Consider the following 72,089-nt stretch of genomic DNA (forward strand, 5'->3'; position numbering starts at 1 on the left):
TGTAATAAAAGTGGGAGGAGGGTTGAGTGTCCCTGTGCCGGTTGGGAGGGGGATCAGGCAGGGCTGTCCTATCTCAGGTCAGCTTTACAGTATTGCCATTGAGCCTCTTCTCTGCAGGTTGAGGAGCCGACTGAGGGGTCTCTGTCTACCAGATATGTCTCACAGGCCTCCTGTTGTTGTGTCAGCATATGCAGATGATATAAATATAATTATCCAAGGTCACACGGATGTACAGGAACTGAAGGAAAGCCTTGCCCTTTATGAAAAAGCATCTTCAGCCAAGGTCAACTGGGGAAAGAGCGAGGCTGTTTTAGTGGGCCAGTGGAGAGTAGGGGACATTCCTAGTCTTCCTGGAGGCATCAGGTGGGGTAGACGAGGGATTAAAGTCCTAGGGGTGCAGTTAGGGACTGAGGAGTTTCAACAACAGAACTGGGAGGGAGTGCTGGACAAGGTGGAAGCTAAGTTGTCTAAATGGAGATGGTTGCTACCTCAGCTGTCATACAGGGGAAGAGCTCTGGTTGTGAATAATCTCGTTGCCTCTTCTCTTTGGCACAAGCTCATAGTGTTGGCACCACCACCAGGGCTGGTGAAAGAACTGCAGTGGTGCCAAGTAAACTTTTTCTGGTCTGGACAACACTGGCTGAAGGCTTCGGTCCTGTATCTCCCTGTGGCAGAGGGAGGGCAAGGGCTCATAGACATTCAGTCCAGAACAGCAGCTTTTAGACTGCAGACTGCTCAGAGACAGCTGTACGGCAGCGGACAGCGCTGGTTGGATCCTGCTCGGCTGCTCCTCAGGAAGGCTGGAAGGCTTGGGATGGATAAACACCTTTTCCTAATCAGGACGACTGAAGCGGACCTGACGGGACTTACATCCTTCTACAGATCCGTTCTTAACGCCTGGCAGACACTAAAGGTCACACGGACCCCGGACCAGAGACCGGGAATGTGGGGTGTTCGAGGAGCCACTCCAAAAGAATGACCTCTTCCCAACTGCAACCTTTTCATCTGCAGCTTTGGGAACAAAGTTTGTTGAGGCTGGCATCACCAAGCTGGGTCATCTGAAAAGAACATCGGTTGAAACTCTTTGTCACACCATAAACATCAAGTCTTCCAGAGTGATACAGAGGGTCGTTGAAGACATAATGCAGTCCCTGTCGGCGCCAGAGAGGGCATTCATTGAGGATCCTGCTAGATTGGACACTTGGAAGGAGGAGAATGACTATGAGTTTCCCTCACTCACCGTCAGTGCTGCTGTCGGAGAGTGGCAAGAGGAGCGTGGAAAACTTCTCTCGCTAAAAACACCAATTCTGGGCAGTTTCAGTTCCTGTGGGAAAAAGCAGCTGTACCAGTGCTGTGTCAAGACGCTTCACATCCGTCTTCTGGCTGAGGTCAAGGAGTCGAGGTGGAATGAGTTTTTCCCTTCAGGCTTTACCCCTAAAGGCAGGTGGAGGGTCCTGTATAAGCGTCCTGTTGAAAAACGGATGGCTGACCTCCAGTGGAGGATTATACATGGAGCTTTAGCTACAAACAGACACCGAGCTCACCTTGATCCAAGTGCTGGGGACGAGTGCCCGTTTTGCCAGCAGAGTGAAACAGTTGAGCACCTGGTAGTTTCTTGCACGCGGCTGGCAGGCTTATTTGGGCTACTGAAAGGATGGGTGGAAGGGTTAGGGGAGGTGTTTTCACTTCCACTATTTCCACTCTGATTAATGCTATCTTTGCAACTGCTAAACTAGCAATTTGGAGGACCAGGAAGAACCAGATGCTAGGGCAGGGCTGGACGGATGTTGTTCAAAGTGTGAAGGGTTTGGTGGCTGCTCGGCTAAAAGTCGAACATGCTTTTTACAGTGTGACCAACAACCTGCCTGCTTTCAGGACTCTTTGGGGGGTCAATCATGTGCTATGTACGACAAGGGAAGATGGTACGCTGGAGCTGAATTTATAAAATTGAAAAAAAAAAAAAAAAGGAAAAAAAAAAAAGAAAAAAAAAAGTGGCTTTGATATGAATATTTAAAAAAAAAAAATGCATGAATGTGATGATTTTGTAAGGGTTTAATTTAAAATGACTTAAATAAAGGTTTTATTAAAAGTCTCCTTGAAACCTGGGATTACAGAGTTCAACTTGTTCCAGTAAACGCTCCTTACTTCGTTGAATGTTTGGCACTTCAGGAGGAAGTGCATCTCTGTCTCGGTCTCACCTGTCGTACAGTGACCACATGTTCTCTCTCTCTCTCTCTCTCTCTCTCTCTCTCTCTCTCTCTCTCTCTCTCTCTCTCTCTCTCTCTCTCTCGCCCTGTAATGAGTTGATTCAACTTCTTAATGTCAGTCTAAATAATACAATTATGTTGGTGCAACGAAACAAATACCTTAAAATAAAACCACTTTCCAGCAGTCAGCAGCACATTGTAAAAGCTGTTGATACAACTGTTCACATTCATAATTAAGTAAAGATAACACCCTTTTCACCCCAGTTACATTTTCCATTTGCCCTGAGAGGCTCAGCGAGGTAAAGGACTCTGAGTGTTTAGATAGTTCAATTTAGTCTAAGTTATCTCAGTGTGTATCAAATGGTTTTATCACAATTTATGTAAACAAATATTTCCAAGGCACACCTTTATAATTATTAGTTTTTCCGGCTGTGTATTTTCAAAGCACACTCAAGCTGGTTTCTCCAAAATTACCTACCCCACCTTTAATGTTAACAAAGCCTCACATGGCTGACTCCTGAACTCCTTAATGTCCCCCTAACATGACACTTAGAATATGAACATCATCCAAGGAAACACACCAGTAAATACAGCTCTCTTTGTCCGATCTTCAAGCCTCAAAGGGCGGCCTCATGAGCTCTGTAATGTCCCCCTAACATGGCACTTATAACCTTATATCACCATAAAAGACTCACTATTTATATAGCCTTCCGAGTAAATCGCCAGAACGCCGACACCTCCTGATCTCCACCGCTCCCATGTTTTCTTTTGTGTTGCCATAAATTAGTCTCTCTGCATTTGTGTGCTGGGCTAACGCTAATGCTAATAATGCTAATGCGAGGATAATAAAATGGCGGCTTCACACATTTTTTTTGGGAGTTTAACGGGGCGTGGTTTGCAATCCGCCCAGCTAATCAGAAATAGGAACCTTTTTCTCCCACGAAAGTTCCTGTTCTCTAGCGGGGGTAAAAAGGTTCTCAATAACTAATTTTAGTTCCGGATTTTTTTGGTGTGAACGCAACATTTCGGAACTATATCGGAAAAGTGGGAAAAGTACTGTGGTGTGAAAGCGCCTAAGAAAAAAACGTAAGCCTGCAAAAAAGACAGAAAAACATCAACATATCAATTACTTCAAAATCTAACACTAAAATATTCAAAAGATTAAAAAAGGACAAGAGGAGGCTCATGATATATAAAATAAAACAAAAAACATTTAGTTTCAGAACTGTCATTTATGAAATCTATTTGTGAAATGATACCTAGTTGACAAGTCTTAATCTGAAAATAGGACCTAGAGGAAGACAGAGAGAAGACATTCACAGAGTGAACAAACTGAGGAACAAATTGCTTTGAACAATGCACAAATTGTAAGACTCAATATATAATGGAATTGTAGGACTTGAAAAAAATGGAAAAGAGTAAGTGTTGCAAAAAAATAGGCACAAGAGCTTTCCCAGTCTGGTGTACAAAAGAGCACTAGATGGCTATCTCAAGATATTTTTGCAACATAATAAATGTTGTATGACTGACGCAGTACATGCCCATTTTGGAGAAGAGCGTGAGTGAAGATACATTCTATAAAAAGATAGACCCTTTTTCCGTTTAAGGGAAAATATATAGTGTGGAAGTAGAAGGTTGAAAAACTACTAAAAAAGAAAGCAGCTCTCCTCTTCAATCCTGCACTGACAGAAATGTGTCAAAACTGGTACTTACTGAAACCATTATTTTCTGTTCTCTGAATAAAAAACCCTCCCTTTACATCAAGGCATCCGAGACCATAACAGAACAATATAAAAAAGACTGCTTGTCCAGTGAATTGAGAAACCTACATTGCATTAGGAGAAAAGTAGTGCAGCAGGACGGGGCAATGAGCAGAGCAATTGTCCTTCAATGTGAAGGTCTAATCCCAAATAATCTCCGTGTCGGCAAACATTCACCCGTACTCGAAAAAAAAGGAAAGTGGCACTGTACTGCAGCAGAATTTCTCCTTTTGGGATTACAAGAGTATCACACAACTTAAATTTAAACCACGCACATCAACAACCATGTCTGTTGTAAAGTGAAACCATCACCTGGAGGAAGTAGTAAATAAACCTGCCAAAGGTTTTTGAATATCCTTTGATTAAAATATGCACACAAAGACAGAATCAATACAGAATGTAAATAAAAAGGTTCATTTTGCCTATCAAAGTTACATTGTAATTTCTACAGTTTAGTCTGGTACCCTGCTTTTAGCCTCTGGTTTATAAATATTAGCAGTGCAATTTTTCCAGTGGAAGAAAAAAACAGTCTGTGTATAGACACTTAGCGCACAGCAGCTGGGGATAAATTGCTGAATAAACAATTTAGAAGCATTATTTGAGTGTATGTACATCACATCAAAGAGGAAATTGCTAAAGCAGGAAACAATGTTTTTTTTGTGGGAAAAGGCCATATGTTCTGATTAGATGAAAGAGGTCAGTGAATTGACTGGGAGAGTGTGTTTGTCTAAAGGCCCCTACACACCAAACTGACCCACACGATTTTCAAAGCAAAAATGTATTTCTATTGATAATGTGTTTTGTGCCCGCAACACGTCTTTTTGTCCGTTTGGGTCACCGGAAGCTGTGTGGTTCATAAAAACATGTTCTTACTCAATATCAAGCCATGATTATTGTTTTCATTTTAAATCGTATAATCTCTGACTTTTTTTGCTGTCCACGAGGAAAATAAATGGGGCTCAGAGCCTCAGAATACTGAAATCTGTATTTCTAAATCTTTTTTTCCTTCTAATTTGTTATTCTTTTCCAAATAACACACTGATATTTACTAAACAATAACACACAATTATCCTTGTTTTTATTTATTTGTTTAATTCTATAATCTCTGGCTTTTTTGGCGTCCGTCAGGAACTGCATTTCAAAATAAAATAACTGGAAACAGTTACACACAGTGGCGTAACTATCGACGGTGCAGCCGGTGCATTGCACCAGGGCCCACAGCCGTCCAGGGGCCCATGAAAAAAAAAGAAAAAAATGTATATAATTTTTTTTTATTTTTTTAATATATATATATTTTTTGGGGCCCCAATGGCATTGACTGGTTCACGCAGTCTTCAAAGTAACCTAGAAACCTAAATTAATTTGTAATTTGTCTGTCCAATGACCTTGCTCCCTTTCATGTCATGTGATACCTTGCGTGACGAGCAAACCGTTAAATCAACATCAAAAGTTATATGTACTACATAGCTATAGCAGCAGCAAGATCGGCAGAATTATAACAAATTGAATAGCTAGCATTTCTAATGTACAGCAAACCAAAACACAAGAGCGGCGCTCAAAAGAGAAAGGACAAAAGAGAACAAGGAGATGTAAAGGCCAAACTGACAAAATTAGTTTTTTTTGTCATACATCGTCCTCGAAATCGAACGCTAACGTTGGTAATGTTGACGTGCAGCGGCAGCCGGAGGCTAACGATAGCTCACCTGCCTCACCATCGTCTAGCTCCACAAGTGAAGCTGTATCCGTGGCTGTGCGACCTTCTTCTCCAGCCATGAGCCAGGAGGAGAGGATGGATTTGGCTGTGCCCGGCGGTGGTCCTACATTTCCCGCAAGGGCTTCTTCCCCAACCGATAGGGGACTCTATGGCGCTATTGAGACCCCCGACGCCAAGATCAAAGGCTATATTATAGCAACTGGCCCATGTAGGCCTACCGGCCCATTCCCCAGAGACACACATCAAGGAAACAGGTGTTTCTCCGAGATCTATTACACCCCCACTACCAGAGCAGGTATCATATATGAACAGTGGAAGAAAAACGGGAGAATCGATGCAAACATGGAGAGGAATGCAAGCAATGCTGCTAATTACTGGAGACAGGTACTTGAGCGTATTGTCAACGTTACAATCACTCTGGCCACTTGTAACTTGGCTTTTAGAGGACATAGGGAGATTCTTGGACAGCCCAACAGTGGAAACTTTCTCAGTATGATAGAACTTTTAGCATGTTACGATCCGGTTCTGAAAGAACTTGTTTAGCGACCACAAGGTTCTGTGAAATACTTGAGTCCAGCAGTTCAAAATGAGATAATAATTTTTTTCTGTGATCATGGACACCACCCAAGATATTTCCAAAAGAGACCAAATTAGCCAAGTGTATAGATATGTGACAATCCAGAGGGATGAAAACGACAACGCAAAATATATCCTGATAAACGAGGCTTTCTTGGGGTTCGTGGAAACAGTGGACACGTCAGCTCGTGAACTCCAAAAGAAAATCCTGGACAGTGAGAGTAACGGATTTCACCTGAGCAAGTGTCGGGGCCAGGGATACGATGGCGCGGCGAACATGAGTGGGGTCTATTCAGGTGTGCAGGCCAGTATCATGGAGATGGAACCGCTTGCCAAATATGCAACCCGGTATCACGCCAAGACGTGAACATGTGACGCTTTACCATTGCTGGGAGACGTGAAGATGTCACGGTTGGTTTCGTCTTTTCAAAGCGTGACAGCTACACGGTGTTGTTAACAGTGGAGAAATAACTGCAAACCCCGACCTAATGATTTATTTTGTAATAGCCACACTCGATTACGCCGATTTTCTTGTTGCCCCAGCTGGTCGACACCTCTTTTAGCAGAAACAAAGGCTACATTAATGTATTAAATCGATGTTAATCCATGCGTGGAGATGTAGAACAAACGGACGTGACGTTGTGAATAGACGTCGATGATTGGATGGTTATCCGCAATGCATGCTGGGATTTGGTGTTTATGTGATGTGAAATCTGAAAACGTTTTTTAAAAATACAATAATACTTTATTCCGAGTGTACTTGCTTTTCTCTTTGAAAGTCATCATATAACGGCATTGTAATACACGGTTCGGCTGCATTAAATATTACATATCTGCCGTAATTCTCTATTTATAGAGCCCTGCTGATACGTGCTCCTGTTTGTCTCTGTCGACAAACAGGAGAACTGCCGCCAGAGCTGAATATGTGACGTGGATCATAAATATATAAGCAATTAAACATTATCTTACATTTATTTTCACACAATACGTCTCCTTGCAGTATCAACACTAATTCGGCTAATTTTGATATTTGATCCAATTGGTAGATAGGCTGTATTTACACCATAAAGGTGCACAGCTCTGATATAAAGGGACACCCAGTGGTTAAAGCATGTTATTGAATTTCATTTTTATTTTTATTATTAGATATTAATAGGATCCCTATAAAGTATATTCATTACTCGTTATTCTCTACTAATAGTTAAAGGGATAGTGGAAATCCGCGAATTTTGGGTTTAACTTATGTATTTTAATTAAAAATAAGCATAATAAACAATTTTTTTATATTTCATGCGCCTAGTTTCATTTTATTTTCAATTTTACTGCTCCCGACCACGCCCTCTCAATGAAACTAAATACTTCGGGAATCTTCGGGTGATGACGAAAACAAAGGAAGACGGGCACAAACATTGGACGAGGCACGAGTATTTTATTATGTTTTCTGGCTGATTTAATGCATCGTTAGCCTGTACCATTGTGTACAACGCCATTTATTGCCTGTCGATTAGGCGACCGGAGGCCTCGTCATCCGATAATCCGGTACACAGTGTCGAATGTGTACACTACAGTCATCATATAGACATGATAGACTAACAGTACTGTGAGTACAGCCTACACTTGACAGGCAGCCTGGCTAGCCTAGGATTAGGACCATACTACGTCAAAAGACCGATTGGCTCTAGCTGTATATCATGCTAGTATACAATTCATTTACATTTATTCATGTAATTAATGCCCATAAGGCTGTTACATATACAATAATAAATGTGACAAGATCATTTATGTGAACCTGACCCTGGTATGTTATGAAATGTACCCTACATGCAGTCATCCTCGCGCATAGCCATAGGCCTACAGTACATGCATGCCAACTTTTGCAATATATAATATAGCGCCTAGCGTGAGCTATGCTTAGGGACCTACCAGTCAAGATTATTTGTGCGTAGGGGTGCATCATCTGGCGCCTGGTCCTGGTCATCCTCGCCATTGCCCATGCCGTGAACTAACTCCATCTCCTCGGGCTCGAACAAATAAGGACGTAATGGTCCATCGTCTGGCTCAATATTCTCACCATCGTCGCTTACTGAACCGGATTCAGATTCAGTTCCTAAAACTACATTTTCGCAGGAAAGCCGAGAGGATGTTTCTGACTCGCTATCATCACTGGATACCTCGTACAATCCTTCTTCTTTGTCTGGTATATTTGCCCTTCCATGTTCATTCTGCATAGACGCCGTGGTTTGTTATTGTTTCGTCTTCCTGAGTTTTCCTCACTTCCGGTTTGGCTGACTCATCATTTTGTTTCTAAAAAAGTTCGGGGAAGCTGCAATAAAGTGCTTCTAACATGCGTAAGGCAATTATTATATTTTTTTAATCAGGTGTGATTGTTTTGGTACGTAATTATGCTTGTATATAAGTTAAAATGAAACTATTTGTGGTTCAATTTCCACTATCCCTTTAATTAAAGACTGTATATAATAACTAGTTTGCACATCCCTTTCAAGATTTCAAAATGAATGAAAAACTTGGGTCGCAGGTTCCTCAAGTGCATTACAAGACATCTATCAATATGTGTGTACTACACCATTAAACTGTCATTCTGCACATGCAGAGCACACAGCACACAGCACACACAGTGACATTTGTATCTACAGATACATATTAAGCCTGACAAAGTACTTAACGTCTAATATATTGCTTTCCTGCAATGTTAACTGTTTATTGTTTAAGCACTTATTTCTTTATTATGTGTTTATTATTAAACTGATATTATATATATGTATTATTATACTCTTAGATGTATGTAGATAGTATAACAAATTTGCAGAATGACAGTTTAATGGTGTAGTACACACATATTGATAGATGTCTTGTAATGCACTTGAGGAACCTGCGACCCAAGTTTTTCATTCATCTTGAAATCTATAGAATACTATAGAAAAATCTATGGACGAATTCTATAGACATTTTCTGTAGAATACTACAGGATTTTTGCGGATATTCTATAGAAATTGCCTACATGTTTTACTATAGATTCTTGGAAATAATCTATAGAATACTATAGAAAATATATACTGTGTAGATGGTTTTTTTGTAGAAAATAATCTATAGAATCCTATAGAAAACCCCATGGATGCTTTCTATAGAACTGTTCAGTAGAATACCATTCTGTAGAATACTATAGAATTTGTGACCTATATTCTATAGAAGCTGTGGACATTTCTATATAACTTCTATAGAATACTATAGAATGTTTGCAGATATTCTATAGAATTCACCTATGCATTTTACTATAGATTCCACCAAATAATATATAGAATCCTATAGAAAATTGCTATTGTTTTCTATAAAATTGTTCTGCAGAACTTATAACATTAATTTACGGGAATTGTCCTTAAAGATTTTACAGGAAAACACTGTAATTTTACAGATGTATCTGCTCTTTTTACAGTCAATAACCTTTAATAAAAGTACAGCACTAATAATTCTACGGGCAAAACATTCGTAAAAAAACCGTCAAATGACTGGCAGCAGCGGCTGCCAAACAAAAACCATAAAATTAAAGTAAAAATACTTTAACTGAAATAAAGTGCAAAAGCAATTGGTATACAGAAATTGTCGTTAAAGATTTTAGAGGAAACTTTCCTCTCTTTTCAAAATCCATTGTCTTAAAATGTTACATTAAAATACCTTAAAGGTGACATGTCATGCTTTTCTGGTTAGTACCCGTCCCCTTGTGTGTTATGAAGGTTTTTATGCATGTAAATGGTGTGCAGAGTCAAAACCCTCAAAGTACACCCTGTAGCGAGTACAACTCTAAAACAGAAAATACCTCCCCAAAACGCCTCGTTGGAGATACGTCACTGTCCATTTGATTCTTCCGGGTACATCAGGATGTCATGTCGTCCCCGGAACGAAATGGACCAATCCGTGGAGCCGTTACGTTACGTCCGCGGAGCCGTTATGTTAAGCCCCCGCTGATTGGTCCAAATTGACCAATCCACGGACTTTCTCACACACTCAGTGCAGGCAGCTCTGCTGATTTCTCCTCCCTGGCTGCAGGCTGATAACAGACAGTTGGGATCGCGGCGAAATTCTCTCTGCAGACCCATTCTCACAGTGTTTATCAACCTTGTTCTTACTCAATATCAAGCCACACTTATTGTTTTTACTTCGGCTGTGACTTTGTGTGTGCTCAGGTTGAGTTTGGCTGTGTTTCGCTGTGCATCGCTAAACAAGGAAATCACACCTCCACGGAGCTCAGCGCGATTCACAACGTCCCGACTGGTCCCGACCAATCGGGAGGGGGGGGGGGGGCAAGAGCTGCAGCGAGCCGTTTAGTGGAGAAAGTGAATACTGCTGAATACACATTTTTTACAGAGATGCTGTATGCGAAACCAATGTGAGTTTGGAAGATTGCACAGTATAAATCTATTCTAGTAGACCTCAACAATGGAATTATGATCAGTGGAAATGGCCATGACATGGGACCTTTAAATAAAGTTCTGATGAGAAAAACAGTTTTTCACATTTTTTTTTTATTAGATTTGTATGATCAAACTCTAAAATAAATACAGAACCTAAAGTTCTAACGGGAGAATACTGTTATTTTGCAGCTTTTTTCTAATATTTTCCAATCAAACAGGTTCAACAAAATGACATCACAAAATGTTCTGTAGGAAACAATTACTAATACTACTTAATAATATTTGTAGAATTATAGTACAACTAATGAATACAGCATTTCATATTTAAACATCATACTTATTTTTTAAGATTACTTTGAAACATTCTCAACTGAAAATAACAGAAATTACAAAATGGCGACATATGTTCACATTGTCAATTTGAAGGAGCAGTGTGCAGGATTTAGTACGTCTAACAATGGTAAATTCCAACCAATGGATAACTTGTTCACTCACCCTCCTATCCCAAGTTGTAGGAGAATGTATATTGGCTGCAAAAAAAAAGGCCCAATCATGTTTCCTCTGTCCATTCTGCGCTACTGTAGACGTGGCAGTGCAACCTAGAGGACAAAAAGATCAGAATTAGAAACGGGTTTATTGCCAGGTAGGTTCACACGTATGAGGAGGTGTCGTACATACAAATACAACATTTAAAAAAGTACACAGATAGCGAACTATATTAAAGGTGGGGTAGTAAGTTTGAGAAACCGGCTCGAGATCGCTAGAATTTGAAAATACACAATCGGAGAAAATCTGCCACTTCCTTATAGAGCCCCTCCTCCAACATACACGAACGCGCACATGACCAATGAAGGCACGAGATAAGTTTGTGCCCCGATGGAAGGCTGACAGGCAGGTAGGCTATCCAATAGGCCTGATTGGTTGTACTTTTTACAGTATTACGGCTTCTACAGATTACATTTTTTAATGGATTTTTTGTCAAAGCACTTAAGATATTCATTGCTATCGGGATGTTAAGAGCATTCCATGGAATATAACAAAAAGTGTATCTCGAGCCGGTTTCTGAAACTTACCTACCCCACCTTTAAGAAATAGAATGCACTAAATTATAGAATATAACATATGTGCAGTAAGCAATATTTAAACATTGCATTATTTACCATCCTGTGATCTCCATGCAGAGTCTGCGTTGTGGCTGAGGTAAAGTGTCAGTGGGGGGGCGGGCCTTGTTGAGGTGGCGAGAGGTTCTAGTCCTGATGGAGAGAGGTTCTGGTCCTGATGGAGAGAGGTTTTGGTCCTGATGGAGAGAGGTTTTGGTCCTGATGGGGAGAGGTTCTGGTCCTGATGGAGAGAGGTTCTGGTCCTGATGGAGAGAGTTTCTGGTCCTGATGTAGAGAGGTTCTGGTCCTGATGGAGAGAGGTTCTGGTCCTGATGGAGAGAGGTTTTGGTCCTGATGGAGAGAGGTTCTGGTCCTGATGGATTGTGTTGAAGGCAGAGCTGAAGTCCACAAACAGGATCCTGGCGTACAGTAGGTTCCTGCTGTGTCCAGGTGCTGGAGGAGGAAGTGAAGCAATAACTATTAGACAACCATAATGATGGATGTTATTATCAGCAGCTGCCAATAGATCCCCTAAATCTTGTATGATGGACCTTTGAAGCACACACACACACACACACACACACACACACACACACACACACACACACACACACACACACACACACACACACACACACACACACACACACACACACACACACGTTATTGAGAGCATCCCAAGGGCATTGATTATTTCATAAGTTTAGAAGGGGGGGAACATAGTCTAACAACAGTTCGCTTTTGTTAATTTTACCTCGAGCCAAACTTGTGAGACTTGTTTCTGAAATCCCTTTCTCTTAAAGTGAATAAATAAAAAATAAAACAATGGAGGTTACCCTAAAACTAACCACTGGATTGCTTGTCCAACATGACCTAGTCCATAAGTGAGGTAAGGGTGGGAACAATCAAACGCACCCTCCCAGGCACTGCGTGTTAGCGAAGTACAACTGGGATTTCGAAGAGGAAGATATGCTTGGTCAATTTTTAATAAAAAAGAAACACCAACAAATTGAGCACTTGAGTTTTCATTAGCAGCGCCTAGCTACAGCTGCGGAGCTTCGGTCAATACCACTAACAGTCTATTTCCTTAAGATGGTACATATCGATGAATCTATATTTTCATCTTCAGGTGATTGAATCTGCATAATGTCCCTGTACAATAAGATTCGAGCATTTTGTAATCCAGTGAGGAAATTCAAGACCAGTAAATATTGATTGATTAAACAACACTAAATACAATGTTAGTGTTTTCTTCAAACTCAGACTCTCTGCTGCGGCTGTACCTCAAAGACAAAACAATTGTCTGATGAACTTTGTTGAACAAGGTCTGATTGTCCTGTACTTGTACAATGTGGGGTATTTTTAAATACTTTAGACACAAGTTAGTTATTACTCACATATCAAAGTCTTTTTATCTGCAAGATGGAAGAATAGCTGGGTGCTGCCTGGAGAGACTGATGAGAGGGACACAGGCTGGCTTCAGCAGCTTTCCACACAAAGCCATCACATCTTGTCTTCCATAGTCCTCACTGTCCACTGGTGCTCTGTCAAAAGAGTGAACATCACAGCTGTCATGTTAACCCTTTGTTACACAACATACAACCAACATGTGTCAAAAGTAGTGCTGCGTACCTGGACTCACATTCAGGTTCAGGTCCGGACTCAAGTCCAGAAGTTCAGGCTTGTGTCAAGTTGTGAGTAACTAAAGTGAACTTATTGTGAGCTAATTATCAATTGAAAATTAACTCATAATCAACTCAAATTCAAACTCAGGTCAGGTTTATTGTGCTCCCTTCCAACTTGTGTCTACATTTCTCTACAAAGTACAAATGTAAAAATAACACTTGTTGCCACTTAGTCTACAAATGACTTATGACAGCAACTACAGTGAACTACTACAAAGTTCAAACATTTATTTCATTTACCAAACTAAAGTAACCAAACAGTCCCTGAGCTGACTGAGCCTACATCCCTAACACTTTGCTGAAAGGTAGAGTGTAGAGTAGACTATACGCATTACACTGTTACACATCTACTCTAGGCTACACTGTGAGTGTACTGTACAGCATGTATTTTCTACAACTCTACATGTGTACATTATACAGTACATACTACATACATAGTGATGTACATACATACTGTTAGAAATTAAAATCAATGTTGATATGACCTAATTTTGAATTAAATACACTATTTAATCTAAATCAGTTTTATTCTGAAAAAAACGGAAGTTCACACTATTTACTTAATACTTTTAGTCTGAAAATTCTTCACTTCCGGTTAGTATTAGCATGTGGCGAAATGCTCCGTTTTCAAACCGTGAGTCAAAGGTGAAATGACATGTGATGTTGTACACTGAGCACACTGGGATTAGCACTCATTTATTGACGCTGAATAACGTTGATCAGGGAATGTTTAAATAACCACAGACACCAGAATATACGGAAGTGCTAGTTTTTTTGCGAGTCCAAGTACCGGTTCCTGACGTTCCGGTTTTAACCGGACTTGAACCGAAACTTTTTACAAGTCCAGTACCGGTTCGGCGTACCGGTACGCAGCACTAGTCAAAAGTGACCCGAATTAGTTTAATTGTAAATATCTTTGCAATAAATTACTTTAACCATTCAGGATTCCAGGTATTCCTCAATTAACCTGTTTTGGATCAACACCAATTCTAATTTTTATTTTTCCCTTTCTTACTTTTTGAATAAAAATCATGTTTGTATCACTACACTTCTAAGGCACAACATGGGTCAAACATTACCCGTATTCTTTTGCTATGTTATTTCATGCATGGCTGAGTGTTTCTTTACTATACATTTTCAAAAATAATACATTTTAGCAGTGATTTGGACCAAGCATGTATGATGTAGTAATACAAAAAGTATTTTGGTTCACACAGTGTGACATTAGCTGTTAGCTTGTAATATATAGAGCAGAGCTAACTAGCAAGTTAGCCGAACGTTAGCGGTTAGCTGTTTATGCTAGCTGTTGGCTACTGAACATTAACAAACTAGATTCCGCTGTAAGAAATCTGTGAAACTTTATATTAAACTTGGCGACAACACTGTGACACGCCGCTGCATGTTTATGTGTAATTCTCCCGTGTTGGAGACGAGAGGGTGGGGGGGCAGCACTGCAATAAGCTGTAAGCTAACGTTAGCAGCCACCTGTCACGCCAGGTTTCCCGGGCGCAACATCTTGCAAGAAACAGCATCTCAGGGCTTCTTAACATTTAACAACCTATTAATGATGCATACCAACTTAACGGGAAGAAACTCAGCTAACTAAAAGAAGAAACGTAACCTTAAATAAAAAATAAAACATTCACAAACTAAGGAGTATCTAAATACATATTTAACTCCATTACAGTTGCAGGACTCCCCAGATCTCAAGTCTTCTGTTCTTTGTTGACGTCCCGATGCTCATATTTAACGTGTAGATGTAAAACGATCCCGATATTAATCCATAAACTCCTGCAGCAGACACACAGACAGCCGTAACTCGCAGGAGGAGACCCGCTCAAACTGACGTGGATGTTTCAAATGTGAACGACAGGCGCAGACAGTTCTCATTGGCAGGTTTCTTCGATTACGTTTATATTAACCAATCAGGAGTGTTGTGGACTCATTCCAAACATGCCTGACTTGTCTGCCGTGTTTTGGCTGAATTCTATTTCAAGTGCCGTAGCTCTGGCTGCCGGCCAGAATCCGAAAACCATACCTTATACTGTAAGAAGACTAAGGCTTATTACTGTATATTGACCAATGGAAAAAAAACACAGCAACAGAACACATACATAAAACAAGGATAACTGTAACTTATTGTTGAGTAAATAACAGTGTGTGTTTTAAACCTGGGTCCTCCCTAGTCCCTGCAGAGATTTCTCCACTTTCTATGATTTTTTTATTTTTTTAATGATATTGTCAACTGTAGATGTTTACAATATAGTAAGTTAGGAATTGAATGAGAACATATTTATTTACATTTGTTTCAACATTGGATATTTTGTGTTTCTGGTAGATTCAATCGAATATTGAGAACATTATTTATGTAAAAATGTTTTACTTACATTTTACGTTTTTTTTATTTGACGCTTTTTTTGACACTTTTATGTTTACCTTAAAATTACAAAGAAATATCTTAAAGTCTTATAATAGTAATACACTTTTATATTACGAGTTACATATTTAATTACGGATAATACTTTTTATTTTACGTACATCTGCATGTATTTTCTGAAAGTGCAAAAATACTGTAAATATTATATAGTAAATTATTATTATATAGTAAAACTGTAAAAAAAAATGGAAATAAACGTTATTTGTTGTTATTGTCAAAATACTTAAAGTAATGTTTTGGGTTGTTAATTTATAGTTAATATCTGTCATTTTACAGGATTTTGCAAGTTATTTAAAAAACCATGATAATTGCTATAAACATTTACAGTTATTTCCTGTAAAATTACGATCTTTTTTTACAGTGTAATAGACTGCAAAACAGAGTAGAGTACTGCAGACTCCAATGAGTTGTTTGTAACAGACTCACACTAACAATATATATTGTTATATGTCACTTGCTTTGATCTCCAGTTGTAACAGATAATTAGTTACATAACAAAAGTGATCAACGTATACGTACAGATGCAGTCACAGAAATTCTGGAGCATTTACATCAGAATACAAGGACAGTGACATTCATTCAGTTTAGAGTTCCATTCCAATATGTTGTATGGTTGTATATGGTTATGTATATGTTACATCATTTAATTGGGCACATAATCCAGTATACAGTTGTAAAGATTTCAAAGGGATCTACCCGTACAGCTTATGCAAAGCAGCTCAGTTCCACAAAATGATGTAGATTTAAAGACGAGTTTTATATCATTCTATATAATTCTATAGAATTTAGTATAGGTTGCATCAGAGAGAAAATGTCATGCATGTTTTCTTTGAATGCTATAGATTTCTACAGATATGTCAAGAGTCGGTTCTGTCCTATAGAATTCTTTAGAAGTTTATAGAAAAGTACAAATGTATAGTATTCTACAGAATGATCTAGAGATTTCTATAGTATTCTATAGAATTATTTAGCATGGCTTACAAATATGACTATGTTCGATAACAAGATTCTATAGGATTATATAGGATTTTATAGATTGTTTTGCTAAGTTGTGGACCACAGCTCAATGGCAGCCACATTTAGCGAAGTGTGCACAGCATTGCTGTTATATCTCACCATACCTGTTGCGACCGCAGAACGCTCATTCTCAAAGCTCAAATTGATTAAGACGTATTTAAGAAGCAGCATGGGACAAGAACGACTCAGTGGATTGGCAACACTCTCAATAGAGAACAGCAGGGCCCGGAAGTTAGACCTGAGCAGCGTTGTTGACGACTTTGCTGAGCGCAAGGCCCGCAAGATTAACTTCTAATGGTGATGAGTAGCTTTTCTCTTGTTATGGAGAGGGATCGGAGATTTAAATCTGTAGCAATGTAATTGTGACCTCTCTTATGTTGGAAAATGCGCATGGTGCGCACCTAACCTGTGTCTGTGATAACGTTTGGCCGCTGTGCCATGTTGAAGAATGATTCATTCTGTGATTGTGTGATTAGTTCACTGTGCCGTTGTTTTTTGAAGCATGATTTTTAATAGTCTAATAAATATAAAATAATTGCCAGTGTTATCAGTTGCAAGTGTGTATTTGTTGCAATAATGACGACTTGATTTGAAGCCTGTGTTTGTGAGTGAGAGTGAGAGAGTGAGAGAAAGAGAGATAGAGCGCGTGCTCCAGGAATAATGACGAATAGGCCTAATCAGAATCATTTCAAGTCCAGATTCAATGTTGTTTGCATAAGTAGGCTATATTTTTCGTTTCATTTATTTATTAAGTTAATTTTAGGGCTGTCAAGTTAACGCGTTAATAACGCGTTAACGCAAAAAAAAATTAACGCCACTAATTATTTTAACGCGATTAACGCATGTGTATTTTTTTCCTCGGCCGCCCGTAGTTTCAGAGCGCATCGAGTTTAAAATACCATCTACAAGCTGATGCTGACAGCCCCGCTCCTGCCGCCCGCTTGTGGCAGACCACACTTCCACGCTCACCGGCAGGCACCGACTGGCCATCGGGAGGACCGGGAGGGTGTGTGTATGTGTGGCCCGAGCGAGAGAGAGACCTTACGTGCATTGTTGTTGTTAGCATCTGGTGCTAGCTAGCTGCGCTAACGGATATAAGGAGCTGTTTAAATGAAAACAGAGGAGCGACATTTCGCCACAACTGCACCGAGCACTTGACTTTATGCAGGCAGCCAGACAGTGGGACATTGTACGAAAAGTCAGCACACTCAGCACGGATAGTGCGCAACATGATTGCAGCGTCCAGGCAGCTCCCGTTTGAGCATATGCCTTGAGTTGCACATAGCTCCAACGCACGCGATTAATCGATTAAATATTTTAATCGACTGACAGCCCTAGTTAATTTCAAGACAACTTTGGGAATTTTGTTTGTTTGTTATGAGTTTTAAATAGATTTTGAAAGTGGAGAGAGAGAGAGAGAAAAAAAAAGAAGCAAGCAGCGCTGAGTTGGGCGGGGGGGCCCAACAAAAATATTTGCACCAGGGCCAATCACAACCTTGTTACACCACTGGTTACACACCCACTGCACTGATTACCCAAGATCCTCAGCTATGGTTGAAGCTCGGTGATTGGATGTTTTAGCCGCAATGCACGTTGGGATATGGTGTCAATTAGGGGTGTAACGGTTCACAAACATTTCGGTACGGTACGTACCTCGGTTTTTAGGTCACGGTTCGGTACGTTTTCGGTACAGCAGAAAAAATTATCACAAAACATAACATATTTTTTTTTAATTATTATTAAACTGTGAATAATGTATTCACTCAAATAAATACAAAATATAATAAAATAAACATTAAGGTGCAGCATTTCGATGAACTGAAATAATCTGTATTTGAACTTTACTGTACTAGTACTCACAAAACATAAAATATTAGTTTTGGGTTTTTAATTATTATTAAACTATTAATATTCAGTCAAATAAATATAAAATATAATAAAATAAACATTAAGGTGCAGCTTTTTGATGAACTGAAATAATCTGTATTTGTACTGTACTGTAGCCTACTAGTACCTAAGCAGCCAGTTTGACATTAGGACTTGCTTGTGATTTCATGTTTTTTGAAAGAAAGATGAACTAACAATGTCTCCTGCCGTGGAGAACACCCTCTCGCTAGGGACAGAGGTAGTAGCAGATACAGCCAGGTAGCGCTTTGCTAACATGGCAACATAAGGACATTTGCCGTTTGTAATAACTTTGGCTCGGTCTGAAGTTTTTGCGAGTGGTGGAGGCTTAAATGCTAGTGGGAGTTGGGTTTGCAGCTTTGGTTCGGTCCACCTGTCTTTGTCCGTCATCCTTGTACGTAACTGCGAAACCAAAATGTTCCCAAACCGGAGACTTCAATGATGCTGGAGGATTTTCGAGCTCAACTTTATCTGCGTTCGCCATTTTGACAGTTCCTCAAATTACTGACTACATTTGAACGCATCCCTCTGACCAGCTCGTCCAATTAAATGACTTGCTCGCTCTATGACGCGTTGAACACAATGGGAGCAAATTACTCTGAATGCTGCGACGCAGCACCTGAGATTACTTCCAAGAAGTTGTTCACGTTTTCAATTTTTTTACGTTTAACGTTATATTCGTTCGGTACACTTCGGTACACACGTGTACCGAACCGAAGGGCCCGTACCGAATAATTTCGGTACGGGTACGTGTACCGTTACACCCCTAGTGTCAATGCAATATGAAATCCGAAAAACATTAAAAAAAGAGATAATAATACTTTAATCCGAGTGTGCTTGCTTTTCTCTTTGGAAGTCATCACATAACGGCATTGTAATACACGGTTTGGCTGCATTAAATATTACACATCTGCCGTAGTTATTTATTTATAGAGCCCTGATGAGAAGACCTTTGAACAAACTGGAAGAAATCCCGCCGAAACTGAATACGTGATGTGGATCATAAATATATCAGCAATTAAACAACATCTTCAATTTCTCTTCACACAATACGTCTCCTTGCGGTATCAACACTAATTCGGCTGACTTTTATGTTTGATCCAATTGGTAAATAGACTGTATTTACACCATAACGGTGCACTACTGATATAAAGGGACTTGTCGTTTTTAGATTAAAGAATGTAATATACTGAGTTGAAAGAATAGTGAGGGGTTTTGGGTGATGGGAGACACATCTATGGAATCAGAATTTCAATAGCTGATATTATTATGTTTTATTAACTATAGACCACTGGTTTTTTAACCCGCACCGCCTAGTGGTTAAAGCACTAACAGCAGCATTGTGTTGTTGAATGTTATATTTGATGAAAACATTTAAATATTAAGAGTAGCTCATACAAAATAGGGGGAAAGTAGAAGGTCAATGATTGAAATAAAGAATAGAAAATATCAAGAAGATACTGTAGTGATCTCTACAATAAAACAGTTTAGTGCAGGATGTCTAAAGATATTAACAGGAGGATGTGCAAAACAGAAAAACTAATAAGGCTTTATTTAAACATTAAAGAATACTTTAAGTTAAGGTCTTCTTTTGAATAAGAAAAAACGTTGGGGGTATCAACAGATAAATATTAAGTCTGACAAATTACTTAAAGGTGGGGTAGGTAAGTTTGAGAAACCGGCTCGAGATACCCTTTTTTTGTATATGGGTTGTATATATTTCACATCATTAATCAGAATCTGCAAAGTAACTAAAATACATGTAGTGGAGTAAAAATACCAGGTTAACCTCTGAAATATAGTGGAGTAGAACAAAGTAGTACATGCTGCTGTAACAAAAACATTTCCCAACTTGGGATAAATAAAGTATATCTTATCTTATCTTATCTTAAGATGATCGATGGCTACTGCCATATTTGCAAAATTTGCCTCTGAACCTTGACAAGTGGATGTTTCAGGCATATCAATTAACAACAGGAGGGGTCACAGACATAAGACCAGCTGTTAAATAAAGCTCTTCTGACCTTAGCTGTCATGTGGGTACATTAATGCTGCCCATTATGGACAAAAGCAATTTTCACCCATTTATAAATTATATGTTTTACATTTGATAACACCTCTGTGTTTCGTATCCCTTAAATCTCAAGGGGTGTTCACAGTTTAATACTGATAACTTCTAATTATGGGAAATACGAAAACGTCTTTTAAAACTACAAGAGATGTGCCATAGAACATAGAACACACAATAGCCAGCATGTGTAGTTCTGGGGGGGGGGGGGGGGCTGGGCTGGACCCGTCCAAGTCCAGTTTTGGATAGTCTGCCGTTGTTCCATTCCATTTCAAAGAGCTGTTTGACGCTCGGTGTAACCTTGTCGCACTGCCACTCCAACATCCAATCATAGAGCTTGAGAACTAATCACGGGGTTTGTAAAGCAAGGCGGATGTTGTAGTCCCAAACGATAGCTCGGGATTCTGGGTAGTGTAGTGTCTTTGGAAACTCTGTAGTGTCTAAAATCCATAACAACTATTTGTTTCTCCGAATCGAAGGTAAAAACACAAAAGCATTGTACACAATTTAAACCAATCAATATTGTGTAATTAACAAGGATGAACTGATGTTTTTTAGTGGATGAGTAATGCAGATATCACTGTGTAATGATTTGACAGTGAGGGGAATACTTCCGGTTTTATTATGAAAACTTCGAGACCGGAAATACTGTTTTCACCCCGTGAGGGTTGACGCTAACTTTACATGGAAGCTGCCGCATATACACGTTCTCCTGGCGAAACCTCAAATCATCTTCATAATATCTATCAAACTATAGATCCTACACATCCACTGGACGTAGATTATAAAAGTACAATATACACTTCTCCCTAGAAATCTAATCAAAAAGCATTTTAATGGCCAAACTATTGCACAATTTAGGATTTTCCAGAGAGGATTATTTGTGAATAAAAGAATCTCCGGAGCGTTTGCAATCAAGGGGAACATGTTTTTCTTGTATAACCACTAGACGTGCTACACTTTAAACCGTGACTCTGGGTCGTAATAAGCTGCTGAACAATCGACCTATATGGTTGTTTTTTGAAGGAGGACAGGCTGATATATTAATACTGCCCATTATGGACACAAGCAATTTTCACCCATTTATTAATTATATGTTTTAAATTTGATAACACCAATGTGTTTAATACTGGCAACTTCTAACTGTGGGAAAAACGTTCCCAGTAGAGACGTCCCATAGAACATTTTGCGAAACACAATAGCCAGCATGTGTAGTTCTGGGGACTGGACAAAAAGACGTGTTGCAGGCACGAAACACACAACCAATAGAAATGCATTGCTTTTCAAATCGTTCTGTGACATGAAAAAAAGGGGAAAATCGTGTTGTTGAACACAAATCAATAGATTAAATGTCGTGACTATAACACGAAATGCTGTGAGACTGGGTTGAATATTTTTAACAGTATTGGTGCAGTGCCTTTTCAGTGGGGCAAGATATAGCAAATATGTGTGCCTATCCTGCTATTTGTGTTTATTCTTTTAATCACACAGCGTTAAGAAAAATCTAAATGTGCCTACATAACTGTCAGTTGCAGCCGTAGCATTATTATTGATTTAACTAGCAGTATATTTTTAAAACATTTTAAAATGACCATCTTGAACAGCTACAACATTCAAATATTTCTAGGCAGATTGTGGACAGTAACAAAGTACATTTACTTAAGTACTGTACTGCACTCCCATTCAGGCAAATAGTGTTTCGCTTAGCTGAACAGCCAATCAGAGTGATTTCTTTTGCCGACAGCCTCCGAAGGCTCCGCGGCCGATTCGACATGTCGAACCGGCGGCGGAAGGTGTTGGAACGGCCGAAAGGACACAAAGGTGCGGGACACACCAATCTGAGTAGGGCGACAGGCAGAGATGTGGTCGTTACTAAAAAAAAGTAATATATTACATATTACTTTAAAAAAAAAGTAATATATTACACTACTTCGTTACTCTCTACATAAAGTAACTCGTTACTTTACTCGTTACTTTACTCGTTACTTTACTCGTTACTTTACTCGTTACTTTACTCGCAGGGCCGGCCCGCCCCTCCCTACAGGCAGATCACGCAGACTGCGGTGCACCTACAGTGTAAGCGCGCCACAGTTTTGCCTCTGCGAGACTCCACTTGCACCCCCAATTACTATTGCATTAAGGAAGACATAACACAAGTCTTTCTTTTTATATGCTCTAAAATAGGCTACCAGCCTACCACAACAAGCTAACAGTCTGTGAAACGTCAGGACACTAATTAATGAAACCAGTTCAAGACGCATTATTCTTATCATTCTTTATGAGCGCAGTAACGGTAAGGTATCTAATTACTTATTTATTTAGTATTCCATAACTTAGTAACAGAGATGGTTAAACTAAAGTGGTAGAGACATGGCAGAATTCCTACAATGAAGCGGGACATTGAACTGTTCACCCGTGAGAGGGCGATCAACAAAAGAGAGCGAGCGGCCCGTTGAGGGAGTTTACAGATGAAAAGACTCAGCCATGTTTATGCAGCACTGCACGTGGAGATGTGGTCTCGCAAGTCGTGCAGATTACATAGGCCTACATGTATATAAACCTGCGGCGGAAACCCCTCTTGTCTCTCAGTGAGTGTGATTATGTTATAAAAGTAATGAAGTAACGCGTGTCGGGGCAATGTTAGTAACTGTAGTGTGATTACTGAATTATAAAAGTAACGCGTTACACTACTCCATTACCGACAAAAGTAATATTATTACAGTAACGCGTTACACCCAACTCTGGCGACAGAACGCTACATCGATTAATATTTGCCAGGGCTGTCCAATTTTCGAATTTGATCATGGTCAGTTTCTGGCATCCCTAATCGACGGCCAGACATTTATCGACATCTAGCGACGGCCTAAATCGGCTTGGTGTGTCCGGGCCTTTACACTCTGGGAAAACAAATCTAAACCGTTTGGATGACAACATGCCAGCACCCCGATAATCTGTGATGCAAAGTGAAAACAATAATGTCAGAGATGCTTGGAAATATTAGATCAGCACATATGCTTGGTATTTCCCAAGGTTAATTCATTAAAGGTGGGGTAGGTAAGTTTGAGAAACCGGCTCGAGATCGCTAGAATTTGGAAATACACAACCGGAGAAAATCTGCCACTTCCTTATAGAGCCCCTCCTCCAACACACACAAATGCGCACATGACCAATGAGGGCACGAGATAAGTTTGTGCCCCGATGGAAGGCTGACAGGTAGGCCATCCAATTGGTTGTACTTTTTACAGTATTACGGCTTCTACAGATGACATTTTTTTATGGATTTTTTGTCAAAGCATTTAAGATATACATTGCTATCGGGATGTTAAGAGCATTCCATGGAATATAACAAAAAGTGTATCTCGAGCCAGTTTCTGAAACTTACCTACCCCACCTTTAAGTGTCAAACCAATTTTTGAAGTCCCTGGTATCGGTAAATGGGAGTAAACAAACCAAAATAAATTCATTAACTTCCAGGAGAAAGGACATTGCTTTCTCTTAGTAGTCAAATAAATAAAATAGGCAATGTGCTATGTGCATATAAACAAGAATTATGATATACCTTTAAGGCAGCCAGAGAAATAATTTTGGATCAGCAAAGCCATTCAAACTCCTACCAACAGCCTTATGACATGTGACCTACGACTGATCTTCATTTGACTGGTCAATTTTTATACCATACTGCGCGTCATGGGAAAAAAACTGAAAAGGCAGCGACAGCAACATCCTCTAGCAAGAGTACACCCAGTATATGCTGGAGTAGATTTTAACTACCTGTGTCCTCAAAGATTTAGGTTAATAAATTGTTTCAGGCCACAAAAGTAAAATCTGAAGTATAGGAAGGAGAAGGCAGTGGCTTTGGATAAGGAACCATAACATTGAGTTAAGTGCTGTGAAGTGATGGCTATTATTAGTAGACAGCCACACATCACTCTCAGCCAGTTGAATACACGTATACAGCCAATTGTGTTCCTGAACGGATTGATAGGATGTTTCAAGAAGAGTCCCTTCACTTAAACAACAAAAAAAGGGTTTATAACCAACAGCTAAGAGAGATAGTTACAGTTTTATGAAGTGAATGGACTTTTTGATTCTGAAACCATTGACACAATTCCTAGAAAAACTACGAAAAAACTTTACTATATAATTATTGATCACTATTTGGCTATATTGAAAAAGAGATACGTGGATTATCCATACATTTGTTTTGATGCATCACAAAAGCATACCATGTACACAAATGTTTTATTGTGGTACTAGGGCAGATTTATAGTTTCTGCCCTTTGGGGACATGTTGGCATTGTATAACACAAAACAAAGCTCAATTTAACCTTGAAAGTAACACTGCAAAATTCACCCAACATGCAATTGATAGGTCTTACCAATGTTCGAAACAATCACAATTCTGATTTGATCAAAATTAAACCTGGATTCAAATAGTTAATTCAATCTGTTTTCCCCGATTTCTCGAACATTCCTTTGTCAGAATGGGTGTACAAATGACAGCAGGCCTGTAAGATGTTGTTTTTTCATGTGTATAATTGTCATGATGTCAGTCATGCCCATCACTTCTGTTATTTCATCTGTTTTTGAAAAACAGGGACAAAAACAGATGGGCCGATTTTTCGGATATTACATGATTTTCTATTCCAATCAGAAAGGCAGAGACATGGAATTTTTCCTATTTAGTACTAAATTGAAACTGAAACACCAGAGATGTTACTTGGGGGACTTGGCCATCAAGCACTGTATCCCTCATTCTAGAAGATGCACTAGAGCCATCTCAATCCAATGTTTCTGTCGTCCTTGAAACTCAAATGACTTCCACAATATCAACATGTTACTGGACATGTAATCTATAATAATTATGTATTTGTACTGTATACATAAATGTAAACTTCACCAACAACAATCAATTGGCTGGTGATAAGTATAATGCAAACAGAAGTGTGCTGCCTTAAGCCACAACATATATATATATATATATTTTAAAAGCACCGTACTTCCTTTGTGTGTATGTTTGTTTATGATTGATTCAGGAGCAACAGTGTTTGGCTTTAAAAAATGAATGGCAAGAGGAAGAAATGCTTTGCTCAGTGTGGTGTGGAAGAACTTCACTGGCTTGCAGAGAGCCTTGATCTCGACCCCATCCAACAGCTTTGGGATGAACTGGACCACTGACTCTGAGCCAGGCCTTATCGCCCAGTGGCCAACCTCTCTAATGCTCTTGTAGCTGAATCGGTGAAAATCCCTCCTGCCAGATTCCAAAATCTTGCCTAAAGCCTTCTCAGAAAGGTGGAGGCTTTTATTGCAGCTTCTTACCATTTGTGGCTTTAGAATGAAATATTACAAATCTCGTTTTCAAGAGTGTAGTGTAGTGTAAAAATATTTTTTGTAGATATTTAAGCCTTCGTGCTCGAGACATAAAGTTTGTCCTGATTCTTAAGAGATTGTACTTACTGTACTAAATCATAATGCAGAAGGATCGGATTGAAGAAGGAGTATGCAATAACTTAATCAAGGATTAAAGCCTTGGTGAGAAAAGTAGGTTTGCTAAATTTGATTTTGCAAAATTCACGTATTCTCCACAGCTAAGCCAATGACATCCTTCTGCAGTCAGACACACCGCCAAATGACTTCCAAATCCAATTGGCTTTGGCGTATTATATAACTACCTCCTTGGGACTTTTCGTTTTCACCACTTAAGATATCACACATCAAGACAGTAAGTATTCATCATGCATAGTGCTCTGTCCATTTACACACACACACACACACACACACACACACACACACACACACACACACACACACACACACACACACACACACACACACACACACACACACACACACACACACACACTCTCACACACACACACACACACACACACACACACACACACACACACACATACACACACACACACACACACACACACACACACACACACACTCATACTATACACATGCATCGCAGATTTACATCTAGATTGTTTCTTTATTAATTTCCCCTCCCCTGAAATCCAATTACTGACCATGGATTCTTGCACATTACATTCAATAGGAAAACATTGTTGACTGATCACAGCTAAGAAACCCGGCGATTGCTTTTCATTTCGTTAAACAATTGTATGTTCGTCTCATTGTTGTAAAGCCACAGATTCAAATGTGCTAGTTATCTTTTTGTGAGCTATTTGGACCACAATATTTTTGCACGCTTCACTGACAATAAAGTAGAGCAGATAATATATTTTCATCAATTTAGAGTGAAGTTATCTAATCTCATCAAATGCCTTATCATTGAACTTTATAGTATTTTTATCGAAAATCAAGACACCTGAAGTGATTTTAAAGCCAGATTGTTATGTTTTGCATGCCGATTATTTCATAGAAGAAGAGAGCACAACCAGAACTAAACTGCTACTGTTTAAAAATACCTAATTGTTTACCGGCACGTAAAAACACAGGATGAAGGGTGTGGTTCATTGTGAAGTGAAGACTGATCAGGAAAAGAACAGGCAGAAATAAATGGTGTTAGCCCTTTCAAAAAGGCAAGTTTTGGAACTCAATAAGATAATGCCTCATTAAAAATTATATTTAAAAAAACAAATAATAATTCGATAAAATGTAAGTCATCAACTGGGCAAGTTTTATAATCTTATCCATTAGTACAAGTGTTTAACCTATTCACCTGCTGTATTTCCCCTTATAAAGAGGCCCTGTTACGCTTTTAGGGGTTTGCCCTTTCCTGAAGTTTGTTACAGTAAATTAGACCCTCCAGAAAAACGCGGGTAAAAATCCTTGATTATGCGATTAAACATGCAGGTTTTTTATGTGATTTTATGCGGTGAAATTGCGGGAAGTTGAGAAATATGCTAAAAAAAAATTGGAAATATTGGCTGTCTTATTTATTCTCTCTCACACACAACCTGCCACTAACGTTAAACCCCTTTACTATTCAATTAAACACATTCAATGTTTATTGTAAAAGCAATTGGGCTATTTTAATCACGCTCTCTCTCATTTACTTGTTCGTTATCTGACCAGCTTCAATCTTGGCTACTCACTTCGTTTCTTGTAGCCCTCGAAAGGGTTTTGGAGGTTGATGCCTCGGTGAACGTGAGTTGTTTGGCATTCTTGTCCGCAGCAGCAGAAAGCATTTTCAAATCTTTGAATGAATCAAAGTGGGTCGTCACCGTCGATTTTCTCTTATGCTCCAACACAGTTGCACGGGGTGCAGAATAGTTTTCCCCCACTTTCGTGCAAGACATCGGAGTACTGCTTTGCCCGGTCTTTAGCAGAAATGTTCATCGGTAAATGAGATGGATTAGATTTTTTCATCTTGGTGTCACATCACTAAGCCACCAGTGTGGGAGGCGGGACCCCCAACGGGACAGGACATAGGGCTGGGAGGACCCCCGGCAGAAGAGTAGTCTGCTGGACCTCCAACGGGACAAGGCATGGAGTTGGCAGGACCCCCGTTAGAAGAGTAGTCTGCGGGACCTCCAACGGGACAGGACATAGGGTTGGCAGGACCCCCGGCAGGAGAGTAGACGACGGGACCTCCAACGAGACACCTATATGCCGCACTGGCCAGCTATGTACTGGCTAGCGGAGATATATCAGCTGCTGTGCGGGCGGCCATGGCAGCTCCCACTACGCAGGGACATACTGTCCCAAGCGGGGGTGGCGATCTTTCACCCACACCCAGAGCGCTTGGCTCTATGGGCTTGGCCCTTGAGTGGTACAATCTGAATACAGTGTGACATGAAGCTGACCCTGGCAGCTGCCAAGCGAGCCAGTGGCACTCATGCGCTATCTGTACAGTCTTCATGCACTCAGTTCGCCCCAGGGCAAACAGAGTGTGGTTGAAGCCCAACCCTGCCTTTACTCATGGTACCTGTCACTGTAAATAGAGTTTTGTAAACTGTACCCTGTACATTATGTTGTATGTCATCCTTATTGTTGTTCTGTTGTTTTTATGTTACATGTGTAACTAATGACCGAAATAACGAGATCGCGGATACAAGCGGCCGAGATGGGTTTTCTCCGCAGGGTGGCTGGTGTCTCCCTTAGGGATAAGGTGAGAAGTTCGGTCATCAGGGAGGGACTCGGAGTTGAACCGCTCCTCCTTCGCGTTGAAAGGAGCCAGTTGAGGTGGTTCGGGCACCTAGTTAGGATACCACCTGGGCGCCTCCCTAGGGAGGTGTTCCAGGCACGTCCAGCTGGGAAGAGACCAACGGGTAGACCTAGGACCAGGTGGAGGGATTATATCTCTTCGCTGGCCTGGGAGCGCCTTGGGATCCCCCAGTCAGAGCTGGTTGATGTCGCCAGGGAAAAGAAAGTGTGGGGCTCTCTGCTGGAACTGCTACCCCCGCGACCCGACCACGGATAAGCGGGAGAAGATGGATGGATGGATGGATGTGTAACTAATGTCCTGCAGGTCACCCTTGAAAAAGAGATATTTTGATCTCAAGGGGCTTCACCTGGTTAAATAAAGGCTACAAACAAACAAACAAAGGGGTTGGTTCAGGTACCACATTTGACATTGAGGCATCCTCCCCGCCACTGTATTCCTCCGGGGAACAGCGGCCGGATTTGCCGTGTCCAGCCCGTGCTTTATGCACGCACAGGGACAGATCAAGGGTGCTTCGTCATAATGACCAAACCCCTTGTGTCCTGGGCTAACCCTTATAAGGGCAAGACTGTTACTAAGCAACGGCTCTCCCACTGGTTTGTGGAAGCAATTGCTTTGGGGCCCATACGAGTCAGAGTTCGCAGGCACCCTCGGGTCCGCGAACTCTTTCGACTCAGGGTCTGGCTGCATCCTGGGCTCTGTCCAGGATGTCTCCCATCCAAGACATTGGTGCAAGCGGCGAGCTGGTCCGCCTCTTAACAGGCTGGACGTTCTACTCCCAGTGTGACTCAAGCAGTGCTGGGCACCTGGTTGAGTCAGAGCTCTACCTGTTAAAGTTCTGGTTGGTCTGGCAATACGGGAGCTACAATTTCCCATAGTGAGACATCAAACGGAGTGTTATGAATGAGAACTATAGGTTACTTAAAGAGCTTACGAAATGAAGGACAATACTGTTCTTATTACGATAATATATATACTATTATTAATGGGAAATCATGTCATTCATGACAATATGCCCGCAGTATTTATAAATCGTGGTTTATTACAACTTTCCATGCTCACTTCCGATGTTACACGACCGCTCCGAACAAAACAGCTTTCGCCGGTTAGTGACGTCACGCACATCACGAGTAGAACACCTGTTGAATAATACACTACCTCTGTGGCTGATGTCGGACTCTGGAGACAGAATCGAGTGACAGACAAGACTCATTTGGCGGAGATCCGATGCGGCAACAGAACACAGACTGGTATACATTTGACTTTAATTCATAGAGATTCTCAATAAATAGTAAATAAATAATAATACATCGTAATGTAGCAGGCAAACTTGGCTCAGGCAACAGAACAGAGACTGGTATATACATTTGACTAAAATTCAGAGATTCTCAAAAAATAGTAAATAAATAATAATGACTCTGCTGAAATAACCAGTTTAGATACATATAGCTGGTCAGGCTGTTGTAAATTGACCAGCCAGTATATATTAGGCTGGAATGGTTGGCTGGAGAGGGGTTTTGGACACTTCAGCTGGCCAGGATGGCTGGTTTATCCATCTATCACCAGCTTATGTTTAATAATAGTATTAAATATACCCTGCTGGGAGCTTACCAGGATTCCAGGTGACCAGCATACATTAAATACTGGTATGATTATTTAAACAAGAGAACATAAATATATTACAAAGATTCATTGTGTCATGTATTCTGGTATCTACAAAATAAAGACATTGTATAGTGTTCACAATAGTATTTTAATTTAATAAATAGCTAGTTAATATAATAAAATACACAGTAACAATACAATAATTATACAAATAACAACCAACCTGCAAATCAACCTACACATCAAAATAAATATATTATCTAAAACCGGTGCATTTGATTTAAAATAAAAGTAATACATAGAATTCAATATTTAAATGGTAACAAAAACCATAACACTATGTATGATAAGAACAAGGCAACAAAGAAAGTGTTTGTTGTTTTTCCTTGTTCATGTCTATAATGTTTCCCGTTGTGTAGCGTCCAGCCTTTCCCAATCTGACCTGCACTTCTGTCTGTTGAAGCCACTTCTTGAAGCAAACTGAAAAGAAATGTACAGATATAAGTACACTGTAAAAAGAAAACTTAATATTTACGTTAACATTTGGGCTGCTGTGGTTGCCAGAACAGTTAAAGTATAATACATTACAAATTACAGTTGGTTGGCATAGAGTCTAGACGTTACAGTCAACAATTGCTTATGGTGAATTACAATGGCAAAAACAAATAGAGCTAGTGTACACGGTGCAGCTGTATTATCTGGGAAATAGAAGAATCGGATCAGGATTCGGTATTGGCAGACAATCAATATCAAATGAATCGGATCATTATTAGCATCTGATCACCTTTGTCGACTTGCAGCCTAAATACAAAGATAACTCCACTCGTCTCCTACCACTCTTACCTCTAATAAGCCTTGGTAGAACTAGTGTCCGAGTCATAGGGTCCAGAGGCCTGTACTACGAAGCCGGTTCAACCTAACCTGGATATGTTTGAGTTAGCCGGTTGGCCTAATCCAAAACATACGTGCTCTTGCTAAACGGTCCTACGACGCGGGTTATCAAGTGGATCGCTCAAGCCAGCCGTGTCCTATCTAGTTAGGTGCGCGTTCACATGAAAGGGGTGGTATCTGGAGCATTCGACCAATCACAAAACATGGAGAAGCGTACCGACAGCGCAGCGTCATACTTCCTGAATGAAAAGTGCACTTTAATACTAGTCAAATATGAAGAAGTTAAACTTTAAACATCCATGACTTAAACACTTGATCAGGATCAAAGCCACAGAGCTGCACCTGCAAGGTGAACACAGCTGGGAACAGAACAAGTGTTTGAATGCGTACATTAACAGGTTTATGATATCACTGCCCCGTCTAAAACACGATCTGACTTTCATTACATTTGACTCGAGTGTTTCCTCAACGTAATGTGTTGCTTAAAATAATACTTCTGCATACAGTATGTGACACTGAGTGTTGCACGGCCAAATACGGCTCAGCTGACTCAGATCAGGAGATATATGATATATTATGAAGTGATATGCCGCGGACTGTACTTAATGTACTCTGATCCGGTTACTTATGTTGTGGCCGATATTTAAGTAAGCTTTCTTAACGCTAATGTTATAATAGTCAGATTGCTCTGAAGATGGAGGTGATATTCTATTAATGTTCACGTTCACACAGTCGGTGATTTCTGCCGGCCGTCTTTCCTGCGACGGCAGCTTTTCTGTATTTCCTTTCTCCTGTAATATGACTTGATCGCTTTAAACTCCGCACACTGAGCTCTGATTGGTCAGCAGGCAGTGCTTTCACTGAGTTGAGCTCTTAGCCTGCAACCTAACCTGCTCCGGGGCAGTTTAGCCGTTCAGCATAAGTTACCATGGAGATCTAGCCCGCTAAAAAGAGAACCAGCTTCGTAGGACCGGAACGCCGGAGTTTTCCCTGAAGTTAGCCGCGAAGAGAACATCCTGCTTCGTAGTACAGGCCTCAGGACTGACTGAAGACATGTGGAACAGAGGACAGGCATGGTTCCATGTACAGGAAACTGGAACTTTGAACAGGTGTTTTCATCTTTTCTGCCTGAAGATTCACAAGTTCTTGATCAGGTGTTTGATATGGGCTGGCATGATCCTTTCTGCAGCGATAAATAAAGAAAACAAAGATTTTTTTTTAATAATGGTAATGATGGTAACAACAATAATATTAGTATAATTATGTATATAGCTAGCACTTACACAATTGCAAAGTGATTCTCACAACAAAAATAAAGAACAAAACAATATCAACAATAAAAAACAAATTATTACAGGAATGTTGAGACAAATAAATGTTTTTTTCAGGAAATGACCTTCCAAAGGCTAAATTCAAACTCAATACCATAAATAACTGGGTACCAAAGTGCTTTACCTGATAGAACACGCTCCACACGGAGCAGCAACCATCCGGCTCGGCCTTTTGCTGCATATCATCTCCTCCCTCTATCTCTCTCTCTCTGGTGTTAGGTTCCAGTAGATCTCTACTATCCAATAAAACAGAAATTCCCCAAAAAAATCATATTAAAAAAGTTAAAAACAATGACTTGCTGTTGGCATTGAAATGGATTAGAATCTCACCTTTTTCCTGGATGTCAGGAAGGCCATGGAGTCGTTCCCTTCAAGTCCGCAACCAGTCATAGGAGTTCAAATGCAAAGCCTGAATGATGACAAGAGCGAGAGACATACATTTTACAATTATATTTTTAATTCATACCAGAGCAGTGTGTACAGGCCCTGTACGACATGCAAAGAACAGATCAAATCCCCTGACAGACTCACACACTTTGGTGATGTCCTCATCTGATAATGTTTCATTTTTTAGCAGCAAAGTAACATGTATGTCAGACCCAACTCATTTACAGTATGTTTTGCATCTCCTCAACAATGGTCTGTATAGTTGAGTAGAAAAAAACTGTCCCTACAATTTCAGGTAGATTAACACACATTTGTAAGAAAAGTTTACAATGAAGCACAAAATCCCTCTTTGTATTAAGCGAGCTGCCACAGAAAGTGCAGCTTAACATGCTAACCTTTGGTGAGCTACAGTAAAGCTAACTTCATGCTCAACACAAAACCTTTAACGTGCATTACATTGACGATTTTAAACACAACTTAACTTTCTCTACTTGTAAGATAACGTTTAGTTAACTTACCCTTAAATAACTACATCACGTTTTTCAGTGGAAACACAAACTGCAGAAAACGTTAGCTGCTAACTGTTGTTAGCTAAGACAGCTAGCTCTTAAGGGAAGTAACATAGCCTCATGGCAAACGTAAGGTTGAGTTAACGTAACGTTGTAAGAAAGCAAAACGAACCTTCGAGAAAGCGTTTACTCTCTCTCCTTAGCGGGCATTGTTGATTGTTCGAAACACGATCTCTTGATGTGCTGCCCCACACATCGTCGGTTTCATCGACCCCGGGTTACCTGGTCTAGCAAAGGTCCGCCTCGTACGACGCACTTGTTTTGTCCATATACGCAACATTTGATCATTTTTTGGCCACAAAAACATCCCATAACCAGATGTTGAGACGGCCCCACATCCCCATACAACATATCGCTTGCCAATTATTCTTGGCGTCTTATTGCTGTGCATCCTTTGTCGTAATATTTGGCCCTTCAATGCATTCAAACGGGACTGAGCTCAGCTGTGTTCCACTCATGACGTCACCGCCGGAAATGGCCGAAGTTGATGTTTCCGGCGCAACGAACGATTGTTACTAACTGACAACTTTTGTATGCTGTTATAATCGTGATTTATTAAAAATAGATCAATAATAAAAAAATCATATGGCACATTCCACAATACAAATGCAACCTCTATCATATACTAAGCCCACTAACAGGTGCTAAAAGCATTTCGTAAGCTCTTTAAGTAACCCCAGGCCTCAGAGTAACATGAAGTGAGATGTCTCACCAGACGGCCCTCCTTGAAGCGAGAAGAGGTGCTTATTTTGAATGACGCATGCGTCGTGGCGCAAGCTACTTATAGGGGGTGAATTCCCTGACGCTGACGTCAAGATCACCAGCCAATCAGGATTGGCGTAATGAGATTGATGCTTCTGTTTGCTCTGCGATGAGGCGCATCCCATAGTGAGACATCTCACTTCATGTCACTCTGAGAACTGGGGTTACGTAAGTAACCTATAGTTTTCCATCTGCAGGATGAACATAATACACTCATACCCATTCATTTTCTATGGCGGTCAAATCTGACTGAAAATGTCAAGGGTGTTTCACTGTTGAATAAATCACTCAAAATGCAATGCAAGTGGTGATCATCAAGTGTATATGTTCAGAGGCCTAGTATGGAAGATAACATAAGGTATTGAGGCAATTGGATGAAAAACACAATATTTATGATTAAAATAAAAGTCATTCAGTCACTTTTGACCCGAAATGCAAGAGAAGGGTTAAAATGCCCAACTTTACAGCATAACAACACATGTTTCTACCCATGGATGCAATAGATATTATTATGAATATAGTCAGTTGCGTTTCTATATGTGCAAAAGTGGTGGGGCACAAAAAACTTAGATGTCTACATGTATATATAAGCTCCTGCAGAGAGGTTCATGGCTGGCGAGGCACTGGCACTGACTCTTCAGGTTTACAAATATTATATTTTGACCTAAATCAAAATATAATATTATTTTCAAAAACTTTTTTGTCTGATGCTTCAATTAATTTTAACAGACAGTTCAACAGAAGGATACCCAAAAAATGTAATTTTATCATTTAAATATTGAATTGTTCTCTCTTAGTAAGATCCCATTTTCAATAAAATTGTGGTCTTACCTTGACTTGAAGATGAAGTCCATTTGCCTATCCTTCTGGACAAAAATCTCTATTACTTTTTTGTAAAAGTCCTCCCTATCTTCTTGTAGTTTCAAAAGTCTATCATAAATCTAATCGATAGATTTATGATTCGAAAATGATAAAAGTAGGATATTATCCGGCTGAACAAAACATGCATTTATCTAACAGGTACTGTACTGTCTATCTCCCGACAGTATGGGTGGAATCAAGATGGACGGAAACAACTTCTAGTTTTGATTATTTAATCAAATCCAAATAGGTTGTTAACCTTAGAAGAAAAAGGACAACAACAATACACCAATTAGGATCACACATATCCCATACACATTAAATCACATTCAATATAATAATCACACTTACTAGTGGCCTCTTCTGATTCCTCAATCTCAATGACGTTAATGTATGTATCCCCTCTATTTATACATATCAATAAACCCCGTGAATTTCTGTCCCGCACATCTCAGCTTTGACTACGTCACCCTTTTGGTCGAGAGGTGTTAGCTTGGCTTTTGACTCCACCAACCTGACCTCGACCCCTTGCTTCGACTCCCATCTCAGGTACATCACGGCACCGTATGCGTTATCGCTCCCGTCTGAAAACGTGATTCCCCACGGCTTGCCTTTCCACCCGGATGGCGTGAGACTCCTGTGGAACTTGACCTTACTCAGCCTCACATACTCCTCAAACAGCTTGATAGCATCTTCTCGGAGGTTCCCTGAGAGTGGGCTGTCCCAAGTCTCCTTTGTCAATCTTCCTCTCTCTGTCTCTTGGAAGGCCCTTCTGACGAGGATAGTCCCCTTCTGCTTTGCAGGCGTAACCAGGCCAATTGGATCATAGAGTCCACTAACTTGACTAAGTAGCTCCCTTCTAGTCAAAGGGTCAGGATTCAGTCCCACTCTCATCTTTTTCTTCTTTCTTGAGAAGTTGATTGAGGTCATCATGTAAGATAAGATAAGATAAGATGAACCTTTATTAATCCCCGAGGGGAAATTCAGTTGTACAAAAGCAGCATGTAAAGTTGATCTTTGTCCACATGATATCCAATCCCCAGAGCCTTGTTGTCCTCGTTGCTTAACTGGTTCGGGAGTACCAGTGTCTTGACCCCTGGCTCTGCTACTGCTCCAGCTTGGACCTGCTCCGCAGTCCTCTGCCTCCCACTTTGGCCTGACCTGACCCATGGCTTGAGGGAGAAGCCTCCGGCGCTCAGGATCTCTTCTACCCCCTCTGTGATTTCCTCCAGCCTCTTTGGGTCATTGTGGGACGTTAAGATATCGTCCACATAAATGTCCTCCTCCAGGACCTTGCGTTCTTCCACCATATGCGCGAACCTGGGCAGCCGAGCAGTCTCCCTCATCGCCAACTGTTCGATGCACCCAGCGGGTCGGTCGCCAATATTTACCCTGGTGATGGCGTACTCACCGATGTCCTCTTCTGGGGTGTCTCTCCAGAGGAACCTGTGCAGGTGGACTTCGGGCTCTTTTAGCCAGACTGAGTTGTACATCTTTCGGATGTCTCCTAGGACTGCATGCTCTCCCGCCCTGAATCTGAGTAAGACCGATCTGATGGGGTTCAGCACATCTGGCCCCTTAAGCAGAATGTCATTCATGCTGACCCTCCTGAACTGTTGACTGCTGTTCCAGACCAGTCTCACTGGTGTCGTCACTGAGTGGGGGTTCGGCGCAACCATGTGGCTCACGTACCACACTGGTCCTTTCCAGCCGTCTATCATCTCCGTGGTGAGTTTTACTGCCGCGCCTCTCTCCACCATCTCGTGAATCTGACCTTTGTAGGCGGACTGCCACTCAGTTTCCTTCCTGAGCTGCTTCTCTGTGTTCAGAAAGGTAGCCTCCACTCCTCTTCTGTTGTTTGGAAGTGAGGCTGGGTCCTCGGTCCATGGGTAAGATGTGTCCCAGTGTGGAGTCAGGCAGTGTTCATCTTTGGCCATGTAGGACAGACCCTCTTTAATCACTTCCAGCTCCCTTTCTTCTGCCAGGGTCATTTCCTTTCCTACTGGCTGGCATGTCCCGCAGCGACACCCACCACACCTGCGTTCACAGGCTGCACCGATGCTGTCCCACTTCCACCACTCGAGAACTTCTCTCCTTGTTGCAGTTGTATTTCTGGTCTCTGCCTTTACTTCCTGAGTCAGACTCTTGGTCTCTTCTTCCCTCAGGGTCTCAGGACTCTCGACTACTTCTCTGTACCTCACTGCAGCTGTCCTCATTGAGCGAGCAAAGTGCGTCTCGGACTAGTGCATAGTCACTTTTACATCCTCGAACAGACTGGGATGTGCTCCGCCCACGGTTTTACCCAGTGGGCCCTCCCATAATACGAGGTCTCCAACTATCCTCAGTCTTTGTGGAGCGAGTCTCCCCTCTCTGTGACTGATGAGGAGCTCGACATGGTCTGGTCTCATCAGTTCCTCTGTTGCAACCTCCGGAAAGAACCTCTTTAGCTGTTCAGGTCTGACGCTCTGATGCACTTTAGCGATATCCTCCAGGCCATAACAAACCAGCTTGTGAGCCTTCACAGTACCTTTGGGGGTATTGACTCTTACTCGCAGGAGGTACCTCTTCGTCTTGACTGACACGGTCATTCCTCCAACTCCATGCACAATCAGAGTGACTTCTTCTCTGCTCAGACCGAGCCTGTCAGCCGCTACATGAGTGATGTAGTTGGTGTCTGATGCGAGGTCAATCAGAGCTCCGATCTTCTGCCCCGCATTGGCAGTGACTTCCAACAGCATCATGATGACAGGGTGCTCGGTCATTCTATTATCTTCCAGAAGTCCACCTTCATCCTTCCTAGTGCTCCTAGTCACTGAAGTCTTGTTGCTGTTACTGAAAGCTTTCTTGATCTCTGCCGCCGCCTCTGGGGAACATTTGGACAAGGCCAGCTTTTGTTCTTCTGTTAGCTCTCTTACCCTCTCGCTGCCTTTTCCAAGTTTCCCCTTTGGAAGCTGTTCCCATTTTGGACAGAGGAGGTAGTGGTGGTCCGAGGAGCTCCTCTCTTGGCAGTCTTCCCTGTTGCAGAGGAACCTGTCTGTGCACTCTTCTACCCCATCGTGACATCCAAGACAAACGCGGCATGCTCCTACCTTCTCCACAGCAGTCTTTCTCTCAGCCAAGCCAAACCCCTTGAACTTCTTGCAGAAGAATAACTTTATTATGCTTATCCTCTCCACACACGACGCACTCACCTTCTGGAGTGTCCCTTCTGGTGGCTTTTGTGTAGGCATACTTCCTCTCGAACCTATTTTGCGGTTTGTCCATTTTCTCAGATGTCTCCATTATTTTCAGTTGTTCCAAGATCTCTAGAATTTCTTCTTGCTCCTTCAGGAACTTCAGAAGCGTATTGAAATGGTTGACTGGGGTGATACCGTTTTCGGGCTTAGCCCTGAAGATGACCCACTCTTGCTTCACCTGGTCGGGCTTGCTTTCTATAGACCTAATCATCAGCGGGTGGTTGATGGCTCCAGGGTTCTCGAGGTCTGTGAGGTCTGCCAAAGCCTTTTCCACAGCTTGGATGAGGTCTATCACCTTCCTCGGCTGATCTCCTTTCACAGCTGGTATCTTCTCCAGTTCTGCGACGATCTGCAGTGTAATCGTGGTCCTGTTTCCATACCGGTTCTCCAATACTCTGAACATGTCTTCGACTGTACTGTAACTGGCCAACTTGACATCAGTTTTTACCTTTTCTTCCATGCTGTCCAGAAGCTGGAACTTCTTGACTTCAGGCGACCCGGATGGTTCTCCCTGCTTCTGCAAAGATTCCCAGTCCTTTTTCCAGCTGTGAAACTCCCTCATACTGCCACTGAACTTGGGAAGGCTTACCGGCTTGAGTCGTATCTTTGATATCGCTCCCATCGGGTTGTATCTGGGTTCCGTGCCTGCCTCTTCCACTGCTTTATGCTGCGCTTTCATGAGGTCAAACCGTGCTTCTTCTGCTGCAATCTGAGCCTCAGCCAATTTAGAGCGTTGGGCCTGGTCTTGCCTTAGCTGAACCAGGGCGAACTGGGCGCGCTCATCCTCTGCTGCAATGCGTGCTTCCTCTGCAGCAATTTGAATCTCGGCTAGCTTCGCACGTTGGGTCTCGACTAACTTGGTGCGCTCATCCTGCTGCGGTGCGTGCCAACTCTGCTGCGCCGCGTGCCAACTCTGCTGCGCCACGTGCCAACTCTGCTGCGCCGCGTGCTTTGTTGAACTCAGCTTCCTTTTGACGCTTGAGTGCGTTTTTCCTTGTCTCCAGCTGGCGCACTATCTCTTCCACATATTTTTGGTCGGTCACAGGAGCCCATTCCCTCCAGGTGCTGTGCACTTCCTTTAATTCTTTAATCAGTATTTCTAAATGTTTAAGTTGCTTTTCGTAATTCTCATAGCTCACCAGGTCAATTTGTGTCGCTTCTGCGTCCTCATAGACCTTTTCAGCTTCCCCGATGACAAACATCACTTTCTTTTCTCCATGCCTAGACCAAAGGTTTGCTTTAATCACTTCACTGACCTCTTCAAGCCTTTGGCTGGTCTCTCCATCAGTCTTTTCCACGTCTGCCCTCAGCTCTTCTGGTACTTGGTCCTCGTCGCTATCAGCGTTCAGAATTAAATGCATCAGGTATTCACTGTTGGCCTCTGTGACTTTGGTGGCGGCCTTGTGGACTTCACTATATTCTTTCATCAACTCCTCCTCTAACATAGTGTTCACCGTCTTTGTTACTGAGTTCACCTTACGAACTAGAGCCACCTTCGCCCTCGTCCGCAGGTCTTTCAGATGCTTCACTGTTTCCTCCCCCTTAATCATCTCTCTGAATTTAAGGTTGAGTTTAGCTCAATCTGTTTTGTCCTGGCTAGCTAGTTGGATCGCTAGCTGGTTAGCTCCGTTTTCTAGCCAACAGCTTGGTGCCTTTGGCTTAGCTAGCTTCTCCTTTACTCCCTGGGTAGCTTCGTTTGCTAACCAATAACGTGGTGTCTTTGACTTTGATAGCTAGCTTGGGTTCCTATGCTAGCACTCTTCAGTCTGCTAGCTAGTTATTGTCTTCTTGCTAGTTAGCTTTATTTTGTGGAAACCTTCAGTCTGCTGGATAGCTACTGCTTCGTTTTCGCTATGCTAACACTAGCTTCTTTGGCTAGATAGCGCCGACATATTGTCTGTGTTACTCACGTGATCAGACCACGTTAGCTCCGCTAGCTTTGCTAGCCTCGGGCCTTCCCTTTCCGCCGACCGTTGCGACCACGGGGTTTCCTTATCGTCCGGTTGTCAGCTTGACTCGCGGACCGGCACTCCTCGGTGCTTCGCGAGTTCCGGTAGCTTCGTTAGCTACGCTCCGCTAGCTTCCACGGTCCTTGTTAGCTTTGCTAGCCTCGGGCCTTCACTTCCCGCCGCTCGTTGCGAACACGGGCTTTCCTGCTCGTTCGGTCGTGAGTTCCGGTAGCTTCGATCGCTCCTCTAGCTGTGTCTCGCCATCGGTTGAAAACGTTATCCCTCCCGATGCGTTAGTTAACAACTGTACTGTCTATCTCCCAACAGTATGGGTGGAATCAAGATGGACGGAAACAACTCCTATTTGATTATTTAATCAAATCCAAATAGGTTGTTAACCTTAGAAGAAAAAGGACAACAACAATACACCAATTAGGATCACATATATCCCATACACATTAAATCACATTCAATATAATAATCACACTTACTAGTGGCCTCTCCTGATTCCTCAATCTCAATGACGTTAATGTATGTATCCCCTCTATTTATACATATCAATAAACCCCGCGAATCTCCATCCAGATTTAAAGTCACACTCACATAAACTGAACCCCATTCATTTAACCCTCATACACCCAACACAAAACCATGAATTTACAGCACAGGTACGTTTCCGACAGATCTTATTTGGAGCTATTTTCTAAAATCCTATGGAGAAATCTCATTGCTTTTTTGTGGAGGGAAGCCATGCGCAGCTTACTTCCTGATTTTACGACACGTCTCTCTCCTCCTCTTCACCTGCTCTTCACACACCACACTTTTCGCGGCACACGTACTTACAGCCAATCAGCTCTGAATGATGTGAGATGACGTATGGTGGGGATGGCAGCTCTATGCCCCTATGGTCATTATTTTTTGCCACACACATTAAATAGGAAAATACTCTGAGAATGCGCAGTGTAGTTTTTACTGTCACCGTTCACTTAGACAGTGAGAGGGAGGGGCAGGATCGGGTTTTGTCCCACATGGCTCTAAACAGCTCAATAGGCACACACTGTAGACACTAATTAGAAGAACACAGACTAAAACAGCAATGTACAGACGAATCAGATGATTAAACATGATCTTAAAATATATTTTATATATATTTAAATTTATTTTTTGCATTTTGTTGTAATCATTATTTTAATACTTTCTGCTGACACTAGGTGGGACACTATTAGGTCTTAAAGTGTTTGCATAAATTAGGGCGTGGTCACATTGAGTGACGGCTATGTCAAGTGATTGCTGCTGCTAGCTTCGTGTCTCTCTGCTAGCTGCTCCGTGAAGCTACAGGCACTCTGCCTGCTCAGTTCATCCAGGGAATTAACACAACTTGACCTCGGCCTTGTTTGTTTGTTCTTCATGCTTATATATCGGACTATTGTGACTCACTCTGCGGTTGCAACAGACGGTGCATGCATGCGGTTTTGCGGTAAGTGAAAATCGAATACTTATTTATGCAAGCTTCTACAGTTGCACTACCTTTTGATAACAGTTAAATATTATTTTGATAATAAAATATATTTCAATGTTGATAAACTTCATACTGTTCATTCATAATCTGATCGTCTTTGTCGCTCACTGTTGAAATAAAAAAAAAACATTACAATTACAAAATAATTATATCTACAGCCCCTAAACACACAAACACACTGCTTTCATAAATAACACACTTGTTCTGCAATAATATGTTTTATGTTTCCTGTCATTTTTGTTAGGAAAGGACATGCCTGAAAGACACGACATTTTCTCCTTCTCTGAGGGTCAAGAAGAACATCCAAGAGGAACATTAAAAGCTGATGTTATGAGATGTTAAGACCAGTACAGGACATTCACTAAGAAACTACTTTTATTGTGAAAACACAGTCAGCTGATCGAATGCAGCTATTTCCACATCTACACTCCATCAGCTGATTATTTCTATTTGCCTCACTTTATGAGCTTCACATCACTTGTGCCCAGTGGCGGCGCCAGAGATTTTCTCTAGGGGGTGCTGTGGGGTAGCTTGACATTTCATAGAGGGTGCTCAAACATTAAGGGTTTCCCATTAATGTACCAGCGCTGCTGTTGACATTTCTACTGCAACACTCCCCACACGCACACACAGTGTACCCGCGACTGTTACAATGAAGGCTCGATAATCAACTCACAGCATATAGGTTTATGCAGGGGTAAAGTGCTATTTTTACAAGTGGGGGGTGGACCTCACCTCCTCTAGGAGGGACCTCACCTCCTCTAGTGGGGTCCGGGGGCATGCTTCCCCGGGAAGATTTTTTTTAAATATTCAATCAATCAATCAATCAATCAATCAATCAATGTTTATTTATATAGCCCAATATCACAAATGTTACATTTGTCTCAGTGGTCTTCACAGTGTGTACAGAATATCAGTATGACAATATGACACCCTCTGTCCTTAGACCCTCACATCGTACAAGGAAAAACTTCCAAAGAAAACCCAGTTTAAAGGGAAAAATGGGAGAAACCTCAGGGAGAGCAACAGAGGAGGGATCCCTCTCCCAGGACGGACAGACGTGCAATAGATGCCGTGTGTAAATTGAAAAGATAATACATTTGCAACATAGGTAGTCCAAATGTTTGGAAATGCATGTGTGTATAATAGGAAGATGAATCCACGAGGATATCCATCCAGGACCTATGATCCAGGACCACAGCCACGACTCAAGATCCAGCGCTCGCGATCCAGGACACAGGACCGCAGGATCATCCATGACTCCGGATCCCAGCGTATATAGACACCAAAAAGAAAGACATTTGGGGAAGCTGGGTTAATCGGAACATGAGTGTACACGGGTATATACAGAGAGAAGGAAGAAGTAAGATGTCCCCCGACAAACTAAGCCTATATCAGCAAAACTAGGGGCTGAATCTAATCAGCCCTAACTATAAGCTTTATCAAAAAGGAAGGTCTTAAGCGCACTCTTAAAAACGGATAGGGTGTCTGCCGCCCGAACACAAACTGGAAGCTGATTCCACAAATGTGGAGCTTGATAAGAAAAGGCTCTGGCTCCCATTGTACTTTTAAAGATTCTAGGAACAACCAACAACCCTGCATTATTGGAACGCAATGCCCTAGTAGGACAGTAGGGTATAATGAGTTCTTTAAGGTAAGATGGTGCCTGCCCATTAAGGGCTTTGTAGGCGAGAAGAAGAATTTTAAATTCTATCCTGTGTTCTATAGGGAGCCAGTGTAAGGCAGCCAGAACAGAAGTAATGTGGTCCCTTTTCCTAACTCTGGTTAGTACACGAGCCGCAGCATTTTGAATCAGCTGAAGCGACTTGATTGACTTATTGGTACTCCCTGATAATAAAGAGTTACAATAATCCAGCCTAGAAGTAACAAATGCATGGACTAGTTTCTCTGCATCGTTTTGAGGCAAGATATGCCTGATTTTTGCAATGTTACGTAGATGGAAGTAGGCGGTCCTTGAAATTGATTTTATGTGGGCGTTAAAGGATAAATCCTGATCAAATATAACACCAAGATTCCTTACAGTCTCACTGGAGGCCAAATTAATGCCATCCATAGTTAGTATGTCTTTAGATAATTTGTTTCGTAGATTCTTCGGGCCAAGTACAATAACTTTGTTAAAAAGTTTTAAGGTCGTTTTAAGGTCATCCACGTTTTTAAGTCCTTAAGGCAGTCTTGAATTTTATTTAGATGATTAATTTCATCAGGCTTGATTGATAAATATCAATATAAATATTGAAGTTAAAAGCATCAATCTGGTGCACTTTGAGAGCAACATTAAGAGATCTATGGATACATCTCTCAACAACACCCATATGAAACTGAACTGTAAACAGATTTTCTATTTCTTTATAGATATTTTACAAATCACTCCCCTTTTTAAAACAAACCGTTTGAGACCCACTGAGATAACTAGACTAAAGTTAACTATCTAGTCCTTTACTTCACCTGAGCTGAGGTTACCTGAGACTCTCAGTCTGACAGGAGAGAGTTCTCCCGCCACCTTGTTGTTGAAAAAGCTCCTTATATCCGTTAGCTTGGCTAGCTAGCACCAGATGCTAACCACAACGATCTCCAGTAGATACCCACCGGTGCGCGAGCTCTCTCTCTCTCGCTCGCGCACGCACACAAAATGGCTCGTGCCACACACACACAGAGCAGAGCTTGAATGAAACACAGAGACCCAGAAGTAAGCTACTTGTACTCACGAGGCCTATTATGTGCAGAATCCCTCTCGCTTTCAGGTGGTTTTGATTGAGTGTCCACACGTGGATGCTTTAAGGACTAAAAAACGATCAATTTTTCACTTTGCTGTTAGCAAATAATTTGGCGCTCTAGCTAACAGGAAGTCACTCAAGTGTCACAAAGTAATTTAGCCTATGGGTAGGTCAAAAATCGAATGGGTGCTGGCCATTGGCCTAATCATATCACCTGTGTTGGCTTTATGTTTTTGGTCAAAAATGTGTTTGTTTCACATTTGCATTGATGTAATCAATAATTTTTTTAATTTAATTTAATAAAAATAATAATAATAATTTTCGAAAAAAGAAAAAAAACACATATTTCATGGGGGTGCTTTGGCAATCCTGGGGGGTGCTTCAGCACCCCCTAGCTCCCCCCTGGCGCCGCCCCTGCTTGTGCCTTGTACCGCAGAGTTTGCAACGTCACAAATAAATGGGGCCAATCTTCAGTCAGATGTGAATGTGTAATCTAACACTTTCAGTAAGAATAATGGACGAAAGGAGTGCAAATACAAATCCAATTTATTGAAATGTGAACCAAAAGTTAATCAAACATGTTTTAAATAAAAAGCACATATGGACAGAAGGTGTAAACCTATTAAATGTATAAGTGAACACATTTAGTCAAATAAAGTGACAGACTAGCCCTGTGCAGTTTGTATCAGCTATGCCCAGCATGGGCTCCTCCATCAGGCCTGGTCCTCCTCGCTGAGGAAAGACCCTCAGTCCTCTCCAAACCAACAGACTGGACGTCCATCACACGGAGGTTTCTCCCTGAAGTCTCAGCAGCTCTCTGGACACCACGCTGTCTCAATCCGTCCACACTGAATATGAGAGGGGGAAAATGAAAATAATAAATGCTTAGACAATAAGAAATATAAACTTGACTGTTGAGTTGCTCAGTTTGTTTAGATTGTCAATACTATTACTGTATAACTAATATATCAGGTTAAGAGGCACATTCAAATAAAGATTGGTCTTTAAATACATTTTGTCTTTTGAATTGTTTGTCTAAAGTCAAGGATCTTGAACTGGTACTTAGTTTTAATGATACAGTCTGGTTATTATGCTGTTTGGAGGAGGCCTCACAGGTAAGAGCACTAACTAGCTACCTTCACATGTACCTTAGCTTGACTTAAATGTATTAAACGTATAATTAAGTGATATCAAAATATAAATAACTAATGTCATGCAAACATATTAATATTTGCTTGATTCCAGTGTTGAATTTAGCACAATTGCATACAAATAGGGATGCTCCGATCGATCGGTCACCGATCGAGATCGGCCGATACTCACTCTCTACCGATCGATCGGTGCTCTTTACGCATCCTTCTGTGCTGTGACTACTTTTTTAAGTAGTGGGATTAGAGCAGAGATCGGCTGTTCTACAGATAATTTTTTAATGGAATTTTTACAAGAAATTGCATTTGTTTAAAATGTCTATCTGTGTTTTGGCTATCCTTATAGAACATGTAAGGCCTTTAACTGTGCAGTAGATCCAGACACCCAAACTCTTAAAACCAACCAGTGCATGAACATCTATTTGTTTGTACCTGCAGTGTCTCACCTTGTATCTTTATTTTCTGCTGGTAAAAACCCATTATCATAAAAGTTGTCCAAAGTTCAGTTTATTTTTACTGTGCAATATTGCTGTCATATGAAACATGTGAACAAAGACCATTTTTGCTTGTATCCATTGAGGACCATGGCACGCTGCTCTTGATTACAGGATGATTGATTGGTATAATGAGAGACAGCTCCTGCCAGCTAGCAGACTGCCTACGTGTACTGTACAGCAGGCAGGATGGCAGGATGCTAACATCTCCTGTCAGACAGCTCAACAAAGCTGACAGCGGCACTGCCAGATGTTGTTATGCAACAAAACTGTCTTTCCTATGCCAGGCCTGCAATTATGGAGCTGTTTCTGTGGTCCAAATCCAATCAATTATCTGCTGCTAAACTGTTAATTTCTGTCTCAAGTAAGATAACATGACATAAATAAGGGTAAATGAAATATATTTTTTAAATATTGATGTGCTTGTATTTTATGGTAAGAACACACAATAATATTTTAAAAGAATCTTCCCTAACATTTGTTCACAAATCACCATCAATGGGTAATGTATACAAATCCTGTGAAATCCTTTTATTGGAGACAACCTCAATAATTCCCAAATGCTGAAAAGAATAATATCACCGGGTCAGGGAGAGAAAGATGCTGTGTGGATTTCTTGAGGTGTAAATATAATTCAGAATGTGTGATGGTGATGTTTTTTACTTTTTTTTTTTAAAGAGATGAAGCGTGAACAGAAGGACAATAAAGGACTTTTGAAAATCGGAAGAAGACTTTTTTTTTAAACTTTAATAGCAACCACACTAAAGTCTTGATCAGCAAATTGTAAAGAGCATTGTCATCCCGCTCCAACAAGAACGTTAAAGCAACGACTAGTGATCATAAAACTTTAGCTATGGGAGCTGATGTGGGTCACAGAGAGCAAAGGAGGGCTGGTTTAAAATGCTCTTAGTGAAACTTTATGAAACTCGTATAAACTGCAGGACATAGAAGAAGGAAAAACGTGGTGAACATATATATTTCTGATTTCAAAACTTGTTTATAGCCACAATTCACAGCGTTTTATCAACTCTTACCTAAAGCATTGGGTATGCGTTGTATACTTTTCATGTTGAAAAAGCTCTTTATTTTTCTCATACTTCCTGTGCTGCAGCACCTCTTTTCACACTATGTCTGAAACCAGAGCCATGTCTGCTCTGATTGGTAAGAAGCTTGGTGTGAAGAAATCAACTGTGGGAGCAATTATTAGAAAATGGAAGACATACAAGACCACTGATAATCTCCGGGCCCGTCTGAAGTTTGCTAGAGAGCATTTAGATGATCCAGAAGAGGATTGGGAGAATGTCATATGGTCAGATGAAACCAAAATATAACTTTTTGGTAAAAACTCAACTAGACGTGTTTGGAGGAGAAAGAATGCTGCGTTGCATCCAAAGAACACCATACCTACTGTGAAACATGGGGGTGGAAACATCATGCTTTGGGGGCTTTTTTTCTGCAAAGGGACCAGGACGACTGATCCGTGTAAAGGAAAGAATGAATGGGGCCATGTATCGTGAGATTTTGAGTGACAACCTCCTTCCATCAGCAAGGGCATTGAAGATGAAACGTGGCTGGGTCTTTCAGCATGACAATGATCCCAAACACACCGCCCGGGCAACGAAGGAGTGGCTTCGTAAGAAGCATTTCAAGGTCCTGGAGTGGCCTAGCCAGTCTCCAGATCTCAACCCCATAGAAAATCTTTGGAGGGAGTTGAAAGTCTGTGTTGCCCAGCGACAGCCCCAACACATCACTGCTCTAGAGGAGATCTGCATGGAGGAATGGGCCAAAATACCAGCAACAGTGTGTGAAAACCTTGTGAAGACTTACAGAAAACGTTTGACCTCTGTCATTGCCAACAAAGGATATATAACAAAGTATTGAGATCAACTTTTGTTATTGACCAAATACTTATTTTCCACCATAATTTGCAAATAAATTCTTTAAAAATCAGACAATGTGATTTTCTGGATTTTTTTGTTTTCTTTTTGTCTCTCATAGTTGAGGTATACCTACCAGAGAACTCTAAACAAAAATGTTCAATCAATAAAGTAACATCTTATCTTATCTTCATATCAATAATAATAATAAATCATACAGTATGTGTCCGAAATGTGCAGGAGGAAGCAAACACCAAAAATATATTAAAAAAATATACTGCATATTAAAGCAAACTATTGTAAAGGTAAAAGTATGAGCATAACAAATAAAGAAGTGTAAACATTTACATTATTATTATTATGATTATTTAATATATAAAGACTATATATTATTGAATTACAAGATTAGATATACTTTATTTTATCTAAAATATTGATGTTTTATCGTTATACTGTAGTAGCCTGTGAAAACCATAACAAATATGTGTTCAAATGCTCTTCACCAAAACACAACTGAAGTACTGAAAGTCCTTGAAACTTGTCTTTCTGTATTTGTGAATGAAGCGCCATCTCATGGTTAAATCCTGAAATTGAAAATATGGCAACGCCCTCTTGGAAAATAGTGGGAGGGCTTAACATTCCCGGGTGGAACGAGAGATTGGCATCTTGTGTAGCGGACAAAGCGGCAGCAACTGCTTGATGGCATCGTGTCGATATAGAACAAAATCTCTGAGGAATTTTCGCAGCATGTTGTTGAGTCTATGCCACGAAGAATTCTGAAGGAAAATGTGGGTCCAACCCGGTACTTGCAGGGTGTACCTAATTAAGTGGCCGTGAGTGTAATGTTTATTTAATCGTCTTTGATCAACAATATTAAAGTTAAAATGTAATACTAATGCTATTACCCGTTGTAAAGGCCATGCCCTTTATGTATTGTACAATATTCGGGAAGCATTTATACCTTCTGAACAAGCTTTTTTTTCCTACAAGATTCGAAAAGTTAAGGAGATAGTCCCACTCAATCAAGGACTAAATGTCCAATCACACTTCCAGTACCAGGCAGGTAATTGGAAAAGCAATAAAGTCAGTCTTGTCGGTGATCCAGCTTTGATGCTTGCTTTGTATCTGAATGTATCTTTGAAAGTTCTGTCACGACTTCAACCATCTCCTAGTGCGTACTGAGATGCGGGTCAGACTCTATATGCCATGTGGTTTGTCACACTGAATCTCCAAAGCATCTGCCGAGCTGCTGACGAGACGTCGGCGCTCATCTGAAGAAGTGAGCTTCCTAGATTTGCAATTGGAGTAGATTCAGTGTCAACATCCATTAGAGTGCTGGTAATTGAAACTGAGTGCTAATAGACTCTTGGGCTCATTGGAAATACACTACAGCAGTTAAAAGTATAGTGAAGTAATTCACAGATAAAATACTTTAGAAACACTTGTGAAGGAGCTTGAACATCCACTGCTTCACAAGTCACTTGGAGGATTCAGGGTGTTTTGATTAAAATGTTAGTCCTCATAACAGTTAGTAAATAAGCTCTGAGAAATATGCAATATTAACCACCTCCGTAAATAATACAACTTTGTAAGAGGCTCAACGAAACAAACACAAAGTGTATTTTTATGCTGCTCTCTCTAATGAGCCTAACTGTCAGTTAACCCCTTACAGGCCGATCTGATCAGGTTGATGCATCCTTTGGTATCAATGGCTGCCATGATGAATGTATTGTGTAAGGCTTCCTTATTTCCTTCTATTCTGCTAAATAAGTCTTACGTAACCAGGTCGAAAGCTCATCTCTCAATCCAATGCTCTTTTAAATAATATTTGAAATAAATACAGGAATATGTTATTTAGCCTCTGGCAGCCCTGTACTGCCTATGGCACTGAAGTCTCATTAGCAGACCTTCGTTCATCAGCAGCCTCTTCAGTACCTTCAAAGGTTGAGTCTCCGGGAGGGCTGGTGCTGTGTGCCACTGAGTACTACCAAAGATGGAAATTCACTCGTTGTGGTTTTCAAAAACATGCCCTAAATGACACAGCAACTGAGTTTTTTGTATACCTAAGCATTTTACTTCTTCATCTGTACTTCAAGTGAATTATTCTTCTTCTATACTAAACCTTTTTCTCGGACAACTGTTATTTGGTTGTTGGAGGATGATGCGTATGCATCGGTCTGGGAAAGTCTGTGGAATTTGTGTAAACAGTATGACATCAAACTCCATTTATAAAACGTTGCTGCCCAAAAGCTGTCAAACTATCCTTCAATCTGTTCTTTAACATATTTAATAACAATTATTCATTAAAACATTTTTTATAGTTTTTTTTATAAGTTTCAGGTTTGGTGTGATTTTAATGAAGTTTGGTGACAGTCATGTGACACCAACTCGTTAAAATGTCCTGCAGGAACACCATTCTCATACTAGTGTTAAGCTTGTTTGACACATTTACAAAATATTGATAATAAATGCCTTACAAGACATTTACGAAAAGATATGTGAAAATGCATTCCTAATGAAAAAAACATTTAGTATATCTTTCTTAAAGGTCTAAGAGGTTTTTGCATAAGAACTTTCTATGCTTTTCTATGTAAAAGAAAGAAAATGTAATTTTCCCCCCAGTTGATTGAGACACAAACCTATTTTCCAATTATTAAATATATACCAGACAATCTAACTGCAGTTACAAAGATAGCTTAAGGGCACAATACTGTATTATCGGCATTATCTGTTGTATTAAAAATACAATATACCTTTCTTATAGCTCTCTTAACTTTTTTAATCCATTTCTGAATATATAAACACCACTTACTGTATAAACAATGTATTCCATGAAATGAGGTGATTATTCTAAGTGTGGTTTCTAGGTGTTTTGTTTATTCCGTTGCACCACTTTAACATGACTTGAATTAATGTTGAGGCTTTTAGAAACCGGAGAAAGTAGCTTCCCAAGGGTGCCAGTTTTAAACAGCCAATTTATAGAAACATATTAAAAGGAACACCTTTTATTTTTCACTGTGTTGTCATATTAATAAAACTTAGTCAAAGATAATAACACGTTTTAGATGCTGCATTTAAAGTTAAATTACTCTTTTTACTCCAACTCACGTGGAAGTTAATTAATATGATGGTGGTGTATCATCACTTTCTAAGTGGTTACTCACATCAGCATCAATTATACAGTTTCTGTTCTAAAATAAGTTTTCCTTTCACACATAGAAAATATTTTTGATAGGTGACACCCTTTTAATGGTGTTGTTTAATGTGAATTTCAGTCAGCTTGATGTGAAGGTAGATGGAAACTTGAAAGGCAACCATGAATTTTACACAAAACGTTTGACACATTTGACCATGAGTTCAGCATTACAGCATTGGACAACCTTCATGTTTGAGTCTTTGTAAATAGAATAATTGCAACCCCTTATGAGTTTGACTATAAATAGTTAGAGCACTTTCTCTTCTTCTGTTGCCATGTGTGAGTATCAGTCCGAGAGGTGTGTTTGCAACCTCCCGTGGTGAACAATTTTATTATCAGAAGAAAGTCAATCAGAGCGTAAACTTAAAATGCATGTTAATAATAAATGTAAGACAAAGGGACAGTGTGTAGGTGAGATGGCATATTGCTTAGCATTGCAGATTGCAGATTGCAACTATTGAATACTCCTCTGCTCAACCCTCGCTTTGCAAGTGCAAAACTGTACTAATGGCTAATGTTGTTTTATCTTTCAGGACCTTGACATTGTTCAGTGACAATCCTGAATATAAAAACGATTTTGATTCATGCATTCTGAGCTAATGTTGAAATATTGGGGTGCAACTCTGTGAAAGGAGACCCGCTCCCAATGAGCTCATTTTAAAGCAACAACATGACAGGTGATGCAGGTGGTTGTGTCCTAATGATACCTCTATAATGAATAGTATTTCATTTATTTGTGTATTTTATTTAAATGTTTACTTATCGTGGATACTGTTTCATTTCCATGTTGTACTGTAGATATGTGCGCATAGTCGTCTAAAAATTTGACAGAAACGATAAGCCCGGAAGAGTGATCCTGTCAGCAGAAAGGTTTCATCAACACCTCTGAAATACAAGAGGTTAAAATAGAAATGTCAATTAAATTGAGTTCGTTTCACTTTTAAGAGGCGTAATTAGCGCGTGAGAAAGGTGCAATTTAATAAGATGTAGATGTACTGATGCCTGAATCTGTCAAAAGTGGCTATGGAGGGTCAAATAATAAATGCAGGAAATATCCCTGATATGCACTGCAGCTATTTACTGAAGAAGTGTGGTCCACAGTAGAATTTGGAGTGGTGAGAGAAACGGACGCTCTATTCATATGTGGAGTGGTGGCAGGAATTGTTTGTTAGCACACAAATAGCTATCTGGCAAACAGATGCCTTAAAGAAGAAAATTATTTTCTGATCCCAGTGGAAGGTGAGTGAAAGCTTTTGCAAATTGCAACTTGCAGGAAGGAGATTGTGTGCTGAGAAGAACAGAGAGTAACAATTCAATTTCAACTATTGCAGGTTGTTAGGGTCAAAGTTCAACTTGCAATGACAGAAAAAAAAGCACTCCTGTTGGAAAAACTCAATTTACTTAGCTGCCACACAGTGATGTGGTCTCAAATTAGGCCCTGGAAAAGGGACAGGGGGCAGCTTTTGTTAGAGTTAAATAAATAACACAGGATGTTCAGGCAGTAAAACATATAATCCCCTATATACCGCAAGAAGGAGTTCCAATCATTCTTCTGCTTGTTGTCTATGTCGGTAAAAGCCAACACATACATGTTTTACTGCAGATCTATAATCTAAGAGCATAAGGGTTACTGGATGGTGTGTTTAATTACCAATGTTACATAAGGTGAGCTTTACCTTTCAGACTTGGCCTGCATACAATAGTATACAACTTGGTGGAGTTTGGGAATTTAAATACTGACCTATGACAGCAGCTCCTCTCAATTAACTTTCAAGCAGCAGCCAGTTGAGTAGTCTGGGAGGACTGTCCAGAATATATATGTTTCTGGACACAATTGTATATATTTTAGTATGCACATAGTCTACAAAATATCTCACCTTTTAAAATGCAGAGCAACACACACTAAAGGAAAGGCAACTTTCCTTTTTGAATGTATGTTTAAAGCTAATTCATAACCAAAACCTAGAATGAAAAAAGAGATTACTATAATATGGAGTTATGCAGAATGCTGTGGAAAATGGGCTTTCCACTTCACCTTTCAGATTTCTTCTTTTGTGGTTTTTATAACTTGTTCTCATTCATAACACTCCATTCGATGTCTCACTATGGGATGCGCCTCATCGCAGAGCAAACAGAAGCATTAATCTCATTACGCCAATCCTGATTGGCTGGTGATCTTGACGTCAGCGTCAGGGAATCCACCCACTATAAGTAGCTTGCGCTACGTCGCATGCGTCATTCAAACACCTCTTCTCGCTTCAGAGCACATCTCTATGGTAGCCGGGCTAGCTTAACAGTCCACAGACTGAACCCAAATCTAAATTTCGGTCGACGGACGCTCGCCGGCTACCCTTTCTGCTTCGCAAGAAGACTGCTAATACTAACACACCAGTTGGTATTATAATCGACCTCGCTGTTTCTTCCTCGGGAATTAAGGTAAGGTTTTGATTTTTTCAAGCTAGCAACACACCTGTCGCTAGCTTGCTTTCCCTCACTACCGACACCACGGTAGCAAGGACGTTTTTCTTTTCTCTTTCTCACGGAGGAGGAAAGGATTAAAAGAATATTAACACACCAGTTAATATTCTTTGAGAAAAAAGACCTACACCGTCCTTTTTTTTCCGGATTAAAGACAGGTTGGTAACACTTTTTTTCTCGACGACGTACCTGTTGCGAGCGGGTCCTCTCCACGCCACGCGGCGAACAAGATGGACGCCTCTCTCCCTCACACCAGAGGAGTCAGGGACTCGGAGGCTCGACTCGGAGGCTGCGGGTTGAAAATATCAGGCACAGACACACACCAGGTCTGCTCGTCCTGCCTCGGCCTGGAACATGCCCAGGAGGCTATTGACAACCCCGGCTCGTGCGGGCATCGTGCCCGTTTCACCATAAAGAGCCTCCGCCGACGGTTAGCACGCCAAGCTAGCTTGTCGGGACAGGACCCCCTCATGTCCGTTGATTTGCCGGCTGGCAATCAAGACGCGGGGGCGTCGCAGAGATTGAGCCAGGCACTGTGTCGGTCTGGGGCTCATCAACAGCGGCAGCTGCAGAACCGGAGTCCCGCGCCGTGTCAGGCTGGGACCCGGTGGCGGCAAGAGAGGCGGGAACGGAGCCCCACGCTTTACCAAGCTGGGGCTCCCGGCTGGACCTCACCATGGTTTCGCCCGCGGAGGATGTCCTGGAATTAGATTACATGGAGGACGAAGAGGATGCCTCTGAGTTCCTCCTGTCTGATTCGGATGAGCAAGAAGACGATATCTTCATGTCATCGGCTCAAGCTGCAAAGCCGGGAGCGATGGCTGCTCTCCAGGGCGATAGCACACCTGCTTCGCCCTGTCTGAGCATGGACCTGCAGGCCGTGTGTCAGCGTGCCGCGTCCAGGCTAGATATCCCGTGGCCCGAAATGGCCAAGGAGACCTCCAGGTTCCGTTACGAGGGGAAACATTTTCCCCAAGCAACGAGGACAAAGAGGCAACTCCTTCCGGTCTTCCCGGAGATGTTGGATGAGGTGTCGGTCTCGTGGAGAGACCGGCCCTTTAGCAACAAGGCCCCAATCCAGGGTGCCTCCTCCCTAGACTGTGACGGTATGGAGAGGCTCTGCCTGCTCCGCATACCGCCTATGGAACCGCTGGTGGCAGCCCACCTCCTACCGAGGATGGGCCCGTCACCAAGCAGGAACCCCACGCTGCCAGCGAAGGCGGACCGATTCCAGTCGACCATGACTGAACGGTCCTACAGAGCCGCAGCGTTGTCCGCCAGGGCTCTGAACGTTTCCTCGCTGCTAACCGCATACCAAGCGGACCTCTGCGAGGATCTGTCGAGCAATCCTGGACTGGCCGTTCTGGATGAAATGGCCGGATTTGTCTCCGTGTCCAACGCTGCGCCGTCCAGGCCACGGGCAAGGCAATGGGGATCATGGTGGTGCAGGAAAGAGCTAGATGGCTCAACCTCACCAACCTCCCAGACCGGGAAAAGGAGGATGTGCTTGACATGCCCATCATTCCCGAGGGGATTTTCGACTCCGCTCTCGCCTCCATGCAGAGGAGATGCGAGTCGAAAAAGAAGGAGGACGAGGCCCTCCACCTCTGCCTCCCTCGAAGGGTCCAGCCGCTGCCTTCACAACGGCAGTCCTTCGTCCAAGCTGCCTCGAACACTGCTCGGTTCAAAATACCCAAACAGCAGAGGTCGCAGCCCGCCCTGAGTCCCCAGCCCAGGCAGGAGACGAGGGCGAGTTGGCCTAGAAAATCTCCGGTCCCGGCTGCAGCCCAGGTGCAGCCCAGGCGCAGCCGACCCAGAATTTTGGCCAGCAGTCGAGGAAGAAGAAATGAGCGGCCTGACATCCCCTCCTTCTCTCCTCTGACAGAGCTGGAAGTTCACGGTTCCCCAGCTCTAGATGTGTTCCCGCCGCCTCGAGAGATGCCTCAACACCATCCTCAAGTCTGCAAAAACACATGTCACAAGTTTGTTGTTGTTTCTAAAATAAACCATTTTCCGCTGACGCATCCAGGCTTCAGGCCACATAAAAACAATAAACAGTCCGTCAACTGTTCCCCTTCTGAGAGCAGCTACGGCTTCTCTCAAAAGGCGGATTATAGACGGGTCTGTGAAGGCACCACCGTCACGCGCATGCGCAGTATCGGTGGGGATTGTCGAAATGAGGCACCACCGTGTTCAGACACTAGAGGGCCCCATAACACAAAGAATAGGGACTCAGAGGGTAAGAGACGTGACATCTCCGCTGGCTCTAAGGAGCATACAGTGGAAGATGCTCACAACATCTGCTTGGGTTTATCCAAACAGTAACATGGGAGACTCCAATTCGCTGTCACCCCCCCTCGCTTCTCGGGCATTCTGTATTCACAATCCCGGGGAGAGTGAGCCCATATTCTAGAGAGAGAGATTCTCTCACTTCTAGAAAAGAGGGCTATATCTATAGTACCCGCCGAGCAGAATCAGATTACGCAGACAAATGTTCTCGTAAAGCACCTGCTCAACCTGGGTTTCATAATAAACACAGAAAATAGCATGTTGTGCCCAGCACAGACTGTACTCTTCCTGGGTTTACACCTGAACTCGGTGCCCTTTACAGCCCGCCTGTCAGCGGAAAGAGTGAAAGCTTTCAGAGCTTGTCTCGCTCATTTCCAGCTGCGCAAACATGTTCTCCTCAGATCATGCCTGCGGTTACTGGGGCTCATGACGTCAGCCATCCTGGTCGTACGACTGGGACACTTACACATGAGGGAGTTTCAGCGGCGAGTAGCCGTTCTAAAACTAAACCCCGCGCGCCATGAGTAATGGGCGCATGTCTGAGTTATGTATGGAGGTCGTCCGGTGAGGGGTCTCTGGAACAGAGACCTCCAGCGGGCGCACATAAATTACCTGGAGCTTTTAGCGGTGTTCCTCACTCTATCCTCACGCTTTCTGCCTTTTCTCAGAGGACATCATGTCCTCGTGAGCACAGACAACACGACCACAATATCGTGTATAAACAGCCAAGGGGGTTTGCGTTCTCTCCAGTTACACATGCTGGCACGCAAACTGATCTTATGGAGCGGCAGACGTCTCCTCTCTCTGAGAGCGACACACGTACCGAGCGTGATGAACCTCGGGGCAGAGCTACTGTCTGTCTACTGGTGCACCACTATATGCAGACTGGACTCTACATCCAAGGATTGTGAGTCAGCTGTGGGTGCGTTACGGCAGAGCCGCGGTAGATCTGTTCGCATCAAAAGAAAATGCTCAATGTCAGCTGTTCTTTTCAATGCGCGATTTAAACACACCGTTAGGCGTGGACGCACTCGTGCACGATTGGCCTCCGGGCCTTCTGTACGCGTTCTCACCCCTGGCTCTGATACCCCCAATTCTGGCCAGAGTGAAGGAACAACGCCACACACTTATCCTGATAGCTCCGCCCTGGCCCGCAATGTACGGGCTGGCGGAGATATATCAGCTGCTGTGCGGGCAGCCATGGCAGCCCCCACTACGCAGGGACATACTGTCTCAGGCGGGGGGGGCAATCTTTCACCCACGCCCAGAGCGCTGGGCACTATGGGCCTGGTCCGTGAGTGGTACAATCTGAATACAGTGGGACTCCCTCAGAAGGTGATAAACACTATTCAGAGTGCGAGAGCTTCCTCCACCAGGTATCTCTATGACTGTAAGTGGAGGGTGTTTGATGAGTGGTGCCTTCAAAAAGGAGACATCTCTTTTCAATGTCCTGTCGGGGTGATTTTATCATTTCTACAGGACTTGATCGATAAACACAGAGCTTTCTCTACGATCAAAGTGTACCTGGCTGCTATTGCTGCATACCATGTGGGCTTTGAGGGAAAGACGGCTAGCCAACATCCTTTGGTCTGCCGTTTTATGAAAGGGGCTCGCAGGCTCCTCCCTGTTTCCAGGTCACTGGTGCCCTTATGGGACTTGGCAGTGGTTTTAGATGGGCTCAACCTGACCCCATTTGAACCCCTGGAAGGAGCTGACATGAAGCACTTGTCACTCAAGACAGTGCTGTTACTGGCCCTGGCATCCGCCAAGCGGGTCAGTGACATTCATGCACTATCTGTACATCCTTCATGCACTCAGTTCGCCCAACGAGAGTGTTGTTGAAGCCCAACCCTGCCTTTACACCAAAGGTGGTTGGTTCATGTACCCCAATTGACATTGAGGCATTTCCTCCGCCGCTGTGTCCCTCTGGGGAACAGCAGCCGGATTTGCTGTGTCCAGTCCGTGCTTTACGCACCTATATGGACAGATCAAAAGAGTTTTGTCATAATGACCAACTCTTTGTGTCCTGGGCTAACCCTCACAAGGGCAAGCCCGTTACTAAGCAACTGCTCTCCCAATGGATTGTGGAGGCAATTGCTTTGGCCTATATGAGTCAGGGGTTTCAGGCACCTTCGGGTCTGTGGGCTCGTTCGACTCGTGGTCTGGCTACATCCTGGGCTTTGTTCAAGGGTGTTTCCATCCAAGACATCTGTGCATCGGCGAGCTTGTCCTCGCCACTCACTTTTGTCCGCTTTTACAGGCTAGACGTCTCTGCTCCTAGTGTGGCCCGAGCAGTGCTGGGCACCTTGTTGAGTCAGAGCTCTACCTGTTAAGTTCTGGTTGGTTTGGTGATTTTCGAGATAAGCTCGTCTGGCAATACGGGAGCTACAATATCCCATAGTGAGACATCGAACGGAGTGTTATGAATGAGAACTATAGGTTACTTACGTAACCCCAGTGCTCAGAGTAACATGTAGTGAGATGTCTCACCAGACGGCCCTCCTTGCTATGGTGAAGCGAGAAGAGGTGCTTATTTTGAATGACACATGCGACGTAGCGTAAGCTACTTATAGGGGGTGGATTCCCTGATGCTGACGTCAAGATCACCAGCCAATCAAGATTGGCATAATGAGATTAATGCTTCTGTTTGCTCCGCGATGAGGCGCTGGGGTTACGTAAGGGTTACGTAAGTAACCTATAGTTGTTATACTATTATAATAAAATAACCCAAAACCATGTTGTTTATTATAATATTTGGTATCATTACAACAAAGATGCCATCAGGTGGCAATACTAATCATCAAAACAACATATGGCTCATAAAAAAACTAAAAACAAAACGGAGCTATTAAGACAAATCTCTGGTCTTAAATCCTCTCTAGGGGTTCTAGCTAAAAGTCTGTTTTTTCCAGATGCCAAACAATGCTTATCTTTGCTTACATTAGGACAGATGTTGTCAAATAACACACTTTCCAGATATCTTCTCTTCCTAAATAACTGTTTGACCTCATTTAACCTCAATCAGAGGCCAGTTCCAGTTCGAACAAGCTATTTTCAAAATGCCCTTAGCCAAAGCTTGGCAAAGTGCTGGAGCAAGAACTAACACCAACTGGAAATGTGTATGCCGCATTTAAATTTGCAATACGATATAGGGAAATTACAATTGTGAACTGCCTTACATTTATTTATCTATTCATGTTTATTTTAAAAGGTATACATAAGCAGACCAATGTTGAATAATGTGTGATAACATCAAAGCTCTTAATGGTGTGAAATAGTGAACTAATGTGTCGATTATAGTTCTATCTTGGCAGTGTGTTTGCAGATGTTTGGCTCTGCATGTGTCATTTGTTATACCGGCTGTCTCTCTGGCAGTCATGAATGTTGGCTCCTCTCCCTGTTTAATCACGGGGAGGCAGCTCAGTCAGAAACTCTGACTCTGAATATCCTTATAGAAGAGAAGGTGATACGGCTTGGCCATAGTTAGGATTAATGCGTAGAAGAGAAGTAAGGAAACTAACCATTACTAAATCACAATTTGAAATAATTATATTAGACAGAAGTTTTGTAGGATATTTTAGAAATTAATAAAAATCCAATCCAAAGCTTCCAATGAGAAATTCTTGAAAATATTGTATGAGTAGTGTTCCCACTAAGTGTGTTTAACAATAACACATCCTCCAACACATTCAAAAGCAAAGGTCTTCTGTTCCTATCCTCTAATAACACCCGGAATGTTACCCATGTAAGTGCCCAATGGCAGGAGATCAACTCTATGCATATTTAAAAGAGGTTATCATTTGATAAAAGGATTGGTAAGGGTCAAAAGCCCAAAACCACTTTGTTAGGTTTACAAAAAAGATTAACATTAAAACTGTTGCCGGGATGAAGCACCAAAAAAAGGTTAAAGTCGTTCAATGGGACAAAAGCAGCCAAGTTGGTGCAAGCAATACTTGCATTAAGCTAACATATACATGCTGACATGCTATAACATTTATTTTGTTACATGTAGCATGTTCTTATGTGGTGTAAATTACACAGCCAGACATTGTAAGGTTGTCATGTTGTCAGAACATTGGAAAAATCGCACATACATGAGCAGCACAATTCAACACAAGTCTTTTTCAAACATCACACTTTTACATGTGATACCAGCTGCTCATCAGCACACGCAGATCACTTCTTTAGGTGGTCAAATGAGCCAAGTATTAGAGAGATGTAAGATTTCTAAAGACTGTGTGCAGGTACGTGGAAATTAGCTCCATCCTGTTATCTTCTTCATACCGGAGGTGCTCATTACGCCGCGGCAGCTGAGCGGAAACAAATGCAATCTGTATGGAAATGCATGCTGCTTATTCACAACCCTGCCTGTTGGTAATAGCGTAGTGTATCTTCTGTGTGCTTACGCCATGTTCACATCATATCAGAGTGCATCAAATAAAGGGATGACATTGCTGCGACTTGGAAGCATTCGACTAATTAACTTTTGCAAGTTTTACATTTGAACTACTGAGGAACGTACTTTGACTGTATTTGTGCGATCAAACAACCAGATCTACCCTATCTCTTCAAATATACTGGAGAAATAACTGTGAACCCAGTGAGCAAGGTAATCGAGAAATACAATTACATTTAAAGCTTCAATTGGAACTAATGTATTTCTCTGAGGTCATCCCATCTCCTGTGCTGTTCAATAGTTGTGATCCTGTCTTCCAGTAAGGTGAATCTGGTTGAAGTGGCGTCCTTATATTTTTACATGGATCTGTGAGGTTATTTTGTGAAAGACGTGCTTGTCAAATCCACTCCTTGCTGGAGTTTTCAGGTTTATTTTTCATGCTTTTCCGGTTATTACCCATCCCCTTGTGTGTTATGTAGCTTTGTATGCATGTAAACAGTCTGCAGAGTCACAAACCCTCAAAGTACACCCTGTAGCGAGTAAAACTCTAACACAGAAAAGACCTGTCTATGCTGCCCCAGAACGCCTCGTTGGAGATTTTTTTTTCCATTTTTTTTTTCTTCCTGAGTACAGTGACGTAACCATACCCAGGTCCAAATGGACCAATCCGTGGAGCTCCTCACACACACACACTCACTCAGCCTTATCTTTTCTCAGACGCGGCTCCGTGGATCTCCACTCACAGTTCGCCACACACTCACGTGTGTGTGCTCAGGCTGAGTTCCTCTGTGTGTCGCTGTCTCGCAGACCCCACGCAGCAACCAGGAAACTACACCAGTAATCCACCTCACACTGTCCGCTCCTCGAGCCTCAAAGGGCGGAGCAGCGAGCCCCGCAACGTCCCGCCAACACGGCACCCAGTCCCCACGAAGCATTCTCATCTGTTTGTCATTAATGGTGTCATTTTCTGGTTGCTAACAAACGCCATTGTAACACATAAACACACATCAGAGCACAGTGGGCTCATAGGGAGGGGGGGGGGGGGGAGCAGGAGCTCCAACAAGCCGTTTAGGACAGTGAGTGAACACCTCATATATTATACTATTATACTAATTGTTATATATATTATAATAATTATATATAATATAATAATAAATAATTATTATACTATTATTATATATATATATATATCAAATGATTAACATTTTGTATTAGATTAATCACAGCTTAAAAATGAATTAATCATGATTAATCACCATTCGAACTATGTCCAAAATATGCCATTTCTTTATGTGTATTGTTGTGGGAATGGAAAGATAAATGAAAGAAGGCGGATATATCCATTTAACATACAGTATCTATGTTTATTATAACATGTTTCTGTGTGTCAAAATGAAAGACAACCCACACACCTATCAATCATCAAACCGTGGGGTCTTCATTCATTACGTGTTGATTTCTATCAACGGGGGAGTACTTCAGGAAAGTCGACGGGGGGGGGGGCTAGTGGAGTACTTCGTGACCACACAGAGTGTGAATGTTGTAATCAGCTGTTTTAGCGCAGTTCTCCAGTGAAGGGGGGGGAGTCTCCCTCCGCAGGGTTGGCGTAGTTTTGGCACAATTCCGTTGTACAGACCGACGTTAACAGCAGCCCTGTCTGTGCACACGGAGACCAACTCTGTCGTCCAGTGATCTAACCGCCTTCTGGAAAAGCTTCACAAGTAGCCTACGTCGGTACGCAAATGTACTTTGTGACACAAGTGACGGTACGCATTTCAGATTACGCACATAACCTGCGTACCAGTTATATGCACCCCTGTAGTGTACTACAGCAAAAGTATTCTCCGTCGGGACTTCCTGCAACAACACCACGCCGTTATCAAAGATGTTCTATTGAGAAGACGATCACTACGTGACAACATTTTTCAAAACCGTGGCTACTGAAATTGGCAGACCTTATTTTGCTTACTTTAACATAATTTTTCATGGTGGGGCTAAGCCATTTCTTGGTATGGGTGTAGCCTACCCCAGCCATACCCTGGCGCTGCCACTGGTGGCATGTATGGGGCGGGCCATTCTGCACATGCGTTAAATGCGTTACATATTAATTCAAAAAATTAATTACCGCCGTTAACGCGATAATTTTGACAGCACTAATATATATATATACAGTCTATGGTGAACACACATACTATACAGAGATGCCATGTGAGAAAATAAATGTGATTTTGGAACATTGAATGTCAATATACTAGTTGACCTCAACAATGGAATTATGATCAGTAGAAATGGCCATGACATGGGACATTTAAGTCTTAACTATTCCCTGCACAAAATGTTTATGTTATGTTTTTGTTTACTTTCAAATGGTGAATCTATTTTTTCCACTTTTAATGGGAAATATGGGTGACTGTTGCTCAGGGTATGGTTGTAATTGTAGGCAGTGGCGTTTTCTCCCGGGGGCCAAGGGAAGCCAGGCTTCCCCTGTTTTTTCGGATTGTAGTTATAATTTAAATAAATAAATAAAAACACTTTGTTTTGTTTCTATAATTCTCCTTTCATGTGTGTTCCTGCCGGACCGTCTCTCCGTCTCTCCCCCATTCTCATTGAGTATTTTACAAAGAGTGAAACAGCGCCCCTCTAGATGTCATGGTGAAACAGTAGATTGCATTCACTGTTGCGAGAGGAGGCCAGCAGAATCTAGCTTCCCTTGGTGAAAAAAAATTGAGGGATTAACCAATCAGATGAGGCCCACGTGATGCCCCTGCCAACCTGTGATTGGTCAGGGCAATGCCAGGGGAAGCCAGCCGCCTCTAGCTTCCCTTCAGGGGCGGCTGGCGATTTGATTGGACACTGCCATCCAATCACATCAACATCAATTGTAATACCGTAACTGTCATCACCGCCGTTAGAAATTATCAAGCAAATGAAGCATTATGGAGGGAGGAGATTTGGCGTACTTAATTAAGCATAACTTCACTAAACTTCCGCTACAGCAGCAACTAAAAATTAAAGCAGATGGCAGGACAACGCCCACACTCGAGCTGTGTACACAGAGGAATAAGGGATCTAATCGGACGTTCAATGAGGACAATTATATCCGCACGGAGTGGCTAACTGGAAGCGCTAAACGTCTATTTTGCTGGCCATGTCTTCTTTTTGACAAGGGTTCGTGCTCCCTGAACAATCCTTGGGCAACTTCAGGATTCATCGACCTTGCTAACCTGTCACGGGCAATTGAGAGGCACGGTAAATCAAAAATCATATAGATTGTGCTGTGAAATTAAAGCTTTTTGGACGTGTCAGGATTGCTGCACACGCTGTACAACAACAGGTTGTTTCACAAGCCACCAGGAGAGCTGATACAGCTTCTTATTGAGGATGACCTACAGGGCACACTCTCCGAGGTCTACAAGCTGCTCCAGCTCATGCTCACGATACCAGCCACCAGCACATCAGCAGAGCGCTCCTTTTCCTGTCTAAAAAGGATCAAAACGTATCTGAGGAACACGTGTGGACAGGACAGACTTGTCAACCTAGCCACAATATCCATTGACTCTGTTGTTGTGGAGGACCTAAAGGCCGCTGGCAAGTGCTATGACATTGTTATTGACCACTTCGCTACAATGAAAGACAGGAGAATGGCCTGAAATGCACACCCCTTTCTCTCTGTGCATACCTGTTGCCTGAACTGCCCGTGTAGCTACAGATGTAGCGCTTCGTTTCAGACGCCTACCCGTGCGGGTCCGTGATCGGCACGGGGTGGGCCCCTGCTGATAAGGAAAACCCCCCCGCAGGACTTGAAACGCCCCCTTGATAAATACATTTAATTATAATGAAACCAGCAGCTGCAATGGATCATGGATCCACCAGGGGGAGCCGTGAAAAGCTGCCACACTGGAACTCATGTGAAATAAACAGCTGATCTTCAGCAGAGCCATATAATAGAAGAGTTACGACATCTCCGTTCACTCCAATGGACCACTTTTTTACAGCAATGGCGGATCGTGGAGCCTCTCAATCGTTCCCCGGAATTGTGGAAATTGATGTGAGATATTGTACCAAAGAAGTGTGATACATGTAAAAGGGCAGAAAGTCTTGTTGCAATTTCCAGACATTAAAAGAGGTCTGTTGAGTTCCCTGGTAATTATCAAATAGTAGCAGTTAAGTGAATACTGTTCAAGCAATACCTGTGTTTGTGTTTTATAGTGATTTCTCTGTTTTTATCCTTTCATAAATGTGAGGACTAAAATGGCGAGAGACAAAGGGCTGTAAAAATAAGTTTTATTGCAGTGGGGGATGTCGAGGTATGCAACACAGGGTGTGGGGAGAGGAAATTCTGTTTGAGATCTCTGGCAGGCCAGGTTTTAAGGAAATCTATGTATCTTGAATAAGTATATGTGTGAGTTTATACATTTCTGTGTGTTAATAGTTGAAGGAACAAAAGGTACATTTTTCCTCTCCAATATAGAGAGGTTTTTTTGATAGATTTCTGAAACAATGTTCCCTTTTTCTTAGAAATAGATGAGCACAATAGTTTTTTCTTTGACTTTTTACCTGTTTATCAAAAGAGTGTTTTAAGCTATTTGTGAAGAAGGAAGATGCAGAATTAAGGGTGATTTCTGTTGGAGTGTAAAGATTATCCCTGATAATGTTTTCTGGGTTAAACCATCGATAGGTTTACAAATGGGGAGGGACATTTTCCTTGAGTTTTAATGAGGTGCCTTCCCAACACCTGTGGCTTTCAAAGCTGCCAGGCGCTGATTTTCCTGTGAGATAGCGTTTTGGTATCTCCCCAATGAAACGCCACCCCTTCTTTACACTAGGGAAATGTTTTTCTGGTTGTTGGGTCTCTCTTCATGCGCTGACAAGACGATAGGATGTCCGCAGTGCGTGAATAAGGGCGGGAGTACTCCACACATTGCTTATATGACTCTTTGAATTGTATAAGTAATGTATTATATTATATCGTATTGCATTATTATTACTGCTTTGTTTAATTAAAACGGATTATTGTTTAACTGGTATCCTGGTGTCTTCTAATTCCTTCCCTGTTATGATTTCAAGCAGGACTCGTCAAAACAACACGCGGTGAGGAGTTGGGTTGTAAAAACCCCCACCTCGCAACAAGTGGTGACCCCGACGTTAGCGAGTGGGAGTTCACAGGGAGTCACATCAGGAGCCAGCGGACGAAGCAGTCCAGGGGGGCACCTCGAAATACTTCTGACAACTAAAAACAGAGCTCTATACAAAAACACAGGTAAGCACGGATGCCCGTTACACTCGAAATCTGTGATTTGGATATATTCAAATTTTTTAGAGTTGTCAGGAATATTTCTCAGTGTCATAGACTTTATGATAAAATAATGCAATGCATATATTAGTATAGGTAGGTAACGACGGACTACTGATCTCATAAGATAGTGTAATGCATACATTAGCATAGATAGGTAACGACGGACTATAATTGTGGTATAATTATGCAGTACATATAGAATAAAGTAGGTAACTTTGGACTACTCTATGATGATAAAGCAAAGGTTGAGGATGCTACACGTGACGCGACGAGAAATGTAAGAAAATGGTGCAGGGCCCCGTTGGTTTTTAAAGAAATCAAGTCGGCAATTTCAGTCGGGGAAGTCCAATGGGTTTCATAAGAAATGATATCCATCCAGGGCGAAACTGAATAATACTTCTTCAGCCTCATAGGACGCTGGAGTGTATTATATGTGATAAATCCAAGAAGAGATACGCACATTTCAAAAAGTCATTTTGAAACGAACGGAATCTCGTTCTCTTGTTCTGTGGGGTTATTAATCTAAGAAGCTAAACGTGACGATAAAGGATTCTGTTGACCTGGGTTTCGGCTCCATGAGGATGTCACATAGCTGAAAAGCCGTGTCGAAGCGCATTCTAAGGTCGCATTATCTGTTGAAATAAACATCGCACCAAAAAAGCTCGATAGACTGTACGGGGAATAATTTTATGTGAATAACTACTAATAAATAAGGGAGAAAAGACCAGATAAATACGCAAAGTTTAAGCTGGTTGCTCTCAGAAGCATCTTTCCCCTCAAGTGAGGTGGAACTGGTGAGGTGCCGCCATCTGGTGGAGGTATTTTGTAGTACTTCTTGCATTATTACATTCCATTTGACTGGCGCCTTTAATCCGAAGCGACTCACAATAAGTGCGTTAGACTAGGAAAATAAAAAATAAGAACACAGGATAATTGAAATATATATCTGGGTTAATAGAGCCAAAACATTTCAAGTACTACTCAACTGCCTTTCGGTAAGCTAGTCCGTTAATAGCATTATAAGTGCTTCTGGTAGTATTTCTTGATTAATATAATATAATATATATATATATATAAATATACATCATTCAAAGTGGGGGTGTAATACTTCAGTTTTTTACACTCAAAATAGTTACACATTTGAATTAAGGGCAGGACAGTTAAATAAATACATTAACTACGTTAGGAGTAACGACGAGTATTGTCCAAAATATTAATAAATAACACTGAACACATAGCAACCTAGTCAGATAAATAAGATATAATCACCATGGAGGGACAGTTTAAAAATAAAGATTTACACGTCCCAATTCCCGGAAGTTTCCGAGAGCAAATGGGGACAGACTGAGAGATTGATTCTCAGTGGACTCAAACAGGGAGACAAGAAAAAGGCTTGTGCCGACCTTGGGTTCCTCCATAAAAAAAAAAAAAAAAAATGATAGAAGAAGACAGAGTGGGAGGAGATGAGAGTGGGAGGAGATGAAGCTCTAGGAAATTTAAGCTCAGCTCTAAATGTTTATGAACGACAACTTGTAAAAAAACTGGGTGACCTAAACCAAAAAAGCACGGATTAGTAAGCCGGAGGAAACTAAACAAAGAAAAGGAGGAGTTAGATAAAATACGGAGGCTTTGTCATAATGCAGCACTCGCCATGAACGGAGTAGCTGTTACCCCCTTCACGGCCAAAACTCCCCCAGTCCTGGTCGCAGTCCAAACCCCGACCCAGGGAGAGGAGTTTCAACGCTCTAGTGACAGTATAGGGACGCACGTGCCAGCACAACCACCTACACAGGAAGAAATACTTCACTTAATTGCAGAAGGTGTCAGGGCTTATGAGAGTATGAAGAGTGCCAAACAGTTGATTGTTCATCCCTTGGAGCCAGCAGAGCAGGCACCGAGGCAGCCAAACCAAAAAGGAGGGAATAACATTGAAGATTAATAGATCAATGTGTCGTAGATATTTAAATAAATAAGAAACATTGCATTGTGAATTTCGTGGTATTTGTCATTTACTGAGAAGTTTACTTATATTTCGAAGGCATTTATTGCATACAGTAACGTTGAGGGAAAGTAATAATACTGTTTGCTGAGTATATGAAGCAGGTTAAAGTTTGATTCAAATTGAACATAATAGTGGATTATTCCACCTAGTGTTTTTATAATATCATTAGTAGACATTAATTGTGTTTGTAAGTTTATGAAGAAAGAGTAGAAAGTAAACGGGAGGTTGTTATGAGGTTGTCAGTCAGAATGAATCTGTTAAATGGTTAAGCATGACAGAGGTGTTGCACAAACACACAGGTGATTGATGAGGGGAAACTTGAGCCGGCAGCTGCAGGGCACAGGGAGTAAAAGAGAAAGACAAGTAGATGTTTTGAAGAGTTCATAGAGAGTAAAACTTGTTCTAAATAATGTCATATTGTTTTGTGAGTAAACATGAAATAAAAATATATTTACTAGATATAACAACAACAGGCTTAACTAGGTTGACAGAAAACTGCTATTAACCAGTTTCAGCAGCTACTGTCCTATCTGTGTTCTAAAGAGAACATATGTTGCATTTACAATTCATATTAAGGAAGTCCACAATTGATACCATTAAAGACCTTTTTTGGTTTCAAATTAAAGAAGATTTTAAAGATGAAGTAAGCAGGACTTCAACTAGACAAAAGAGATTTTACAATGTGGTTTTACTACTTTTAATGGAGTAAAGCATCTGGGTAGACTACTGCCATTGATTTGTTTTAACATTCACATGTTTCAGCATTCCTGACCATATAGACACTCAGCCGTTTTATTTTGTAACCCTTTGGGAGAGAGATTTAAATTGAGTTTATCTCCAGTTGCTGATTTATTGTGATTTACAGCGGCACTGGAAAGTTGTGCGCCACCTTTGGGTTGTACTCTGAATCAGTGTGTTGGTGAAGAGTTGCTCACTACAGAAACAGAAGAACTGTGCAAAGAACGCATCTGAGGAGGGTTTGACATTTTGCGTGTACCTCGTTGCCAAGGCAACAGTGGTGGGAAGAGGAACAGCAGTTTTTGGGGATTCCTGCTGTGCAGAGGACAACGTATGTCTGCTGATTGTAGCACATTGATCCAGAGGTGCCTTCCCCCTCAGGACATCCCAGTGCAAGAGTTTCATTGATCCTATTGACTACAGCTGCAGAGGACAACGCATTACTGACTGTTCACATTGTGACAAGATCTTGAGACAGGCTGGTCTCAGACGGTTCAGACTCTGAGGAAAATATGCGATGATTTGACAGCATAACTGTGCAAGAGTTTTCCAGAGGGTGGTGTACAACAATAACATTAGTGTTTGAGAGGGGAGGCTGATTGTTTAAACGATGGTCTGGAATGCTGAAAAGATTAAAGTTTAATATTCTTGGTTGACAAACAAGACATCTGATTATTATGTCACACATAATAATTTAGACATATAAACTAACTATGAGTAAAGGGATTAATGGATTTCATATCCTAGGGAGGGTTAGTTAGGTTGCGAATACTTCGCAGGGTATTTGCTAATGTATTTTGAAGAACAAAAAACAAGGACACAAGTCCAATTTTGTTTTGTTTTTAGATTAAATTGTCCGTTACCGAAGCTGTTCACCTTGTGTCTAGATTTGGACTTTGATGGTAAGGGAGTATTTAGGCTTATTTTTATACATCTGACATTTTAAAATATGTTGGCTAGTCACCAGATAGACATTGGTTAAGAACTTTTCTGAAGATTGAATATTTGTTCCATTTCTACATATTCCTATTTAAAAAGTAATGTTAGAGTAAAGAGGGCTGATGCTGAAATGGGAAATAATGTGGGGCCTTCAATCACCCATTAGAAGGGTGCATATTATTGACGACCAATAGGGAGGAGGGGTCACTCGACCCACCCTGCAGTGGGTTTTAAATTCTTACTTGCAGCTTCACAGGAAGCGCACAGCACCAGATTATGAGTTTAGAGGACTAGCGGCACCACCTCCTAATGGACATTCATTTAGTTGGTAATTAACTGACATTTAGAGATGTTAAAAAGTAAAAACATACCTACCATGAGGGATGATTCCTAAGTTCAGCTACAAACCATTGATGAAATTACTTCTGTTTTTAGGTCCTTGATAAAGGAAGGAGTGATTGTTACATGTTCAGGACACCCAGGGTTCCACGCACTGTTAAAGAGGGTAACATTGTTCTTTAAGTGCACCAGAATTGAAGATAAATTAATGGAATGAGTTATGGAATACATAGCAGAGCTTTACAGATCCTGATAATGTTTTGACACAAGATAATAGTGATGTACACAAGTTTCTGAATTACATCTATTAGACGTGCTAATATTGATTAGGTGTTACTGAACTGCAGTAGTAGTACAATAAGGAAGTGACATTTGTTGGCTAGACACTTTTCAGGGAATTTGGGAAACCGCTGTTCCAATGAAAAGTTAGAGATATCTTGAACATTATAGTTGTAATTGTGAATTAATAAATGATGGCGCTCCATATATACAGATTTTTATAGACGGAGAATGCTGGCCTGTGCTGGAACATCGGAGTCTCTGCAGAGCACGACACATGGCCAAAAAGACTGAGACCAACTGACCTTTGACCCTGACAGACAGGGTAACTTGGGAAGGCACTGTCAATGACTGACTCTGAGGTGTACCTGACCAAACCTGACCAAACCTGACCAGACCTGACTTTACAACCTGACAGTGTGAGTGAGTGTATGTTTGCACCTGATCAGTGCAACTGCATGATTTAAAACAATGACTAATCAAGCATGTTTTGGACTAACACATTATTTCTGTGTGATAATAATGTGTGAAATGAGAGGTTTCCTAACATTGCACAAAAGGGGAAACCGTTTCTAACCTACTTGATATTTCACTCCCACGGGAGGTGGCGGTTTGCAGAATGTGAAACTCAAACTATGACATGTGAAGATTCTGTTTCTTTTAGGACTGAAAGATGGAGAGAAACACTTCATTACTCTCAAGTGTTTACTGTGGAAATGATGGATGTACATTTGGAAAAAATGTTTGGTATTGTCTTATAATCCATTATGACCTGAAGGTTTTCTTCCCATGCAGGATTTTGTTTACACATGAGATAATGTGTAAACAAGAGGGAGTGTAAACTTCACAATGTACATTTTTTTTTTTATTTAGGGACTGAAAGGAACCGACTGCTCCAACTCCATTGTTCAATCTGACCATTGATTGACAGTTTTAGAATTGACCTGCTCCATATCTGGGGATAACACACTGTTTGATGAATGTTGACATGTCTCTAATATTGATTGAGTTATAGCAGGTAACACAGATAAAGAATCAGTGGCCAAGGGGCTACCAGAGAGATGTAAGTCCAGAATGGAATGCTGAAGAAGCTGACCTGTGAGTAATGTTTCAACTAATGTTTCAACAGGTATTAAAGTAACTGAGGTTTGAAATGTAGAAAGAACATATTTACAGTTAAGCTAGAACATAGTAATGTAATGAGACACAATGTAATTTGGACAACATCATGTAACTAGCCTGGTAAAGAAGTAAAAGCCATAGACTTTATTGTTTAGGTCATTATGGGGATATACATTTCATCTACATTTGTAATAGAAAGACATTTGATGACAGTTTGTTGGAATTCTGTATTCATTTTTTCAGTAGGATAATATCTAAGCACTGATGGGTAAAAGCAGTATCACCAGGAAGCCATTCACTTTGTTAGTATTGTGATTTTGGTTGTTTTTGAATCCATAACATTAGTGTGTTTCTTTACCAGAAACATTAGCAGTTCAAATCATATTTAGATTTGTAATGGGATCTCAGGGATTTCATTTAAAAAATAAACACAGATGCTTGTCAGAAATTCAGAGCTATTGAAATATGTTATTTAGTTTACCTAAAGATGTTGGGGTTCTTATTTCGTGGGCACAGTCCAAGTATTAAGATTCTGAAGCTGCACAATTAATTTAGAAAACCTGTTCACAAACGTCTGTTGTTTTAAGACACCCCACCAACAGGCTCCAAGTGGCCACA

General features: G+C 41.5%; 2 long non-coding RNA genes across 2 annotated transcripts; both read right to left on the bottom strand.

Annotated features, from left to right (window-relative positions):
* Nucleotides 1–10,880: 10,880 nt before the first annotated feature.
* LOC139433127 (uncharacterized) lies at nt 10,881–28,538 on the bottom strand. The gene is made up of 4 exons (XR_011642706.1): nt 27,964–28,538; nt 13,182–13,328; nt 11,845–12,237; nt 10,881–11,283 (listed from the first exon to the last, which is right to left on the bottom strand). It is a non-coding gene; the product is annotated as an uncharacterized lncRNA (long non-coding RNA).
* Nucleotides 28,539–32,516: 3,978 nt separating this feature from the next.
* LOC139433129 (uncharacterized) lies at nt 32,517–34,481 on the bottom strand. The gene is made up of 3 exons (XR_011642708.1): nt 33,929–34,481; nt 32,985–33,269; nt 32,517–32,712 (listed from the first exon to the last, which is right to left on the bottom strand). It is a non-coding gene; the product is annotated as an uncharacterized lncRNA (long non-coding RNA).
* Between the last annotated feature and the right edge of the window lie 37,608 nt (nt 34,482–72,089).

The sequence above is a fragment of the Pseudochaenichthys georgianus genome, chromosome 3 (assembly GCF_902827115.2).
Source record: "Pseudochaenichthys georgianus chromosome 3, fPseGeo1.2, whole genome shotgun sequence".
Lineage (NCBI taxonomy): Eukaryota > Metazoa > Chordata > Actinopteri > Perciformes > Channichthyidae > Pseudochaenichthys > Pseudochaenichthys georgianus.